Source organism: Brassica napus, chromosome C3 (genome assembly GCF_020379485.1).
Source record: "Brassica napus cultivar Da-Ae chromosome C3, Da-Ae, whole genome shotgun sequence".
Classification (NCBI taxonomy): Eukaryota; Viridiplantae; Streptophyta; class Magnoliopsida; order Brassicales; family Brassicaceae; genus Brassica; species Brassica napus.
This window is the reverse complement of record NC_063446.1, coordinates 11,851,565-11,912,512: the sequence shown is the minus strand read 5'-3', so window position 1 is coordinate 11,912,512 and position 60,948 is coordinate 11,851,565. Positions and strand designations below refer to the sequence as shown.

At 33.5% G+C, this 60,948-nt stretch overlaps 5 protein-coding genes, 1 long non-coding RNA gene and 1 pseudogene across 8 annotated transcripts; 5 read left to right on the top strand and 2 right to left on the bottom strand.

Moving 5' to 3' along the window:
- Window positions 1–1,492: 1,492 nt before the first annotated feature.
- Window positions 1,493–2,266, top strand: LOC125584278 (RNA polymerase sigma factor sigF, chloroplastic-like). The gene is made up of 2 exons (XM_048752517.1): window positions 1,493–1,672; window positions 1,744–2,266. The coding sequence occupies exons 1-2, from the start codon at window positions 1,604–1,606 to the stop codon at window positions 2,035–2,037; spliced, it is 363 nt and encodes a 120-aa protein (XP_048608474.1). The 5' UTR covers window positions 1,493–1,603; the 3' UTR covers window positions 2,038–2,266.
- A 585-nt stretch (window positions 2,267–2,851) lies between these two features.
- BNAA03G16910D (small polypeptide DEVIL 16) lies at window positions 2,852–6,134 on the top strand. Its single transcript, XM_048752516.1, has one exon. It carries the CDS (start codon window positions 4,015–4,017, stop codon window positions 4,174–4,176), a length of 162 nt encoding a protein of 53 aa, XP_048608473.1. The 5' UTR covers window positions 2,852–4,014; the 3' UTR covers window positions 4,177–6,134.
- A 6,969-nt stretch (window positions 6,135–13,103) lies between these two features.
- Window positions 13,104–14,166, top strand: LOC125584277 (peroxisomal trans-2-enoyl-CoA reductase-like). Its single transcript, XM_048752515.1, has 2 exons — window positions 13,104–13,421; window positions 13,526–14,166. The coding sequence occupies exon 2, from the start codon at window positions 13,546–13,548 to the stop codon at window positions 13,948–13,950; it is 405 nt and encodes a 134-aa protein (XP_048608472.1). The 5' UTR covers window positions 13,104–13,421; window positions 13,526–13,545; the 3' UTR covers window positions 13,951–14,166.
- Window positions 14,167–23,184: 9,018 nt separating this feature from the next.
- On the bottom strand, window positions 23,185–24,816 carry LOC106419972 (annotated as a pseudogene).
- A 4,853-nt stretch (window positions 24,817–29,669) lies between these two features.
- On the top strand, window positions 29,670–31,041 carry LOC106392574 (zinc finger protein 593 homolog). 2 transcript variants are annotated; one of them, XM_013833384.3, is made up of 4 exons: window positions 29,670–29,766; window positions 29,839–30,038; window positions 30,297–30,359; window positions 30,767–31,041. In XM_013833384.3, the coding sequence occupies exons 2-4, from the start codon at window positions 29,848–29,850 to the stop codon at window positions 30,867–30,869; spliced, it is 357 nt and encodes a 118-aa protein (XP_013688838.1). In that variant the 5' UTR covers window positions 29,670–29,766; window positions 29,839–29,847; the 3' UTR covers window positions 30,870–31,041. The 2 variants fall into 2 exon arrangements, with proteins under 2 accessions (XP_013688838.1, XP_013688841.1); XM_013833387.3 differs by lacking the exon at window positions 29,670–29,766 and having other exon boundaries at window positions 29,775–30,038.
- Window positions 31,042–32,988: 1,947 nt separating this feature from the next.
- On the bottom strand, window positions 32,989–38,474 carry LOC106392565 (ABC transporter B family member 1). The gene is made up of 10 exons (XM_013833375.3): window positions 38,000–38,474; window positions 37,869–37,923; window positions 37,610–37,785; window positions 37,337–37,537; window positions 36,958–37,217; window positions 36,552–36,868; window positions 36,252–36,475; window positions 35,594–35,967; window positions 34,807–35,524; window positions 32,989–34,474 (listed from the first exon to the last, which is right to left on the bottom strand). Exons 1-10 carry the CDS (start codon window positions 38,420–38,422, stop codon window positions 33,200–33,202), a joined length of 4,023 nt encoding a protein of 1,340 aa, XP_013688829.2. The 5' UTR covers window positions 38,423–38,474; the 3' UTR covers window positions 32,989–33,199.
- Window positions 38,475–40,758: 2,284 nt separating this feature from the next.
- LOC106419962 lies at window positions 40,759–43,055 on the top strand. 2 transcript variants are annotated; one of them, XR_001283902.3, is made up of 4 exons: window positions 40,759–42,294; window positions 42,359–42,434; window positions 42,533–42,731; window positions 42,803–43,055. It is a non-coding gene; the product is annotated as an uncharacterized LOC106419962 (long non-coding RNA). The 2 variants fall into 2 exon arrangements; XR_007321253.1 differs by having other exon boundaries at window positions 42,533–43,055.
- Window positions 43,056–60,948: the final 17,893 nt, after the last annotated feature.

Sequence of the window (60,948 nt, the reverse complement as noted above, 5' to 3'; positions counted from 1 at the left end):
TTCAATGTCTGAATTCAGTCCCTTCTACGATGTTGTTTATGAAATTTTGGTGGCTCGCTGGATAAAAAATAACACTCCCCTACATTGTCTAGCTCATTCTTTAAATCCAAAGTATGATTTTAAAATTTTAATATATGATTTATCATTTCATTTTTCCTGTCACATGTAGTTTATATACATGTTCTGTATTTTGTAGATTTTATAGTGATGATTGGCTGAATGAAGATTTGGCAAGAAAAGGTCCACATAGAGATTCAGAAAATTTTCATGAAAGGATAAAGTGCTTTCGAAGATTGTTTCCAAGCAATGAGGATCACATGAAAGTTATGGAGGAGTATGCTTTGTTCTCGATGAAGAGTGGTCCTTTTGAAGATTTAACATGAATTTCAATGATGTCTACTATGGATCCAAAAAGTTGGTGGGATAACTTTGGTGTTCAAACTCCTCTACTCTAAACTTTAGCTTTTAAGTTACTTGGACAGCCTAGTTCATCTTCATGTGCTGAGTGTAATTGGAGTACTTACTCATTCATTCATTCACTAAGAAAGAACATGTTAAATTCTAGTCGTGCTCAACAGTTGGTTTTCATCCACAACAACCTAAGACATCTATCAAGGAATTCTCATCAATATGAAGCTGAAAAGACCAAGATGTGGGACGTTGGTAGAGATGGATTTGATTCTACGGAAAATGTAGGATTCTTGGAGTTTGCTGACCTTTCACTAGATGAACCGGATTTCAAAAATGAGTTACTAGATGATTAGCTTATTCTGTTGCTGTTTAGTATTTTGATCAAGTGTGTTTGCTACTGTTTCTGTTGCTGTATAGTATTTTGATCAAGTGTGTTTACTGTTGTTTCTGTTGCTGTCTAGTATTTTGATCAAGTGTGTTTAGTGTTGTTTCTGATGTTGTCTAGTATTTTGATCAAGTGTGTTTGCTTTTGTTAAAACTTGTGTTTCAGATTTTAATATTTTAACTTATGTATATTATTATATTTTCTTATAATTTGGTTGTTGTTTCTATGTCGTACCCGTATCTAAATTTTTTAAGTTTGTTGTTTCCCGTCCCCGTTTCATGTAACTGTTCCCATCCCAGGGCTGATTAGTTTATATATATATAAAAAAAATATTTTGGGTTTTGGGTTTAATTATAAAATTATTTTGAAAAATTATTAAAATAAGATATAATAAGATATACTAAACAAAATAAATTCGACAAAATTATGGATTTAAACTAACATTGTTGGTTAATTTAACAAATTTATATTAATTTAGTTCGATTTAAATCACAATCGATTTAGAATTGTTTAAACCGCTCTGAGTCGAACAAATCGGATTTAAAGAGAATCACTTTGGTTAGGAGCGATTTGCTGGCTAGGCTCCCGCCTACAGATATTTTTAGAACCATGGATCTTTCTCAACTAGTAGATGATAAAGTAAGAACTAGTATAAAACCTACTCATGTTAATACAGGAGAACGTGTACATGCTACTAGGCAAAGTATCATAAGCCAGAAAAACGTGCATCCAGGAAGGAAACTACCGTCCTAGTAAAGAGCAACTCGCTAGCCACGTTGGTGTCCAACAGAGAAGCTGGATAAGCTTATGTACAATACAAGAACACCTCTTTCAATGCAACAGCCCATTTGGTCTGATCAGGACACCACTTTTCAGGTAAAACCCTTATAGAAGATGTTACTTTAACCCGAGTACAACATGTTAAAAACAGTTTACTTCGTTTATAGGAAGTAACACCAGACAGTGGGATTGAAACACCAGCAATGAGCGTGGGGAAACAGATAATGAGGAACCATGTAAGGAATCTTTTCAGCGTACTGAGTCTGAGTCCAAAGGAGAGAAGGATCATCAAGCTGAGATTTGGGATTGGTGGTGGGAAACAGAGATCGTTGTCGGAGATAGGAGAAATTTATGGACTGTCTAAGGAGAGGGTAAGGCAGCTAGAGAGCAGGGCATTGTACAAGCTTAAGCAGAACATGAACAGCCATGGACTCAGTGCTTATGCTGATTTTCTTGTCTAGCTCATGGAGACTATAGTTTTTTTCTTCTATTAATAACAATATGGTGTGTGTGTACAAAATAATATACTCAATAATATATACCTTTGATGATAGTGTTTTCTTGGATAAGAGTTGTATCCAAGATCCACTTTCATGGTTACATTGATTTTTTAATGATTTTAAAAATTCAATGAATTGTGATAATGCTTGTTTAAATTATATAAACTGGAGCTGCTTTATAATTTACTAACTCAATAGCATGTTTTGATTTGACTAAAAAATGTACTATATTAATATCGAATTTATAAGAATGAATATATTTTCTTGTAGATCCGTTATAAAGCTTTATAGAATACATTCAACAATATAATATCTTAAAATATTACACCAAAACCAAAATATCTTAAAATATTAGCGTCTAATTTAATTCATTACAAATATACTGGTGGTAGAAGAATGGGTATATATTTTCAACCATTTTGAGGTAGATATGCTATATATGTTTATATCCTATTGCAAGTTCTCTGAGTGATTTATAACTTTTGAATTGTCTTCCGACGCAACATTTTCACATGTTCATTCTACAGTAGAACACCCCCGCATTTATTCTAATACAAACAAATAGAAATGAATGAACTTTAATTTTTTAGTGTTCGTATACATTTTCATGATATTAAACTTCCTCTGAAAGTCTTCTGAAACTTACGAGCTTTGAAATTTTCTGTTGGAACCCTGCTACTGCTAGTTTTATTATACTGTTTTTTTTTTTTTTTGAAAAATCACTACAAGTATATTTTGAAATGATAAAGTTGCTCTCTACAAATTGGCTATTAGCATGTTTGAACAACGTTAAAAACAATAATGTTATATACATTTTTGGATAGCCACATATATATTATTTTCTTTATAATAATTAGAGACTTGACATCCACAACCAAATTAATCTTTACAGAATATGGTTGATAATGCTGAAAGCAATAAGCAACATAAATAGTATATTGTTGAAATTGTGTACTCTGAGCTTTTTTACATGTATATTTTGAAGGTGCAATTTAAATTTGATTCGTAAATTTTCAGGAAAAGCGTGTAAAGGTAATGTAGTACGAACCCAATAAATTGCAATGAAGACAACAGTTGTAACAGATGGTAGGGTTCGGCTTACACGGACGACCACTCACGTTCAGGCGCATGCCAATGCGGCAATTGCCTCGAACATTAATTAGCTCAATCTTGATTTTACATAGATGTCGACAAAAAATATACATTAGATGTCTACCAAATTAAATAAATAAATAAACAAAATAAATTTCAACTCTGCATAGTGCTTGTTTCTTTCCCTTACGACATAACATAACAGTGTATCTCAATAGTGTTTTTGTTTGATCTTTCATAGTCATACATGGTTTGCTTTGTATATAGTACATCTGTTTGATCAGTTTTTTTTCCAGAAATACTTAAATGGGTTATTTTGGTAAAAACTAAATACTCAAACTGATTTTAAATTAACGTTCAAATTTTATATCAAAATGCTAATATCATATACTATATGTCAACTACTTTGAAGTTAGTGACATTATATTCAAATAATCATTTGAAAGCAACCTCAAAAAGAATGATAATTCATTCTATTTTTGTTTGATTTAAGTTTCCTTGGTTTATTCCTAACTAGTATAAAACAAAAAACATACAACAACTTAAAAGTCTCCAATATTTTGGAGTCAAAGGATGCAATTTAAAATAGTTTTTAATAACATGCAAACATAAACAAAGTAAATACTCACCGCGTTTGGATGGCTTGGACACTTAGTAAAAAACATACTGTTGAGTTTTTGACAAAGATTGCCCCCTCCACTTGACAACTATATACTAAACTCTCCATATTTGTGTCTCTTCTACTAAATCAAAGCTCATAAGCAGAAACCTTCAAGCTCTTCCCTTTCCTGCACCTTTTTTTTGTTTTATTAAGAGTTTTTGGCACTAGGAGAGAAGAAACAATCAATGGCACCAGAGGAGAATAGCACGTGCGAGCCTTGCAAAACGTTCGGGCAAAAGTGCAGTCATGTCGTGAAGAAACAAAGAACCAAGTTTTATATTCTACGCCGTTGTATCGCTATGTTAGTCTGCTGGCGTGACAACAACCACGACCGCAACGACTCTTGATTGCTTCTTTTTGGATAAATTATTTTCCTTTTCTACTTAATTATTACTCTATTTATTCTTTTTTTTTTCGCTCAAAAGAAATGTAATTTAGTAGTTTTTCTTGCACTTACTCATTGTGTCATTATCTGAATTCAAAATCCACAGAATGTATGTCAAGTTCTTTTGGGTTATCTGGGGTTTTCATCTTCATAGTTTTAGAATTAATATATGCATATATCTATGTGCATACGTAATAGTTAGAGTAGTTCCTTTTTTGGTTGCAACTTCATCTTACTTTTTTTTTTTTGAAAAGGAGAGTCTTTAGTTTAGTGATACACCATTAAAGTAAAATTTCTTTATGTGTGTCAAAGGCAACTTCATCTTACTTTTTGTCATACTTGAAGACCAGTATACAAAACAACTCTGCATATATGACTAAGATTAAGAGGACCATATATTAATTTCCTCTGTCAAACTTAAAGACATTAATACATTTCTCGATTATATAGCATTTTATAAAAAATTACGTAGCATCAACCGACTTTCGCTATAAGTATACATTTTAAAAAGAATATTGTAAGAAGGCAACATCGAATCCATGAACACGCACTTGATTACGAGATACATCACAAACTGTAGCAATTTAATTATATTTTGTTAAATTAATTACAAGCAATTTATACATCACCAAATGTGCCAATTCATATGATATTTTGTTTAAAATTCATAATATGTATTGCAGAATTTAAATAAGAAGAAGGGTTATTTTACAAATTACAATTTTGTAATTCAAGAATTATTTTGAGGGGTTTTTGTAAAATAATTGGACACAAATCGATGACGTATTTTCTGCCAAAGCAATCAGCGTGAAGCCCTAAAGTACCGGAAATAGATGAAACGTGGGGAAATTCTGGCCTTTTGTATATATATATTGTTTATTTTTGGCCTTTTTGCATATTCAAAATTTCCTTTTGTTAATTTAAAAACTAAGGATTAAATAATATGTTTCAATATTAAGGGTCCGAATGGTAACCGCGGTTTTGATAATATAAGCGGTGTGGAATTAGAGTGTGGTACGGTGCAACTGCGGTTCATGCGGTTTGCGGGACAAGTGCGGATTCCATAAAAAAGTAATGCGGTACGGTGCAGCTGCGGTTCATACGGTTTGCGGGACAAGTGCGGATTTCATAGAAAAGGTAGTGCGGTTTTGATAAAAAGTAATGATGTTTTGATAGAAAAAAATAATGTAAAAAATATATTAATAAAATTTAAAATTGAATTTGTTTGCTTAGTAATAATATCATAATATTTTAAAAACCCGCAACCAAATAGAAATAATATAATATATAGTAAATATATATTTTACATTTGAATTTAGTGTTTAGCGATTAAACTTATTGTTAAGTATTTATAGTGTAGGATAGGTTTATGCATGGGCAAAAAATGAGAACCCAAGATTCAAACTTGAACAAAACCAAAATAAGTGAAATAGAAACTAAAACCTTTACATACTCAAACGGTTTCTATATTATATATTTGAAATAACTGGAACCGAACCGAGAACAAAAAAGATACCTGAATATATCAAAATATTAATGATATATAATATAACTAAAGTAGCCGATATTTTACTTGAATTACTCAAAATAAACGAACCGGAATCGAGATGAAATGGGAAATGATTAATTTTGGGTATTTAATGGTTCCTAGTTTTGGTAATTTAATTTTGGTATTTTCAGTTTATATGAAATAATTTAATCATTTTATAATCAAACTGACTATCGTTTATGTATTTTATGTATAATTATTTTATGATTATATTTGAAAACAATAAAATAAGTTAAAAGTTATAAAACATTTTTAAAGTAAATCATTGATAAAATTATCAGGAATTTAAACTAAAGAGCATATTTAACATGTTACTTATTAAAGTATATGGTGTTAATAAAGTGTTAATAATTAATTAATTTTTAAATAGAAAAATGTTGTCGACTGCGGTTTGTAAATGGATCGCTGGGTAGGGCTGGGACGGATCCGGATATCCGGGAAATTTAGGGTATCCGGATCCGGATCCGGATCCGTCGGATCCGTGGATTTAATATCCGGATCCGGATTCGTAGTTTCCGGATATCCGGATTTCGGATATCCGTCTCTATATTCTATTATCCGCGGATATCCGGATCCGGATCCGGTTCCGCAAAAATAATTAAAAATAATAATTTTTTTAAAAAACTAAAATTTTAAAAATAATACATAAATGAAATATTTATACAAGAGTTATAAATATATATATGTCTATAATGTTGTAAAAACTAAAATATAATATTACAAAATTAATTTATGTATAAATATTATTATATAAAGTATAAATATTAATGAAATTTAAAAAGTTAATGTGTTTTAAAAGTACGGATCCGGATCCGGATATCCGGACCTAAAAATTAAGATATCCTGATTCGGATCCAGTTTGGACGGATCCAAGATTTTACTATCCAGATTCGGATCCGGGCACCCCGGATATCCTATTTTCGGAGCGGATCCGGAGCGGATCTCGGATCAAATCCGGATCTCGGATAATAAGTCCCAGACCTATCGCTGGGTATAGGTTGATTGTAAATTGAGATGTGCGGTCCTTTGAAAAATGTACTATTTCGAAGAACGCGAACTATTCTTTTTGTTTTATTTGGAAAAACGCAAATGGTTAGAAAAAATGATGATTGGTAACATAAAGCGTTTTTTTTAAAGCTAGCATGAAATACGCACTCGGCTGTAGGGCTGGCATTTTATCCGTTAGATTTGATTCGATTCGTTATTTGTTTCGATTCGATCTGAAAATTCTGGATATCCGTAAACTTTCGAAGCAAATCAAATACTAAAAATCAATATCTGTTAAAATCGAAGTAAATCACAAATATTAAAATTTTGGGAAGCAGATATCCGATCCGATCAGGCAATATATAAATACATGTATATCTTGATTATATTTAAAGTTTTTAATGTATAAAATTATATAATTATTATTCTAACATATGATTTGATAAATTATATTCACATTATTAGTTATATAAAAGTATTACATAAAAGGAAGAGAACACATTTATGACAATTATAATTTTTTCTTAATTTTTTTGTTATTATAATTGTTAATTAAGTTCAAAAAATTTACAAAATATGTAGATTCACTACTTCTTTTAATTTTTATCATATATATATCATGCAAAAAATTATTTTACAAAACAAATTTGTATCAAATTTTTAAGATTATTTGTATTAATGAAAATATATGAGATATTCGTAAGTATTCGTAAATATCCGCAAATATCTATTTATTTTCTGGATATCCGTTTTTCCGAATATCTATATTTTTCCAAAGCAAAGCAAATCGAAAAATTAGATATTCGTGACATACGAAAAAAATCACAAATACCTTCAAAAACTCGGATATCCGATCCGTGCCTAGGCCTACTCAGCTGTATAAGTTGATTGGTGACAACAACGGTTTTCAAGAAAAACGCAAATGAATTCCGCGAATTTAATGCTTCCATTCATTACATAAATCACTGAATGAGAATAAAAATAGAAGCTGTCTCATATTCTAAAGATAGAAAAATTCTCTGCTTCAGAATAAAACACATCAAAATCATCATCAGGTTCGGAATCATCGCAGATAGACTCCGTCTCTTCTGCAAGTGATAATCTTGTCCTTTCTCTATTCCCTAGCTAGATAGTCGCAAATGACTTTTCCTTCAACAAATAATTTTCTTAAGAAATTATGTATACCTTTAGCAAAAAAAAAGAAAAGAAATTATGTATACACTAGGTAAATACCCGCGCTATGCCGCGGGAGATTTTTGTATAAAAATTTCATAAGTATTATATTTACTATATTTTTTCAACTTTTGATATCAAAAGAAATTTTGGTTGAAATGTGATGGTAGAATATATCAGTGTTCCCAAAGGCCAGCCAGCGATCGAGCACCCAAACACACCAAACAGAAAGAAAATAAAAAGAAAAATTTTAAAAAATTTTAAAAAATTTATCAAAAAAAAAAGGAAAATATCAATAGAAGTTACTTAATTGTAAGAATATGCTACCTTGAAAATATAGTGCAGTTATCGAGAATCATAGATATTGTACACTATAAAAAGAAGAGGTTTCACATAATAATTTTGAACAAAGTCAATGTTTTATGCACTTAACAGATAAATTGCTCCCTTTAAGATTGAATCATATTGTTAGATTCCTGCAATTTTAGTGAGTTCCTCTTGTTAAAATACTGTACTTGGTGATACAACGGAAAAGCGAACTGCCAAGAAAAGAAAAATATATATAAAAAGACAGATGAAACAAGAAATGTATCATATGAGAAAGAACAACCACTTATATTGATAAGAGTTGCTTTGTCACGTAAATAATCTAGGAGTTAGACTAAAAAATACCCGAAAGCTCTGGACCAGCAGTGGAATGGCGTTCGTTTAGTAGATGAACAAGCATTTTCCATTGAGTAGTTACAAAAGCTATTCAGCTCAGATCAAAACCAGCTTCGACGCTTATGGCGTACATCAATTTGGTCTCAAGTTTCTCTTTGCTGCATTACTGACAAAGAGATTTAATTTGATTTCTCCAATTATATAACATCGAGTGCAATACAAGTGATTCGAGACAAATGACCGAGGTTTTCTTGAAGTAAGCAAAATCCAATGGAGATGATGTGTTATGGCCCATAACTTATGGGGGACAAACCATTGATAGGGTGGAAGCTTGAGAAGGCTTTTTTACAAGTGGCTGATGTCGGTAGACTATCATCTGCTTCATTACTTGCGCTACTGACAGCCCTGAAACACAGTCCCAATGACCATGATTTTTAATGATTGTATTGCTGCTCCCAAATCACTTCACAAGTCAAAATGATTATCAGTCATGTGTAGGTACATCTAGATACAGAATGCAGGTTACAAGTATTTGAAACTGAGCAATGGCCTTCTCGAACAGCCTGTCCTAAAAATAAAACTACTATGATAATTGGGTAAAGAAGGTTGTAGCATGGGTGAACTTGGCATGTAGTTCAAATAAACACAAATTTTTGGTATAAACAATCATTTTCAAAATGTAAGTAAAAGGAAGGAAAGAAAACTTGGTGATACTGTTGTTGTTCTTGTTGATGATCACTCGATACTGGACTTGGCTGTTTGAAGATCGTAAACGATCTTAGAAAAAAGAAATTCCAATAAAATGATCATGGCTTGCTTCGTTTCTGCGAGCGTTAATAACTCAAAGAGGAGCTCGAGTTTCTTAGCTTCTGCGTTCACCTCCTGCATATTTTATCAAGTTGCTATCTTCGGTTAGTGATTTGCTGTCTGTAGACAATCATACAGTGAAAAAAAAACTGAAAGGTCCATGGCTGTTCTGTGATATCTCAAGAAGAAGAAACATAAGCTTTAAAGTTTTCTTAAACATTTCCCTGATAATCCTAAAAGACATAACTCGTGTCTTTGGACGTTTGATCATCTTTGCTCCTTTTTCCAATTTTATTTTTCACCTCACATCTACAAAGATTTCCTTTTACGAGACCTGATCTAAGTTAACCACAGAAACAACCAACGTATGTGGAGCTGAATAGTTAAGCTATTGAGGAGACTGGTGACTATTATTGTTAAGAAAACTCTCATATGAGTAATATCTCTTCCTGATGAAACAACCCGAGATTGCAGTGCCGTCGTCATCTCTCTCTCTCTCTTTTATATCCTCTGCTTTGGCCTCTACATTGACGTCCTTTATAAGTGAGGACTTTTCTTAACACATCTTAACACCGTCAAATCGATCTACCCCATGCTATGTCCTAAGTTTTAGTGGGCTTCCTGTTTTTTGATGAAAAGTCTTAGGATCAAAATCAAAACTTAATGAAAACGATGGTGGCTTCATTTGGATGGGAAGAGGGAGAATCATTTTTTTTATAATAATAATAGTATATTACAAAAATCCTTAAAAATTGGAGCATCAGTGGTTACAACACCGACTAACGTCGGAGAAACAGTGAAAACTTAAAACCATGGAGGAAACTTAGCTAAATCCTAATGGAGAATCAATACAAAAACTACAGAGGGGAAATGCGAGTGTGGGAAAGAAGACTTGAAGCACTTGACTTCCATCTCCGGCGGACACAAGCTATCCACCATATCCGACATCACCGGAACTTCTCAAAGCCGGTGTGTCCAAAACCAGCTAATCGATTTATTCACGATGAAGCTTCAGAGGTGGAGTTGCTCTCGCGGCCACGTCGGCAGACTCGCCAAGACGCCTGATTCTCGCTCTCCTCCTGCCGTCTCCGATGACGCCTCGTCGTCACGCATGGTCTAGATTCAACGCACATCTAGAAAATCAGCATGTCAAGAGCAGATCCGAGCTTCATTGGGCTAGAGTACTGAAGAAACCGCCATCCTTCAGCAGGACCCGTTGTCGCCGTAACCCTCACAACCGCTGGAGCAAAACCCTAGCCCCGATGAACTGACTTGCGACCTCTAGCTAGCCTCTGCACCGTCCTCAAGAGAAGAGGGCCTGCCGTTGAGTCGACGAGCCAGGGTTCACGTCGTGGTCCACCGCAACAGGAACCAATCCAGATCTAGGAGATGAACAGATGTGCCTCCTCGGTTTGTAACCACCGTCAGTTAAGAACGGTTCCGATAACTATAATGGGAGCGGAGAACCTTCTCACGGACCGGCATAGGACGCCGAGACCGGAGACGAAGAAGGCGAAAGGAGATCTAGAGAGAAAATGCTTTGGCCCGTGCAATCAGTTCATAGGCGTTTTCTATCCCCCGAAGAGGAAGAGGGAAAACCATTACGTGTATTCTCAGATGTGATGTGTATAAACTAAATGTTTTGATTGGATAGTTAAGTTTTTTCATTTATTCACATGTCATCTTGTCAAAGCTCTAAAAATCTGATGTGTCACACTTTGGAGAGAACTTTGTCTTATTATTGTGTTGATTCGAATGTTCTTTTGCTTAAATTTCTATGACTACTATACAATATTGACTCTATTCGGTAATATATTAAATCGAGTTGATACTAACTACCCATTTTCTGCTATATTAAATAATGGGACCATGTAAAACTCAAAACTAGCGATTGCGAGTGCGGTTGCGAGCGCGGTTGCGAGCGTTTGTGAATACGGGTGTTGCAGTTTAAAACATTATTAAAAAAATTGTACGACGTGGTACATCGGTTAGAAATTGGTGTGTTTGCGGGATATTTACGACTGGTTAACTACCAAACGCAGCAGTGGTTAAATAATAAATTAATAATATTTATATTTTATATAATTATAAAAATATTAAAAATCATACTATTATAATAGATATAAAAATTATATTTATAAATTACACTATTAATTTTTTTTAAAAATTATAGAAAATACTTTTGTTTTAATAATATAAATTAAAATATAATATATATTTTAGTATTTATATTATTTCAATATTAAATTTTAACTAAATATTTTTATTTTTATATGTATATAGTTAAAAAAAAATATTTTATCCTCTTGCAATGCAAACGCTAGTTGTAACCACCTTTTAAATTTTAGAGGTTCAAAGAGGTTTGTAGCGATTTATAGTGTTTTTCGTAATTGTTGCAAAACGTCAACAACCGCTACCAACTGCAAAAGTTGCATTTGTGAGTGTAGCGGGGAAACAACAATGAAACGTGAATAGTGAATATTATCAAATTTACCACGGAGTTTTGTTATTTCTATTTGAAACGTGCATGTTTGAACTTTGAATTTGGATAATGATATACAACAATGACATCAGTATAAACCACTAGATGGTCATTTATCTAGAAGTTCATGGATAGTAAAACACCTGAATATACAATTTAATCAACTCCATCTACATTCCATGCATATAATTAATTATTTCACTTATAACATAACCTATTAATATTTTGTTGACACAACAATAACATCAGTACGTATAAACCACTAGATGGTCATTCATCTAGAAATTAATGGATAGTAAAAACACATAAATATACAATTTAATCATCAACTCCATCTACATTCCATGCATATACAGATTAATACTTCACTTATAACAAAACCTATTAATATTTTGTTGACACAACAATAACATTCGTATAAACCTAATTTTATAGAAGTTAATGGATAGTAAAACACATGAAAATACAATTTAATCAACTCCATCTATATTCCATGCATATACAGATTAATCACTTCACTTATAACATGGCCTATTAATAATATGTTGACACTATGAAATTAGAAGCAAACTTTGACACTATGAGAAAAGAAGCAAAACTTAGTGATGCATTGCTGACACACACACGCAAAAAAAAAAAAAAACTAAGAGATCATATTACTTGATTTGTTGAGGGTAAAAGACAAAATTAATTATTCTCAGTGACTGCTTTGAAGTTTCAAACTATATAAAAGGTAACCTCCTAAGTGATGATGACAAAAACAAAAGAAAATGATAATGTTACTCTACTAATGATAGTTAAGAGATTATTCAGGAGGATTGTATTTTTCCACACGCTAACAAATCATTTAGTACGGCTGCAAACTCTGGATATATACTGAAAATTTCCAACCATGGAATCGAAAGAGAGATAATGGAGTAACAACATTGACTGACGCAATGAAGAAATAAAGATGGAGAGAACAGAGATGGAAAATAATTCTGAAAAGAAGTTCAGTACGACCTATAAGAGCCCACGTGGTCTTAGTCAAATTCATTCTATTATAAAACAAAAAAAAAGACTAGTAGGTGAGTGATCTTGTAGATACATTTTTTTATTGCATTAGAGCATCATTATCCCTGTATTTTAAGGGGGTTCTTAAGCATTATTAGGATTAAATGAAAAGAAAAAACAGCAATTAAAAGAAGAGACGTATCTTAAATAGGCAATGGAAGAAACGTATCTTGAAGACACGTGTTGGCAGATCACTTTCTCCTTTCTTTCGTTCGTGCTCTGTCTCTCTCTCGCTCACAATCTCCGATCCGAGAAATCGAGGAAGAAGCGGCAGAGATCGCAACCCGCCGCCGGAAGAAAGGTTCGTCAGTGAAGGATAATCCCAACCAGTCGTCTAATCCTTCATCTCTGCCTCCTCCTTCGCCGATCAACGCAGGAGAATCGGTCGTGGCGGGTACGACGGGGAAGGCGAAGAAGAAAGCCGGAGGAGCGAGGGATTTGAGGATTCTCAGCCCTGTCTTGTGGAGTGCGATAAGAGCACAATCATCAAACTGTGAGATACATCTTTTCTCTCCAAATCACGTACATTGATTTTGTCTTTAATATATGGCTTGTGTAATCTTTTTGATCGTGTGATTTATGGTCCATCTGAAGCAGGTGTTGACGAAGTTGGAGCCATGGCTGACCTCAAAGACAAAGTGGTTCTTGTGACAGGAGCTTCCTCTGGTATAGGAAAAGAGATCTGTCTTGATTTGGTCAAAGCTGGCTGTAAGATTATCGCAGCAGCACATCGTGTCGACCGCCTCAACTCTCTCTGCTCCAACATCAACAGCTTCGGTTCAACTGGAACCCAAGCCACAGCTCTCGAGCTAGACGTCGCATCGGTGCAGCCACCATTCGAAAAGCGGTTAAGGAAGCTTGGGAAGTATTTGGCCTATCTTCAGTCTGATGTTGGCCTTATCATTACTTTAGTACATTGTGAAACATTGTTTTATTTAAAGAAGTTGGCAAGGAATCTCATTGGGTTTGTTACTTCCAGATTCTACTACGGGCATATCACAATCATCTGTTTCCTCAAGTAAGGTATCTTACCTCCTGCCTTTGTGTGGCTAACTCTGATAGGTTATAGTTTTCACGGAAACATGAATTGCTGAAGTTATAGAGTTGATTTGGTGAGAAATAAAAATGGTGTTTGAATCATTTGATCACACTGTGGCGTGGAGGAGTTGAGAAGTAAATCGTTTTTCTCCTTGGCAAATTTTTTTTTTTTTTAAGAACCCCTAAATAAGAGGCTTGCAATGGAGCATGTAAATTTTAAGGTTTTTTTAATCCAGTCTCTTAATTCACTTTTACAATTAAAAAATATTAAAAAAAAAAATAAGAGACACATTTAGGGTCTCTAGAATAATGGTGCTCTTACACTTCTATTTAAAATGTTGATCTTAAAACTATTTTGAATTTATGAACAATTAGAGAACAAAAGTTTTTTTTTTTTTGAGAATAAAAGTTACGATAAGAATCTTAGTAAAACCAACAACGATATCAGATTCGAGGCTACGAAATGACTTTTATTCAATAAAGTTATATTTATTTGCAGTATATATCTAGTAGAGTTTATAGTGAATAAATTGAAAAATGAAAAAAAAAAACGGATCGACGTAGAGTTAGCCGTAGAGCTCTAAAGTATTTTTTGTTACAATATGAACAAATCAGTTCCCTCTTCCTTTGAGTCTCTTTCACTTGTTTGGATAACTTATCATCTCTTAACATAATCAGCATATCAAGTCTTCAACTTGGGCCAATCCACTTATTATCCATAACTTGAGCCAATCCACTTGTTGTTTCATTTCAGACAATGTCTACGTGACAATCATAATGCAGTAACAATAAAATACACATCCACTTAGTTTGCAACCACAAAATACACATCCACTAATTTTGAATTTATTTAACCGTTGAGTTACTTGTATTTTCTGTTGCCAGATCAACTTCCATGAAGGAGACATGGGTGACCTTTGATTGGATTTTGCAACCTATCACCTAATTCATATTATCATCATCATTATTAGGTACTAGTTTAATATTTGTCAATATGTTTGAGCAACGACAAAACATCTTAGTGGATTCCCATTTTGATTAAATAGACTAATTGATCATTCAGATGCATGATATTACTTTAAATAAATTGATGATATTTGTAGATATTTAATACCGGTTCTCTAATATTAATTAAATTCAAAAAATTCCAAATACATTTTTAGGTAAAGACATACCTTTTTGAAAACTGAGGCTAAACGATAGAAGATAGAAGATGTTTGGCTTCTTTTTTTTTTTTTTGGTAACACAGAAGATGTTTGGCTTATTTCATCTTCTTTAGCCCCGAGTGATATAACTTCTTTACTTTATTTGTATTGTCGCTTTCTTAACATCTCCCACTAGTTCATCGTTACGTGAGACCTAATATTTGGCCATTTGGGTCATATACTTAAAAAAAAAAAAAAAAATTGGGTCATATGCTTAAGAAAGCGTTGACGATAGCATGGGAAACCAGTTTTTGTTACGGAAGCGTCGTATTGCAAACGGGGGAGACGCAGAATTTGTTGACTTTAATATCATTATAGGTCCCGCTATTACTATGCATGCACCGTAACTTTACTTTTTATTTCTATATAACGATCGTTTCGATCGTTTGTAAGACACATTCATCCTTCTCTTTCTAATAACACATCTTCTCTTCTTATCAATGTTATCTTCTTCGTACGTGTATAAAATTTTGCCCTTATTTAAATTCCTGCGATATAATAAAATACCAGTTCTTTTTATAACACGTTATCAGCACGATCACTCTGCGATTCGGTAAAATTTATTTGTATCATTTATACCCTGTTATAATGGTCGGTATACCGTCTCTACTATTATTTATATCATGTTATAGTGGTCGGAATACCGCCTATATTATTTACTAGTAATTTAATTTATTTATTGGTCGGTCGAACCGCCTTATATTCTGTTTATTATTCATTGGTCGGCCGAGCCGCCTTATATTCTGTTTATTATTAATTGGTCGGTCGAGCCGCCGTATAATTTATTTATTACTCGGTATTGATCGGCTAAGCCGTCGCATGATTTCTTGTCATAACATAAATATTTCAATGCCATAATGTTTTTTTACTTTTATGAAATTTTATAGATTTGATTGACTGTTTAATACGATATTTTCAGACTGATTTTTGGTGCACTCGATTTAACACCAACGGTCACAAAAAAAAAATTTCAAAAATATTTCCTTTCTCCAACGGTCATGAACAGTAATTTTCATCTATAAATACAACTCATTTTCACTCCATTTCATCATCCAAAACATTTCATCTTCTCTCAAAAATTTCAAATCGCTCTCCTCCGATTTTTCATTTCAAGAAAGATGATTCGCGCACTTTTGTTTTTATGTGCCATTTTTATTTGTGTTTCTATTTATGGTTTATTCGTTGGAGAATTTACTCCGAGTGAATTTAAGATGAATACCGGTTTAATTTTCTTTACATCGCTTCTCCTTGTAATTGCTTGCATGATTAATGTAAACGGTTCCTTTTAATATGAATAATATTCTAATAATTTTTATTTATGTGTTTTAGAAATACAAATGGCAAACATCGAGAAACTCCAGTTCCCGGCTCTGAAAGTAACCGGCGAAAACTATGTCAGATGGGTCACAAATGTGAAACCTTATCTTGTAATAAAAAAGATAACCGAAGCGATAAAAGTCGGTAACAAATCGCCACCCGAGCATATAGCCGAAGCGATAATCTTCCTGAAGAAGCACTTAGATGAGAATCTAACTCACGACTATGGAGACGTTGAGGACCCATCCGTACTATGGCAAGCCTTGAAAGACAGATTCGATAATCAAAAGGAAATCAATCTCCCTCACGCTCTTGAAGAGTGGAAAACCCTGAGGTTTCAGGATTTCCAAAGGGTTAGAGATTACAATTCCACTATCTTGAGGATAGTTGCACAATTAAAATATTGTGGTAACCCTGTCACCGAAGCAGAAATGCTTGACAAGACATACAATACTTTCCACAAAGAACACAACGTCTTATCCTGAATTTACAGAAAATGTGGGTACACCAAATTTTCTGAATTGATGGTAACACTCATGTTGGCTGAAAAGAACGATGAGTTACTAATCAAAAACCATAATTCCCGACCTACGGGAGCCAAGACATTTCCCGAAGTGAATGCTACGGTGGTAGAATATTCGGGAAGGAGAAACCAGACCAACCGAGGTCGTGGTCGGCGTTTCAACAACAAACGTGGAAAGCCTTACTATCTTAAAAGTATTAGATCTAACAAATGGGTTAGATCTGAACAACCTCCTAAAGGCAAAGAAACCGAAGAGGATACCACAAAGAAAAGTGAGACTGTATGTTACAGATGTGGATGTAAAGGACATTGTTCCCGTACCTGTCGTACTCCCCCACATTTGTGCAAATTATATCAAGAGTCCGTAAAAGGAAATGCTTAAGAAGTGAATCTCACGGAAAACGTTGAAGGGATCTCATACCTTGAATCCTCTGATTTCGCAAATGAGCTGGACTAGAATACTCTTGAAGAGTACAGAAATGTTTCTAATAAGACTACTGAATAGTCCTTATTTGTAATGTATAATAATTATGTTTTTCAAAGAATAATGTTGTTTTAACAACAATATATGTATAATTATTGTGTGTTTTCTTTATATAATCAATTAATAAATTTCACGTTTCACTCTTGTTTAATGTTTATGATAATTTCAGAAATGGATCAAAACGCAAATGGAACAAACTCTAAGAAAGAGATTCAAGAGATATGTATACTAGATAGTGGAACAACGCACACTATCTTGAGAAAAAATATATATTTCTCAGATATAAAACCAAAAAGAATTACTGTCAATACAATATCAGGTCCTGCAGACTTGATTGAAGAAAATGGTAAAGCAAACTTTACATTGCCAAATGGAACAAAAATTTCCATAAATAATGCACTATATTCTCCAAATTCCAGAAGAAATTTGTTGAGTTTTAAAGACATATATCGTCAAGGATATGATACTCAGTCTGTAACTGAAAATGGAAAGAAGCGTATATATAATTTCTGATAAATTTGGCAAAAGACACATATTGGAAAAGTTTCCAGAACTTCCTTCGGGATTACACCATACTTATATCAATGCAATCGAATCAAATTTTATGGTAAAACAAAATCCAGAAGATTTTAATTTATGGCATGATCGCCTCGGTCACCCGGGCACCACAATGATGCGTAGAATCATAGAGAGCTCACATGGTCATTCACTGAAAATCCAGGAGATTTCTCAAGGGAATAAAATGACATGTGTTGCATGTTCTCTAGGAAAATTGATCGTAAGGCCATCGCCAACCAAAATCATAAAGAATCACCAAAGTTCTTTGAAAGAATTCAAGGTGATATATGTGGACCGATACATCCACCATGTGGACCATTCCACTATTTTATGGTATTAATTGACGCATCGAGTAGATGGTCACACGTTTGTCTATTATCATCTCGAAACATGGCATTTGCGAGATTTCTAACTGAGATAATCAAACTGCGGACACAGTTCCCTGATTATAATATTAAAAAAGTTAGATTAGACAACGCTGGTGAATTCACATCCCAAGCATTCAATGATTATTGTATGGTAACGGGAATTGAAGTTGAACATTCTGTGGCTCATGTTCATACGCAAAATGGTTTGGCTGAATCTTTAATTAAGCGTATGCAACTGATTGCAAGACCATTGATCATGAGATAAAAACTTCCAACCTCTGTATGGGGACATGCTATTTTGCACGCAGAAACACTCATTCGAATCAGACCGAGTGCATACCACAAGTATTCCCCACTAGAATTAGCGTTTGGTCGAGAACCAAATATTTCCCATTTAAGAATCTTTGGTTGTGCAGTATATGTGCCTGTAGCACCACCACAACGAACAAAGATGGGACCACAAAGAAGGTTGGGAATATATGTTGGTTGTGACTCTCATCAATTATAAGATACCTAGAACCACAGACTGGTGACGTCTTTACAGCACGTTTTGCTGATTGTCATTTTGACGAAAATGTATTCCCAGTTCTAGGGGGAGAAAACAAAAATGTTGGAAGTGATATAAAATGGAGTGTACCATTATTGTTATATATTGATCCTCCTACTAAAGAGTCAGAACTAGAAGTTCGACGAATTATGCATTTAAAGAGTATAGTTAACCAGCTACCTGATGCATTTGCAGATACCAAGACGGTAACTAAATCTCATATACCAGCTGCAAATGCTCATGCTCGTATCAAAATGCCAAATGAACAAGAAAATGAGGATGACACACGAGAGCCAAAAACACGCCTGAAGCGTGGTAGACCTGTTGGTTCTAAGGATAAGAATCCTAGGAAACAGAAGAAAGCTGAAATATATGATGCACCCAAAATAGCAGAAAATATTTTGGAAGAAATAAATGATAAGGACTCTGATGAATCAGAGCATCATGAATCGAAAGATAATCATGAGATTTCTATTAATTACATCCATAATAAAAGGATATGGAAAAGGAATGAAAATGATGACATTGGTGATGTTTTCTCATATCTTATGTCAAATGAGGTAAATGAAGATACCAATGATCCAGAACCGAAATCCATATATGAATGTCAAAAGAGACATGATTGGAATAAATGGAAAGAAGCAATACAAATCGAACTTGATTCGCTTAACAAACGAAAAGTGTTTGGATCTATTGTACTCACACCTGAAGATGTGAGACCAGTTGGGTACAGATGGATTTTCGTTCGAAAACGAAATGAGAAAAATGAGATTACAAGGTATAAAGCTCGCCTTGTAGCCCAACGATTTTCTCAAAGACCTGGTATTGATTATGAGGAAACATATTCTCATGTAATGGATGCGATCACATTTAGATTCCTGATGAGTCTAGCCGCTGATAAAAATCTTGAGATGCGTCTCATGGATGTTGTTACAGCTTATCTATATGGATCATTAGATACTGATATCTACATGAAAGTTCCTGATGAATTTAAAATGCCAGAAGCATTAAGTTCCAAACCTAAAGAGTTATGTGCAATAAAATTACAAAGATCATTATATGGGTTAAAGCAATCTGGACGTATGTGGTATAATCGTCTCAGTGATCATTTAATAAAAGAAGGATATGTGAATGACCCTATATGCCCATGTGTTTTCATCAAGAAAACAATATCCGGATTTGTAATAATCGTGGTATATGTCGATGATCTTAACATCATCGGAACTCAAAAGGAAATACAAAAGGCATCCGACTATCTCAAAGGAGAATTCGAGATGAAAGACCTAGGACAGACACGGTATTGTCTTGGCCTACAAATAGAACATTCACAAAATGGTATATTTGTGCATCAATCCACATACACTAAAAGAGTGTTGAAACGATTTAACATGGATAAATCAACTCCTCTTAGCACCCGATGGTCGTTAGGTCAATTAATATTGAAAGTGATATATTTTGACCACCTGAGGAGAAAGAAGAAATACTTGGTCCGGAAGTACCATATCTAAGTGCAATTGGAGCGCTGATGTACCTTGCAAATTGTACACGGCCTGATATATCATTTGCTGTGAATCTTTTGCAAGATTCAGCTCATCTCCAACTCGAAGACATTGGAATGAGATTAAACATGTTTTTCGTTACCTCCAAGGGACCATTGATTTAGGCTTGTTTTATCCTAAAAGTTCAAAAGGTTAAATGGTTGGTTTTGCAGATGCAGGATATCTTTCAGATCCACACAAAGCCCGATCGCAAACAGGATACGTTTTTACGATTGGAGGCACTGCTATATCTTGGCGTTCCCAGAAACAAACGCTCGTGGCTACTTCTTCAAATCATGCTGAGATCATTGCACTCCATGAAGCAAGTAGAGAATGTGTATGGCTGAGATCAATGAGCCGACACATCTGTTCAAGCAGCGGGATTGGTGAAAATACGGAGCCAACTATTCTATATGAAGATAATGCAGCATGTGTTGCTCAAACAAAGGACGGATATATTAAAAGCGATAGAACAAAGCATATTCATCCGAAGTTCTTCTCATACACTGAAGAGCTCGTAAAGAAGAAAGAGATTGAAGTAAGATATGTCCAATCATGCGACAATGCAGCTGACCTCTTCACAAAATCACTTCCGACTTCGGTATTCAGAAAACATGTTCGTAACATTGGAATGCGTCATCAGAAGGATCTATGATTGCTCATTCGAGGGGGAGCTTACGTAGTTGTACTCTTTTTACCTTACTATGGTTTTTCCTTTTGGGTTTTCCTAAAAAGGTTTTTAACGAGTCAACAAAGACGTTAAGCGAGAGTGGATAATGACACCGGTCCCCAAGGGGGAGTGTTATGGAAGCGTCGTATTGCAAACGGGGAAGCGCATAATTTGTTGACTTTAATATCATTATGGGTCCCGCTGTCACTATGCATGCACAATAACTTTACTTTTCATTTTTATATAAACGATCGTTTCATCGTTTGTAAGACACATCCATCATTCTCCTTCTAATAACACATCCTCTTTTCTTATCAGTGTTATCTTCTTCGTACGGGTATAAAATTTTGTTTTTATTTAAATTCCTGCGATATAATAAAATACCAGTTATTTTTATAAGAGTTTTCTTGTTTATTTTATTTTCTCTCTATTGCTACAAGAAGTGATCATCAGTTTGGCAACACGTACATGTACACATGCAATTATCTGCCTATAGAGGAGATTTCCACGCTACCCGCAACATATGTTCTTGTATTCTTTATGATTAAACATATATCACGGTCTTGAATGCGACCATAAAGTTTTCACGATATATATTAATGAATTTCTCGTCAAAATATTCGAATTACATCACTTCAAGCCTAGTCTTTTACGTACTCGCTATCTTCAAAATTTTAATGTAGAAAATAGATATCTTAGGAAAAGAGAACTTTGATGCCGTTATCGCATGATTTTATGTGGGTTAAGTTTACTCTCAATACCAATATAGTATATGAGGTGTCAAACCAACCAAAAAAAAAAATTCAAACACTAAAAATTTAATGTATTTTTAATAAGTGTTCTCAAAGAGTTTATAAATTACTCTAAATCAAACAGATGAATACGAAGACAAATAATCAAAAGCTTTTAGTTTCAAGAAAATAAAATAATCAAAAGCTTTTAATCAATGGTTTAAAAGAGGACCCATGGGTTTTTAAGCATTTGATCTCAGTTGAATAAGTTCGAATAGCATGATTAACGCTGAGATGAGTGTGCCGGTTTCATAGGTAAGTTTTTTTAATTTTTTTTGTCTGATTAAAAAAAAAATTAAAAAACGCACCAATCGCGGTCTATCACGTGTCAGTGGGACTTGCAAACAGTGCGAGAAAAGAAAAAAAAATCGGTCTTTATTTTATGGTTTCGGTGACCGATTTCTCTTATTTTGGTGGGACCCACCTAATATTTTATAATTTTTTTTTAAGGACCCTATTGCTTAGGAGCTCTTATAACGCTGTTCTAAGTTAAGATAGCAAGTGAGCAATCATCAAAAATCCTCAGTCTAGAACACGGAGATAGATCAATTCTTTTCTAGGACAAAAATATCTATGTAATCATGCATTAATCATTAAATTTCTTTGGTCTGATCACATTCAAACATATATTTGAAACAAGTCTAATAATTATTTAGTAATCTTAACATTAAATCCATTTTGTTAGTCAAGTTAGAGCATAACTAAGTTCATTCAACCATTTTAACAAACACTTTAAGTCATAAAACCATTTAAAATCTAGATTGAGAATGATCAAATCCAATCTAGCCATAAGAACACTTAGATAGCAAGGAAACATGTAATCTAACACTATACATTTTACCCTTTCACTCAATCAGCCTAAATCAGCATAGCCCATAGATTCAAGAGGATGTCACAAATCATCTTGGATACACTTTAAACTCATGATAAGTTGAAGCATAATCAAGCTTTAAAAGGAGATAATCACAAAGTAAACACAAGAGAGAAAGTGCTAATTGCATAAACTTCAAAGATCCAAAAGGTGATTAAGAATACGGCCAACTCTAGCGGAACCACTAGGTGATTTTTTTTTGGTCTTCTGGTCTTAACAAATACTTACTATTATATTCCTTTTCATCATTTTACAGTATTTTTTCTAGTTGCTGCAAAATTAAGTAAAGCATTAGTTTTTGTTTTTGAGAAACAAAGGCATTTAATTATTCAAATGAACGAACTAATAAAGGAACTTTAGGTTTATCAATTTCAAAAGTTTATCAAAAGTTGCCATTTTTTAATGTTCCAAGCTTTAGTTTTCGTATATACAATTCAAAGTCCATGTTTACATTTACATAATGGAGCAACCGTTAGGGTTCTCGTCGCTGAACATTCCAGGAGGCGCGTTCAAGTTAGGATGCGAGTATGGCACGTAACTCTCACTCATGTAATTGTATCCTGAACCTGAATAACTCTGATCTTCTAACGAATACGTCTGACTGTACACGTGTCCTTCTTGCCAATACATTGGAGCCGTCGGATACGAATATCCATAATAATCCATTTTATTCACCATCGCCACCGGTGTACCTCCTCCACCGCCACTTTCCTTCTTCTCAACGCCGTCTCCAGTCTCTTTCTTCTTCTCTCCGCCGTCTCCAATCTCTTTCTTCTTCTCTCCGGTGGCTTCAGCTTCTTTCTTATTCTCACCGGTGCTTTCAGCTCCTTTCTTGTTCTCTCCGGGTTCGTTTCCTTCCTTCTTTGCTTCACTAACTCCGGAGGCAGGACCTTCTTTGTTTCCTGCGGTAGGAGCAGCAGCTTCTGTCTTATTATTCTCGGCGGCTCCGTCGTCTATTGTGGCCGGAGAAGAGGTTCGACAGTTCTTTTGAGTTTCTTTGTGAGGAGAGGCACAAGTTCTTTAACATCCACAGTTTCAACCCCTGTTTCAAGTTAATAACATAAAGTATTTAGCATCAGTAAATTTAGTCTTAACTTGGAGGTAGGAAAAAAAAATCAACTTCGTATGTTTATTAATCTCCCTACCTTTGATTTTCAATATTATTTTATTGATTTTCTCAATACATCCCTCGCAATGTAGTCTGATCTTTAAAGCCACCAAGCTCTGAACAAAAACAATATAAAGCCAAATCAGTTATACATACTAGTTTCTTGTTCTACTTTTTATTAGTAGCTACTGTAAAATAATAATGATTAAATCCATACCTCTCTGGGAGCGGCCGGAGGAGGAGGAGGAGCCGCTGCCTTATCTACACCGTCGGATTTCTTCTCTCCAACGGCGGTGGCGGCAGCAGCAGATGCGTCTACTTTGAGCGGTAATGGTGGTGGTGGGTTGGTGAGTACCACCTTTCTCTTCATTTTTTCCTCCAACTTCCCCCGGAGTTTCACCGGATCGATCTTTCCAACCACTGTGCCACTCATATCCGCCGTCACATCTTTCACGCCGTCTAAGTGCTTCACCATTCACTTGATCTTCTTTGCGCAGCCTCCGCAGTGCATATCCACTTTGTAAACAAAGGCGGAGGCAACAGCCACGGCGGCTGGGGCTTCCGTAGAATCTCCTCCAGCGCTATTTGGCTTGTTGTCCGTCGTCTCAGTAGCGACTACGGTGGCTGTCTGCTTCTCTTGTTCAACTTTGGCACCTTCTTGTTTCTACACAAATAATTAAACACATGCATCAAGAATAGTTATGATAACAAAAATTTCAAAATCAAGCCAAAAGAATAATAGAAAGCCACTGACTTGACCTCTCCCATTCTTGGTTGGAGATAAGGATTTTTTTTTGAAAGAAAATATTGTAATTGAAGGATTATGAAATGTTTGAACGAGAGGGAGTGGAGGCAAATGTGTGTGTGTATTTATAGGGAAGAGGAGAGTTGGTTTGTGCGAGGGATTATTGTTATTATATTTGTTCCTGAATATTATTTTATGGTTTGATGTTACATGATAATATTCATCTTCATATAGTGTGATACTATACATGTGTGTATTTGTTAGGGGCTGAGGTCAGCGACAGTGTGCGTTTGACTCTCGTTTGACACAAGTGAATGAGTGATGGTAAGAGACACGAAGGCACCTAGCTCCTGAAAAATAATATATTAATCTTACGCTAGACTTTGATAGCGCGGATGTATTTTTAAAAATATGTTTATATTTGTTTTTCATGTCAATAATATAAGGGTTAGGCAAAATAGTCGAATCTGAAGAACCGAACCGATCTCGATCTGAAAAAGTAGTGCCAAACCTAAACCGAAATTGATTAAATATCCTAATTATTCAAAAGTTTAGTTTTTAGAGAACCGAAACCGAACCGAAGTATTCCGAGTACTCGAATGTATCCGAAATAGATTTATATACTTATATATATTAATTATTTTTAGATTTAATATATATATAACATCTAGAATATATATGATACTTTTAAGCTGGTTTAAATACTTGAAAAATATATACAAATAATCAATAGTAAATATATAAAATATTAAAAGTATTCTTAAAACAGCAAAATACTTAAAATAATTATTGATTCTCTATCCAAATATTTGAACTAAAATAGTTTATATGTTAAGTTTAGGTATTCTGACTTATGTTATTCAAATTTATATTTAATATATTATTTATTTATAGTTTTTGAGAAATTTAAAGTATATAAATATATAATGAATTTTAAATTTTTAAAAGTAATTTAAAAGGGTTATCCGAACTCGAACGGAACCCGCAAAAATCCGAAGCGAATCCGAACTCAAATTTAGAAATATTAGAATGATGCTGAAATCTTTGACCCCGGAAACCTGAAACCCAAACAGACCTGAACCGAACCCGATTAGGTACCAGATAGATAGTTTCTCATAATATAATGGACTTCCAAATTTTCTTAAAAATATAAGCCCATTACTTTTTTTTCTCTTAATATACTCCTATCTATGTTTCCAAACAAACCTATTTTTAAAAAAATTATAATCTATGTTTCTAAACAAACTTTTTTTAAATTGTTATCTATGTTTTCAAACAATTTTTTTTTTTAAAACTACAATTTATGTTTCCAAACAAATTTTTTAAAAAATTGCTATACATGTTTCTAAATAAACTTAATCTGTACATGAGTTTTAATAAGGCAGATGTGATGTATTGCTTTTGAAAACAAAAAGGGTGTCATTTCTCATCTTTGACCACTTGATGACTAGAGTCCAGACTAGCCGAATCTGAATCAATTTAAGGTAAAAATATAAATATACACTCAACTTATACATCCTGTAAGAAACCAACTTCAGTTACATATCACGGTCTTGAATGCGACCTAATCATAGAAGCAATGTAAATATGCCGGTTTTGGTAGTCTTATAAGGTTAAATGCATTTGGTTATTTTATTAATAGCTAGATCTATTCACTCATAAAAAAATGTTTACGAAAATAATGGACAAACTATAATCAGTGGATTCAGATAATAGTAAAATAATCTTGTATTGTAAATTCGTCCTATCTTTGTATTTAATTATTTATGCTACTTTGATTTCTAAGATAACTGTGATGCTTGAAATATATAAGTGGTATTTTAATTGGATACATAATAAGCTCATTTAACTCATAAAAGATCAGATCATATTTTAAAATACAAGAAGAAACAATCGCACATGGTTGTAATTTTTGAGTAGTTTGACCTATTTTTATAAGTGGTACTAAGTATCAAATTGGAAAAATAGACAAGAAGTGTCTAATATATAAATAGATGTCAAATTCTAATTAGTAACAAGGTTTTTTTGGAAAAGAACCCAAAAGTAAGTCCATGCGGGCCGGCCAATTATGTCCAAATTAAACAATATCATACTAGTTGAACAATATCATACTAATTGGATAATATAGAGTTGGACATGGACTCACATAATTCCAACAATTGGTATCAGAGCCATGTTGACGAGAAATCTGCAAGAAGACCAAAATACCCTTCGAATAGGAACTGGACCCATCGAGTTAAAATTTGGAGGTATGTGGCAGAGATCAAGTCAGAAGATCCTGAAAGTCAGTCGTGGGATACGAGATGAATATGGTCATTAATTTGAGAGGAAAAATGTGATATATCAAAACTAAGTCTCATATTGGAGAATTAGACAAAAAATGTCTAATATATAAAGAGATATCCAACTCTAATTAGTACGAGACCTTTTGGGAAATAGCCCAAAAGTAAATCCATGGAGCCAACTAATTAGGTCCAAAGTGAACAATATCGTACTAATCGGATAATATATAGTTGGACATGGGCTCACACAATTCTAACAATATGTGTGTGTAAGGTGCATATATCAACAAACTACCAAAAAGAATGTGCATGTATTAATATCTAACTATATGCACATTTCAAAGAAAAAGAAGCGAAGAAGTGTGATTTTATAAACAACTTTGATTGAGATTTCTTTATAGAGAAACTATTGATTTTGGTAGATTATGAAAAAGTCTGGTTATGAAAACCAGATTATGAAAAAGTCTGGTTATTGATTTCTTTTGATAGATTATGAAAAAGAAGGATACAAAATAAGTATGGTTCTTTACAGAGAAACTATTGATTTTATAAACAACTTTGATTGAGATTTCACATCCATGGAACGATGGAAGCAGCGAAGAAGTGTCTATCTAATAAGAACATGAGGAACTGTCTTGTTAACTATGTGAGTTCCGTGAGTGAAAAGTAAATTAATACTCTCTCATTTTTTTTTTATATTTGACGTTTTAGAGGAATTTTTTTTGTTCCAAATTATTTGACGTTTTCAAATTTCAATGTAAAATTTATTAATAGATGACCAATGTTATTATCGTTTATATTTTATTATTGGTTAAATTGTGGTTAGGTAAACAATTAATGATGTTTTTGTTTAAAAAATTAAATGTTTAATCTATATGCACAATCCTCACATATAAAAAAAACGGAGAGAGTATGTTTTTCAACTAAATTAACAGTATAAATATGTTTTCTTCAACAGAATCAACAGTAAAAAAATCTCTCAAAGAGTAGCGTAATTGTGTTCCATACCTCCTTTTACATTATGTCAAAATCATGTTTCTTTGCGTTTTGTTGAATTTGTTTCTTCTGATCCAATAAATGACATAATTATGAAATTACAGATATGAATTTGTAAGATTTGTCTTTATTTCATGTGTTTTTAGAGTCCAAAAATATATTTCTCTTCATATTTATTCCAAATTTTATCCAACCTATTAAACTTATAAAATGACTCATCCATCTATATTATTAAAAAAAAGTACCCATTTAAAAATGTTCTTACTTCATTAATTAAACTCTTTTTTTTTGCTTGTCTTTTTCAGTTGCATTTATTAAATATCCTAAAACGAATAAAACTGTCTAATTTATTACTTGTCTTTTCAGTTACATTAATGAAATATGCTTAAATGAATTTAAACTTCCTATTTTATTGTTTGTCTTTTTCAGTTACCTTAATGAAATATCCTTAAATAAATTTGGACATAATGTCATTTAATCAACCAAAAAAACTCATGAGTTATCCCTACGTGCATAGTTTTAATAATGGAGATTTTTAAAAACGTGCATCATTAAAATGTTACCTAAAACATGCAGCACTAATATATAACATGCATCAATAAAACTAGAATTTGACTCACACAATTCTACGGATATTATTTTAAGTTGATTAAATTTAAAAATAATTATTTATTCAAAAAATATTTAAGAATGTCTATGTTTTTAAAAATTATATGGTATTATTTGCTCATAACTCATTTGTCATTTGATAAATTGTTAGAAAGAAAATTTTAGCATAATATAACTCAGTTGTGAGTTGCTAAATTTATGGTTTTTATTTATATTTTTTATTATTTAATTATAATATTTTCATTTTATATTTGAAAGATAAATGAATTTTATTTCAAACAATATTTTTGTAAATGTATTTTTTAAAAAATAATCAATTAAAATTGTTATTATCATTGAATATCATTATTTTTGACATAATTTGAGTTTTTGTTTACATCAAAACTTATCATATTTTAGGATAATTTTAATTTAAAATGTAATTTTCATATTTTTCAAATAAATTCTAAAAATATTTTTTAAATATTTTGTTATAATTGTTAAAAAAATATTGAGTTGCATTTCAAATAAAAAGGTAAAGATATTAAAAATATTCTAATTAAAATATGTAAAATTTAATATAGTTTTAAGGAAATGGTCAAAATAAAAAAAATTACACATAAAATAATCATGATTTTTGTTAACTGGGCGGATCATTATTTATATGATATCGCACACGAAAGAAAAATTTATGTTTTTAAAATTATCTAATTAACTCTATACTCATTTTTTAATATTTTTTATATGATATCACATATTCGTAAAAAAATAGATAATTTAAGATGTAAAAAAAATATTTACTTAATGAATATAATATGAACGAATATTACAAATACATCATTTAATAAAATAAATAATTAAAAACTGAAAATTCATATCCAGGCGCGCGGATCAGGGTCTAGTAATAATCTTATAGTGTAAATCAGATTTTAAATTTAAATGACTCGTGTTGTCAAAAAAAAAAAAAAAAAAAAAAGAAAGGATTTAAAATTTGAAACGACTCATCAAACAAATCCTTTCGTGCTGTCAAAAATGTAAACGAGGCCGAGTTAATAATCCATGGGCCTTTGTAAAACCTTTCATTAAGATGGGCCTCATGTCAGCCACATTGGGTTACACTAAAACCGCCAAAATTAGGTTAATTTATACCCAAAGCAAGACTCTTCTAGGGTTTCTCTTCCGCATCGTCGCCTCCATCTCCTCCTAACCGTAAGTTTTCTTTTCTTGATATACGAAACTGACAATTCGCACACTGACGATTCCGATTTCACCAACACTTAGGAATATAAAATGGGTAGATGTCCGACGAGGAAGGTGAAGAAGAGGCGTTTGTCTCACAAAACAGCTCGCCGTGACAAATTCGAAGTCAAAGGCGACGATTTAGTGTACACTGAGCTGCGTAAACCAGAGACGGAGACAAAGCCTTTGGAGCTGAACGAGGATTTGCCTGGGATGGGTCAATTCTACTGCTTGCATTGCGAGTAAGATGTTTTATTAATTCTAGTTTTTTTTTTTTTTTCTGATGATATGTTATGTTTGAATCAGACGTCTGTGTTTCTCTGATTCAGTTGTGTTTTTGTCATAAATTGATATGTTTCTCTAATCTTTGTTTGGTTCTTTGACATTTATGTTTCCGGTTCTGTTCCAGATTGATTCATTTGTTTTGTTTGAATAAGCCATATGTGTGTTTTGTCTGATGCAGTTGTGTTTTTTTTTTGTCGTGACTTGATATGTTTCAGTCGGTACTTCTCCAAGGCGTCTGTGCGAGATGATCATTTCAAGACGAAGAAACATAAGAAGCGGTAAGTAGGATCCTTCCTCGTCTTGTTTTTTGGTTCTCCTTTTTGTTCTTGTGGAAGTTTGTTTTTGTAGTAATAGTAATATCGAAAACGGTCATTAGACTTAAACGACTTTATATCTCTCCTGCTCGTCTGATGTTCAAGCTGTGAAAAAGTCTGAGCAATTGCTATTTTTATTACTTAAATATGTGCTGCTTGTGATGTTAATCAAGCTCTGAAAAATTATGAGCAATTGTTATTTTCTTATACCTTTCTTTGATTGTATTCTTGATCTACGCATGTCCCCCTGGATTAGAAGTTTAACTGAGCCTAATAATTAGTAATGTGGTTTTGAATAACTTGTGCGTGTGTGTGTGCATGAACTGATTTGACTTTGTTTTCTCCATTTGGATTGTTTGTGATTGTTGCAGTATGAAGATAATGAATGGACCAGCGCCACACTCGCAACTCGATGCAGATTTAGCCGCTGGAATGGGAATGCCGGACAATGGTCCAAAGCTCATGGCTGCTTGAGTTTACTTCAGTTTTGTTTTGTTTCTCATTAGTCTACAGTTTATGGAAACCTAATTGTTGTTGGTAGATGGTCCTCAGTAGTTAAACCATATAATTCCTAAATTAATTATATGTTTTTTTTGCTTTTGTTCTGATTACCCGTTTATCAAAAATGTCACTGAAACATTCTACTTGTGAATGGTGCCGAATAAGCTTGCTAACGAAAAACAAAACTTGCTAATGAGCTTGCTCTCACTTCTCTAACGCTTCTTGCTAAAATGGACCTAGACATGCGATATTTCTATTCAAGTCGTTAACCTTATAAATGCGACGATCTATATACAAAACTGGTAAGTCGTTGTTAACCTCAAAATAGCAGTAGATATTGTTCCCGCAACATCACATGTTCATGCATAAGCATAGGAATGCAATGAATCTCATACTGATAATTAATTAATTGTATGAATCAATCCAGACAGTTGATCAAATATGGATCTTTTTTTTTCTATCTGGATGACTAAAATATTGAAAACTAGTTAGATATATTAAAAAATATGAAACTACTAGATATCTCCAAACCAAAACATGACATTTTTCAATTTAATGACAGTTTAAATAGTGATTTTAGTTATATACATTATGGGAAAATCACATTTTAAAATGTTATTTTCTGAACCTAAAGACTTAAAGTATTGACCTTTTCCATTTTGGTGGTCAAAAATGATTTTTTTTAAATACATTTTTCATTCTTTACACCTTATTATTTTTGTGTATATCGTAGATGTAAATTTAAATTAAACTAATTTGATTATTCGTTAACCCGCAGCGGTAGTCCAGCGGCGTTTGAGGAAAAATAAATCTAATACGGCGAAATCCTGGTTTAATCTCTGCTGGCCATTCGAGCTGCTTTAAACGGCGAGAATACGTGGAATGCCATTAGACTCGCGGAATTAGTTGGTTGATCCCAATCGCCGGATCCCACGGTTGTTCAAATTTTTTTTTTTGATTACTCGTTCCTATATCCAAAAGTTTTGTTGAACAAGATTGTGGATAAACCTACACATGTGCCGAATGAAGCATGCTTCTTAATTCTTATCCTCCACTATAACTTCCCTTATGAAATGCATTACAACTAAAACAAACTAGTCGCCATCATCATCATTTAAATGCATACATGTATTTATGGTCGCACGCGTGTATTACACAAAGAAACGAAATCAAGAATTTCTCATAGAAAGTCATATAAACACAAAAGAAAATGTTGTCTTTTCATTTCTTTTTGTTCTTTTGCTTTGTGTTTTCTCATCATCATCATCATCTCGTCTAATGTCCTTTTTGGACCCATCTTCTTTTCCTCATTTTTTGTTTTCTCATCTTCATCATTTTGTTCCCCACGTATGTTCGTGTGTCTATACATCAAAGCATCCCTTTTCGACAATATTGTCAAAAAAATCTATCAGCTTTTGTATATATTTACTTTACTAATATTAATCATGATCTACTTAAAAAAAGCCATGATTTCTCCACAAGAAGATTTTAAAATTAAGTTGTAGACCCAAAACATTCAAAAACTCATCAAACCTATACGATTATATAACTTAAAAGATCACATTTCGTCACTTCTTTTGTCTAGAACGGATCTCATGATTCTAAAGTTAGGCTTATCCTGAAATCTAGAACAAACCAAATGAATATGTATACTGTGTAATATCGTGTGCACTCAATGACTATACGGGTTCTTAAAACTGATTTAGTATTCTATTACAATTATGAAAATTATAATATGATGACTGAAAATTCTACATTCTTTTTCACGAGGACCTATGTTAAGCGGTTTTATTTACATTTAACACCACACTTGAAAAATTATATCTGACGATTCTATTTGCACATCATAATCAAAAGATTTTTTTAGAAACATTTTTCCCATTAATTTGTATATGCTAAATGTTTGCATCCAAATTTTGCAATGTATAATTATTAATAAACATTTAATTAAACCATTCACTGACAATATAATTTTATGATCAAGACTAAGCTGATCTCAAATTTTTATCTTTCGTTAGAGTTATGCATCGGCCACTGTTTTCATCTTCACTTCACTAGGAAGGCTCGTAGATTGCTTAGGGATAAATTGATATTACACAGATGAACAATAATTAGATTAATCATAATAATACACAATAATAATAACACTATATCAATTCTGAAACGTAGTTCCAAAAATAAAGTAACCTCAAAATTACAACATAAAAAGAAGAAAAATGAGCTCGCAGAGTTTATACAGAACATGTTCTAGTGCGTGTTGTTTCTTTTGACTCTGTTCTCTCTTTCGACCAAAGTAGCAAGTACTAAGCATCATCTTCCTTATTAACCCTAGAACTCGACCCTGACGTCATACCAATCACCTGAGTATGCGTAAACCTCTGCAACTGTATCATCCTCGCGTAGATTCCATCAGGATAGTTCTTGAGAAGATGAGAATGCGAACCTTGTTCCGCAACTTTACCATCATCAATCACCGCGATAACATGTGCGTTCCTGATTGTAGACAACCTATGAGCCACGACAATGGACGTTCTACCACAACAAGCCTGGTCCAATGCTTCTTGCACCGACCTCTCTGACTCAGCATCAAGAGCACTTGTGGCCTCATCAAGCAGCATGATCTCTGCCTTCCTCACCAAGGCACGAGCTATCGCTATCCTCTGTTTCTGTCCTCCCGACAGCTGAACGCCTCTCTCTCCGACATAAGTCTTGTAGCCATCAGGCAACGCGGATATGAACTTGTGCGCGCTGGCTAGCGTCGCGGCTTGGATGATCTCTGCTTCTGTCGCGCATTCGTGTCCGTATGCGATGTTTTCGTATATTGTCGTGCCGAACAAGCAAGGCTCTTGAGGGACTATGGCTATGTGTTTCCTTATGGCCTTCAAGTTGTACTTCCTTATGTCTTTCCCGTCTATCAGGACACGGCCTGAGGACGGTTCGTAGAATCTCTGGATGAGGGAGATGACCGAACTTTTACCGCACCCACTCGGACCGACAAGGGCCAGAGTCTTGCCAGCTCTAGCACGAAGGCTAAGATCACGGAAAACTTGTATGTCTGGTCTCGACGGGTAAGAGAAATCAATGTGTTTCAGCTCGACTTCGCCGCGTAACCGGTCTGGAACCGGCGTGGTATCGAGATCATCCGGCTCAATCTCGGTTTTTCGATCAAGAAGTTCGAAAACAGACCTCATTGCCTGACCGCCTTTGATGAAATCAGGAGCTAGTGTGAGCGTCTCTGCTGCACCGTTAGCTGAGACCATCAGAACCATGAAGACTCTTATGGTTTTGGAGAAGTCGGAGATGCCGTGTTTCACAAGCCACGACGCGTACCATAGCCCTAGAGCGTAAGATGCGTAGAGACAGAACTGAGCTACACCGTAGCCACTTCCAGCGATCTGTCCTTTCCAGAAGCAGCGTTTCAGTGGTGGTTCGAGGTTTGCAGTGTAGAGACGAACAATCTTTGCCTCTGAGTTGAAAGCTGCTACTGTTCTGACATTAGCTATGGCTTCACCAGCCAGCTGTGTTCCCTTGGCATGCGCTGCTTCAAGGTCTCCAGAGAATCCAGTCATGAACATTTTCTGATGAAAAAGACAAAACAAATGAAGAACAAATGTTTTTAAAACCGAACCAGTCCGATGAACCAATCATAAAGTCGGATTGGGTCTTCAATTTATTGAAAGGGATAAAAAACTATCAAATTATCAAAAATCCATAAAAGGATGAACAAAAAATTTAGTTAATATTTCTAATGTTTTATATGTTCTTATTCTAATATGTATCATATTTACTATAATTATTTTAGGTCTATATATTAAAAATTAATATGTATATATAATTTAAGTTTCGATTTGTGACCCAAATAATTATCCGGTTAACCTTCGGTTTAAGAAACATGGGCAAGAAGACAAACCTGTAAGACAGTTGCAGCAACAACAACAGGGAAAACTGCGACCAAGACAAGTGCAAGTCTCCATTGCAGAACAAACCCAGCAGTGCAAGCAACAAGCATCAACGCTGTGTTCTGCACAATGACAGAGATCCTATCTCCAATAGCTGACCTCACGTTATTAGCATCAAGAGCCAACCTCGCCGAGATTCTCGCGCTCTCATTCTCCTCTTGATCAAACCAAGCCATCTCGTTCTTGAGCACAGCGGTAAGCATCTTCTCACGGACCCTCTTGGTGAGATTCTCCCCCACAATGTCCCAGAAAGAATGCTGGAGCGTGTTGAAGATGAGTGCCGCAGAAGAGAGACCGATCAAGAGGTAACAGTACTTGTCAATCTGCTTGATCATGTAGTTGTGGTCCGGGTTGTAGTAGATGCTTAGGACCGCGCTGAGGACGTATGCAAAGAAGGCGCTGAGCGAGCCGCAGATGACAGAGCCTACAGAACCGACGAGAGCGTATTTCCACTCCGGAGAGTTCATTTTCGCTAGCCGCCAGAAGGAGTTGGCTTGGTCCTTGAAGGGTAGCTTATCGTGTCGGTAGTTCGGGTAGGAAGAAGCTTCGACGGAGAGGCTGAAGTCAGTAGTTGAGAAGTCGGAGAGTCTCCGCGAATACGGTGACCTTCCATAAGAAGAGTTCCGAGCTATTATCGGCGAGCTAACCGAGTTTCTAGCACTAGACGGTCTGCAACAACAAAGTATAATAACATTAAAGCATATCACCCAAACAAAAGCAAAATGAATCGGAACATACCTAGCACTACTCTTTCTTGCGTTGTTCATGGCGGTTTCATGAGCTGCCTCTTGCATTTTAATAAGCTTGGAGTAGATACCATTCTCTCCCTTGGCGAAAAGCTCGTCGTGTGTTCCAATCTCAGAGACGCTTCCTTGCTGAAGCACAGCTACAAGGTCAGCTTTGCGGATGGTGGAGAGGCGGTGAGCGATGATGAGTGTTGTCCTTCCGATCATGAACCGATCCAAAGCTTCTTGCACTAGCTTCTCTGATTCAGAATCCAAAGCGCTTGTGGCCTCGTCTAGTAAAAGTATCGCCGGGTTCTTTAACATGGCTCTTGCTATCGCTATTCTTTGCTTCTGTCCACCTGAAAGTTGCAGTCCTCTCTCCCCAACCTGAACGTTATGTTAACATTACCAAATGCGTATGAATAAAATCAACTGTAACAGTGGTTGATGGTCTTCAAGTTAAAGAATAATAATGAAACATATAAAAGTGTCTACTACATCAACACACATGACTGAAATTACTTGTCACATGCGTTGTTGACCAAACCCATGTGGCTCTGTTATAAATGCTTTTTCATGACCACTCTTTTGACTTTCGAAAATACATTAAACTAATGAAAAATTTAAAGAACACAGATTCTAAAACCATTTATGAACCATGTGACCCAGACCTGTGTGTCGAAGCCATCAGGTAGTTTGATGATGAAGGAATGAGCATTTGCGACTCGAGCTGCCTCTTCTACCTCGACTTGATCTGCGTCGGGACGTCCTAAGAGTATGTTCTCTTTGATGGAAGTGGCGAACAAGGCTGGTTCTTGGCTCACAAGACCGATCTGTTGCCTTAACCATTTAAGTTTAAGTGTCTTCAGGTGGTGCCCGTCTAGTAAAACTTGTCCTGAAGAGATCAAAACGTGTTAAAACGAACAATGCTCGAGCAGAAGTAACAGAACATTTTGGAGATTTAGTTTAACCTGAGGTCGGGTCGTAAAACCTCTCGATAAGCGAAACGACAGTGCTTTTGCCCGAACCACTGCTCCCAACCAAAGCTATAGTCTTCCCGGCGGGTACAGAGAGTGTGAACTCGTTAAGGATCTTAACATCTGGTCTTGAAGGGTACGAAAAGTCAACGTTTTTAAGCTCGACAAGACCCGTGACAGACTCTAGCTCCACGCCGGACACGCTGTTACGCTCTATCGTGGGCTTGTGATCAATGATTCTAAAGATCTTTGCAGCAGCAACCTTTGCTTTCGCAAACGCAGCCATGCTCGGTACTGATTGTCCCAACCCCCTTTAAAACAAGAATCAAGAACTCTATAAAATAAAATAAAACGATCTTTTTAATCAAACGATGAACAAAACAGAGAGAAGAGTGCTTACAAGCCACCGATCATGACGGCGAACATGGTGGCGATGGCGAGACCACCGTTGGTCAAATGGTGACGGACGAGATAGCCACCGTACCAGAGCAAGAGAGCGTAGCAACAGAAGACGACGAAGTAAGTCGCGCCAAGTCCCATTCCTTTAGCGAAACCTGTTTTGTAACCGAGTTTCTGAGCTGTCTTCAAAGCTGATGAGTAAGCTTGAGAGGCTCTTGATTCTCCGACAAAAGCCATTACTACCCTGATCTGCACCACTGTCTGCTCAGAACAAAACCAAACAAAACAAAACCCAGGTGTAAAGACATGATTTTGATCACTGGATCAAGAAAAAAAAAAGAGAAACTTTTTTTTTTGTTCTTGGGATCTGTGCACTCTACCTGTTCGACGATATTACCAGCTTGAGAAAGAGACTCTTGACTCTTGTTAGAGAGCTTAGAGAGAGTTGTGGTGTGGATTCCTCCGATCACAGCTATCAACGGAACCACCGCGATAGTCACCAACGCTAGTTGCCACACCGCCGTGAAACCCACGATGAATCCGGACACAAAAGTAGCCATGTAGTGGATGAAATTACCCAACTAAGATTCAAGATTCAGATCAGATGAGGAAGAAGAACAGAGGAAAAAAAAGATAAAAAGATTTTAGCTTACTTTCTCGCTGATGGCGTCTTGAACCATAACAGCGTCGGTGTTAATGGCGGAGACAACATCTGAAGTTCGAACCTCTGTGTCGAAGAACTGAATGTCTTGGTTTAAAGCAGCTTCTAAGTACTTTATCCTCATCTTCGTTGTTTGTCTCTCTCCAGTCCACATCCAACACGAAATCTCTGCAAACACAACGAGTTTTTTTTTTTTAATCGAATCTTGCTCACGGATCAAGAAACATAAAAGTTTTTAATTTCTCTTTCACCTGCCCAGGAGGAAGCCCAGATTGCAGCACCAACGACAAGAAAGTAAAGCGCATACTGTAATAAGAAAGTTATTAGATTAGTGTTGTAAATGATTTGAGACAAAAACAGAGAGATTTAAAGTTTGTTGTACCTTGAGAACTTCTTGCATCATCTTGTCGACGTTATTAGCGTTAGAACCAAAGGAGTTAACGAGATCGGCGAAGAATCTGAGGAACAGAGGCAAAGAGCAGCCATGGACGAAAGCACCAACAGAGCCAATTGTCATCAGTACATAATCTAACCCATCTGCGAATCTGAAGAGCTCTTTGAACGCAACTCCACGAATCTCTGCTTTTTTAGGCTCCTCCGCTGTTGCCGGAGGAGGAGGAGGAGGAGTACCACCGCCGTTTTCCATCTCCGGCGGATGTTCTTGGAGCTCTGTTTCTGGGTTTCTTGAGTTTTTGTTACTATTTGAGGAAGGTTCAGGGAGAAGCTCAAGTCCTTGCATTTCGGACCAACGCCATTGTTCTAATGACTTTATTTCTTCTTCTATCTGAACAGATTCTTGGGACATTTTGTGTATATGTTTTGCTACTTTGCTTTATAGAGAGCCTCAAAAACCACAACAGCTCTCAGAAAAAGAAAAAAGAAATATTCTTTTTAAATTTTTTCTTATAAATATATATAAAATTTAAATTAAATTAAGACACCGTAGCTTCTTCTTCACAACACTTATTTTTATAATCCCATCTTCGTTTTCCTCCGCTCTATATGCTTTCTCCCACACTAATCCCACTTCCGTTTTTGTTATTTAATTAATTCTCTATTTATTAACCTTTTTAACGGTTTGATATTTTTTTTATATAGTACTATCCTATTGGTCAGTCAATTTGTGTATTTATGCTCTTCTCACAGATTTTTACCATCTGGTTAGTCACTCAATTTGTGTATTTATTTTTGACCAATTTTGTAAAGAAAATATATAGATTGCCAAAAATTGAGTTTTCGTGCAGTGGTTTTCACTTTTTTCAGCCCACGCTTGATGTTTTTGATTTCCTTTTCCACATTTGTTTCCATGTTCTTGGATCTGTTTGCTTAGTGGGTCTTTTTTATTTTGCTGCAAAAAGAAAGTTTAGCAAATTATTTATTTTGTTATTTCGGTTTCTTAATACGTAGAAAACATAGAAAGCGACTGATGATGGAAGAGATAGAGAGAGAGAATGAGATTGATGGAATCCGACATAGAACACTGTTCTGTAATGGAGATAAGTTTTTGACTCACTACAGTTCTGCTCTTTTGTATATAAAATTGTCACTGTAAAAAGGGAATTTTTACTTATTTTCTGTATAATTAATTTCTTAACATCAGATTCAGAAAAAGAAGAAAACATTCACTTCTTTTCTTATTGACCAACTATGGTAGGTACAATTATTATCAATTATGTTTGTTGTTAGATCTTGAAAATGCGGGCAGTAGTAGTCATAATCTGCATCACCAACTAAAGAAAACTTACAATGAAAACCATTTGCTTCATAAATTGCCTGTAGAATTTTGTTCTATTATTATATAAAAAAACTTTTGGGATCAATTTTGCATGATTGGAGAGATTCCACTTGGAGTTTCATCTATCAGATGTGGACGAACATATCTGCAAAGTTATTGATGGATGGTTCTATGAACCACAGCTCGAATGCAACTCCCCTTAAAATTAAACTTTCATGGTGTAAATGTTTTTGCAGTGAGAAATGCTGCAAAGCATAAGATTAAACCATCAACGATAATGTTAAAGGTAGAATAATGAATTATATACGATATATACGATGTCTTTGACTCTTTTCTCAATAAAATAAAAATATTCTTTATTTCAAACCGATCATGTCTTTGGGATTATAAAATTATAAGCAAGTTTTGGTGGTTGAGTTTTGTTGGACATTGCATTATGATAATACTCTTTTGTTTGGTTTTCAGGATATCACATATCAAGGAGTTTAGGAGTAAAAAGTTGGTAGTGTGTAAGAAAAATATTTATGTTCAACCGGGGTTTCTAGCTCTGGTGGTAAAGGGCTCACAGTTGTGAGTACCGCCACCTGGTTTCGATTCCCGGCCACTGCGAAATTTAACATTCGGACCGCAGCGACACAGATTAGTTCTTTGGGCCTGAAAATTCTTTGGGGAAACTGTGTATAATTCAAAAAAAATATATATATTTATTTATGTTCACACATTCTCCATTTTCCTTGTCTTCTTTCCCTTAATTACGGCCTTTTCTTTTTTAATTATTTATAATTGTTAGTTAAATACAATAATTAGCATTAACCAAATTAGAAGATAATGGGGTTCACATTAGCAGACACCTGGTATTCAAAAACGAATCTAACCGGTTTAGTTTAATCTATATGGAGAAACGAAAGTCATGAATGATAGTGAATTGTTTTTGTGATTATTTAATGGAAAGAAATAGGAAAAATCAGAGTCAGAGTAAGACACTGTGGTACGGAAGATAAATAATGAAAGCCATATTTTATGGGAAAGAAGTTCAGCTGCTTTAATCACGCCTCTAGAGATCCTAATTTAAATTGTCTCCCCATTTTCTTAAGTTTTATTTTTCTTCAAGCATTTAAACTACACGTAGGTATTGTGACATAGTGTAAAATGTTCTTCCCTAGAAAATCCGAGATTAACAGTTTTGACTGTCATCATCAATTAATTAAGTAATAACAGAGGACAGAGTATATCTGATTGATTAGAACAGCTAACAATGTGACATCATATTATAATTAGTGGCATATAGTATGCAAAACTCATATAGATCATACGGTATGTAAAGTAAAACTGATAACCGTTTCAATTTTACTACTCGAGTGGAGCTCCTCTCGTTATTTTCATGACCTCTTCGAATTGGACCGTATGTCGCTTCTGTGCCTCATTTGTTCAAGGCAAACTAGGAGATTCTCCTTGAGTTGATAGCAATGGAATTTCAATTCTGCTGAGGAGGCAGCCTATCGGCCCACTCTTTTTGTACTGATTCGGTGGACTCTAGTCGGTGTTAACTCTGATCCCCACCTTGTGTTTACGATATGACATCGCTTGTTGGATGGGGTTTATTGCAGATCTTTTCTATTTTAGGATACAAAGTCTTCACAAATTTTTTGTGTTTCATTTGCTTCTAAATGAAAAAATACGGCGTAGGAGTGGTGATGTTGCCCCTTTCTCTTCACCGGCTGAGGGGATAAGCGCAGTTTGAGTTAGTTAAGCGCTTTTAAGTTCTCATAGTTTTTCTGTTTCGTCTTTGTGCCAGACCTTTTGTTCGGATCGTTGTTCCAACTCAGAACAAATAACAGTTTTTGAGCGGGCCTTCTCGGTAATTCAGATGAATGGTATATGTTTCGAGCAGTGAGAGGAAATCATTTCTTGTTTGCTTTGCTTTTTTAGTGCTTGTGACTTTTGGTTTCTCTTAGTGATGATTTTGGCTCGATCTCTCACGCAAATCTTATAAGCTTGTATCCGTACTTCTAGTCTTGTTTGCTACCGAACGGAACGGCTAGAGTGCCGATTACCTTTATTTCCGTATTTTTAATTTTTATGCCGTTAGATCAAATACAAAGGTTTATATTTTGTTATAAGCATTTTGTCACCTCATCCTCATTTCGGTTATTGATATTTATATTCTTAGCAAAAAAAAAAGTCATAATCGAAAAAGAAAATAACTCTTGTCATGGTTTCTTACCGAATCGAGTAAACATGGTGACCTTCTTCAAAGTTAGTTTCTTGTATATATTTTTGCTCATTTTTATAGTTTGTAAATAACTATTTTTGGGTTTTTTTTCAAAAAAAAAAAAATAACTATTTTTGGTGATCGCACGAGTTAGACAATTACATGGTAAAAGGTTTGTTCCTTTTTTTGAACTCTATCTAATTATCATTTGCACCACTACAAAAAATATACATCAAGTATATTTTACTTAATTCAAAAATTAAAACCCATGAAAGTATTTTTCCAATAAGAGCACCATTAACCAGAGTTCTTAAGAGGGTTTTTAAAAATAATGAAGCATTTAATTAAATCAAAACTAAAGAAAATTGCAGTTATCGATCCTTAATATAGGATTTCTGTGACCGATTACAAAGGGGGTTTCTAAGCCACGTGTCAGCAAACTAAATAATGAGGCATTTTTTTCTCTCTCTCCTCTTCTCTTTCGTGCCTCGTCTTCTCCGTCTCCTCCTGTGTTCTCCGCGGGACGACGATGGCTTTTCGTTCTCTCCTTCACACCTACAAGGTTCAAACGAAAGCTAAAACCCCATCTCACTTCGTTAAGCCTCCTCTCTACTCGATAAATCTATCTCTGTCTCCTTCTCCGTGGATCTCTCATTCGATCGGATGATCTCTCTCCTCTGTTGAGTTTCAGAACTTCTCTGTGGAGATCGATGGCCACATCCACTCGAAAGTGAGTTTGATTGTATTTTTGAATTGGTTGCAGCTTGATTTAATAATGGTGTTCTTTCTTGCAGTAAACCACATGTAAATGTGGGAACAATTGGGCATGTAGAACATGGGAAGACTACTTTAACTGCTGCAATCACAAAGGTGATTCTTTTTTTTTTACATTGATGAGAGTTTTTTAATTAGGAGAACCTCTTTTGTTTTTTTTTTAAGTTGAGATATGGATTTTACTTATTGTTTAGGTTCTTGCTGAAGAGGGAAAAGCTAAAGCTATTGCCTTTGATGAAATTGATAAAGCTCTCCAAGCCAATGTTTTTGCTCTAGTCTGATTCGGATGGTCAATCTATGTTAAGATTTGATCTCGGCATGATCTTAATCGCAACCGATGAGTTCTCAGCGGGAAATAAACTTGGACAAGGTGGATTTGGATCTGTCTACAAGGTATGAACTTTTCATTGTAAAATATGTTTTCAAAACATCTATATTTTTCGATGATGTCATACCGGTTTCAGGGGATTTTACCGAGCGGACAAGAGATAGCGGTAAAGAGATTAGCTGGAGGGTCAGGACAAGGAGACTTAGAGTTCAAGAATGAGGTTTTACTCTTAACGAGACTCCAACATAGGAATCTGGTTTAGCTTCTTGGCTTCTGTAATGAAGGAGATGGAGAGATTCTTGTTTAAGAGCATGTCCCTAATTCAAGTCTTGATCACTTTATATTCGGTAAGCCTTGGCACGACCAATTGTAATGTATTTTTATTATAAGACTTTTATCAGACTAGGGAAAAATAAATCCTTTTTTTTTCTTTGTGAATCTGTAGATGAACACAAACGTTGGCTACTTACTTGGGGCGTGAGGTGTATAATCATAGAAGGAGTTGCAAGAGGGCTTCTTTATCTCCATGAAGATTCTCTTCTGGATCAAAGCTTGGAGAGTTTAAGACACTTGCAAAGCTTGCTTTATCTGACTCTGTTACTACAACATCAAGGGCCTCAAACCTGAATCCATCTGGTATTTCTCAGAACAAAAACTTAATAAAAAATGTGGCCAAATGAAAATTTTCTGCATTAGAAATTGCTATCATTTGTCGATACATAATATAAAAAAAAAGAAAAGTTTTTATGTAAGGGGACTTTTTGGCGGTCATATACTATCTTTTTGTGCATACTACTGAACTTGGAGAACAAGAAAGTTGTGTTTCCTTCTAAGACTTTTTCTTGTGCTCAAAGATGAGATTCACGAGAACGTATTTCATAGTATTATGATACAATATGCATAAATATTTGAGTAAGTAATATTTCAATTATGCAAAAAAGTTTTAAGAACCATTGATTAAGAAACTCCCAATGGGACACAAAATCTATGGGTTTTTTAACTAAATTTCTTAACTAATTTTTACTATTAAATAAATCATTAAGAAACCAAATGGGGATATTGGGAAAATGATGCTCTAAACTTTATTTAAATTTTAAAGGCTTTGTTGACTTCTAGTCCCCTCTCATTTTCCTCACTCTGACATGTTTCACGGACCTTTTATTTTTTGTTCCACTATTTTCATAAATTAAAAAAAAACATATCTTATTCTGAATTAGGTTGGAAAAATATTATCTGGTAAAAATTTGAATATCGATTTACATATATATAAAGTTTGAAGTATTTTCAGCTAAACTAACTCATATATAAAAGAATCTGTTTTTAACAGAAAGTTGCATCAGTGATTCCCCGTTTGTTTATAAAAGAATCCTACACTACTTTCTCTTAATTAGTAGTTTTATTCTTTTTCCGAACGTAATTAATTATTTAATTTGTTTACATGTATTTGGTCGAGTAAAATGCAAAATCCTTTGTTTAGAAAGTCACAACAGTCATTGGCCCACTTGGTTTGTAAATAAACAGTTAAGTGGAAACAATATGTACAGACTGCAGCGAAGCTTCTGTGATCCTGAGTCCTGACATTTAGGTTAACTTAGATAGACCATATAACTTGTCCGGTTGAAAAGTAAACTCTCAAAATTTTACGTCTATATTATTAAAAAAGAAGAAATCCTAAAAAAATTCCTTAAACAAAGTTGCTGGACCTATTAACTAACCAATTAAAATTTTGGTCTTATCTTATATTTTCAATTATTTTTCTAACTATACTAACAATAGTTAATGCTCTCTAACTATTCATACATTACTTTTACCATATATACTATATTTTTTGTTATACTGTATCAAATTTTTATACATACATAACTATATTATACTAATTCATATAAATAAATTATACTAACATATCATCTTCTCTATATGTGTCTCATGAATCTGATGACCAAAATAGTAATGATTTGTCCCAATAAACAAAATTTTTATTGTTTTTTGGTGTCATCTTTTCCATTAAAATTAAAAAGATAAATTTATAATAAATTATCAATAATGAAAAACTATCAATATATTTTGGTCTTCTGTATTTTTAATGATTTATAGTAATAAAATTTCAAAATAAAAAATCATAAATTAAATAATTTATTTAATTTAATGATGTTTATATATTATTGGATATATCTTAGTTTTCACGAGTCAATTAGTGCCAGATGATAGGTTAATAACGGGTTTTGGATTTAACCCAAGATTTACCGGATTCTTAAATAGTGGTGGTTTATATACGGATCACCGGATTTAGCGATTATATCGTATAGATATGGGTCAGGTCAACAAAACAATAAATGTATTATATGTTACAAACTTTAAACACATAATTTTATAATTATCAAATTTTGTTTCTTATAATTCTTTTTAAGAAATAAATATCGAGTGGATCAAAACCTAGTTTGACTTTGAAAATGAAGTAGAAAACAATTTTCGAGTACTATAATAAATGATGTTGTAATTTGACCAAAAAAGTCTATGAATCAGTCGAATTATGCACCATATTAACTCCAATGGGACACTAAAACACCAAAGTGTGATTTTATCTCCAATGAGACACTAAAAATGAAAACATCCCACTAGTGTAGAGTGAATAGTATTACACCAAATTTGGTATAATACTATTCATCACACCAAATATTTATATGCATATTTTATTATGTTTAATTTAATAATATGATTGAATTATTACTATTAATCAGTTCAAAATTGTAAATAAACATAAATATATTGTATTCTTTGTATTTTTAAATTACTTAAATTACTTTTACATAATTAAAATATTTTTTATTTTATTTACAAGTAAGAAATCACTAAGTGGTTATTATCATTTTGTTTATATGAATAAAATAAAATATCATAGAAATTTTATATTTTATTTTATTTTCAAATAGGAAATCACTAAATGATTATATATTATCATTTACTTTATCTTGTAATGTATTTTAATTTTAAAATATCGATCATAATATTTATTTCAGTTATTTTTAATCATAATGAACCATTAATACTATTACATTATTTTAAAGTTAGATTTAATAGTAAATAAGTAAAACTTTATGTAAATTCACCAAAAGAGAGAAATAACATTTTTATTTTATTATATAATTAAACTTTTATTACTAACTAATAATTTTTCTGTTAAAATAAAGATATTATTTTCTTATGTGCTTTCATAATTAATAGTTTGTAAATTTTAAAATATAATATTTTATATAAAATAAATAAATAAAATGTATAATATTGTTAAACCGAAAAATATAAATGTAAATAAATTTTATAAACATATAACTACGAAAATTTAACAAGTATAATATCTAAATATGATAAAACAATTTTTTATCAATTTTAAATAATAAAAATATAAAATTATTACTTTTGGTATAATATTTGATGTCATGGTTGGAGATGAAAAAAAAGGTTTGACACCAAAACACTAAATTTGGTGTAATATCAACACCAAATTTTGTGTCATGGGTGGAGATGCCCTTGACACATTTTTTTCTGATGCATGCATGCTTTATCTTTACTCCCATAAATAATTTAAAGATATTTTTTACAAAAAAATGTCACTAACGTTACAAAATTCGCGACAGATTATAACCAGACAATATATATATACATATTTGGAATATTGTTTTAGTTTACTTTATCTGTATCACCTGAAACAAAATTAGATCAGCCACTTTTGGATCCAAACAAGATATAATTGCCACTAGTATATATAGGCTAGTGGTTAAGTGCATGGATTGGTTATGTTGCATTTTTACTTCAAACTCTGATAAAAAAATTGACTAAACATGATTTAGTTTCAAAGCAAATGCTGATTTCAGATTAAGAGAAGAAATTAGGACTAAAGATCTCTTCCTGATTTTTTTTAAGAAAAAGATAAGTGGTAATTTTGTTTGGTTATAATTTTCGTTTACGGTTTACTGATTACTCTTTTATGATCTAAATTTGTATGTTGACTTTGAGAGGATTTATTTGCATTGTTAGGATATGTGTTGGATTTTAATCAGCACTTTAAAATATACTTTAGCTTTTTAAGGGGAACTAAATAGTACTCCTTCTGTTTCATTATAAGTGTCGTTTTAGGTTTCGGCACACGGATTAAGGAAACAATTAATTTTGTACATTTCCAATAAAAAAACACTATTATCTATACACCTAACCATATTTCAACCAATAGAAAAATAAATTTTGCATAAAATTAATAAATTTTGCATTGAAAATTGAAAACTACACTTATTTTGTAACAAAATTTTTTTTCTAAAACGACACAACGGAGGGAGTAGTTTTTTTCTTTGTTTTTTTTAGTATGAAACATTCTTTTGTGTTTGGAGTGTTAAACACTATTCATGAAACTATACAAACAAACATTCATTATTGTAGCCGTAGGAATATAAATGTCAGATAACCAGGAGGTCAAAATGACAACACACTAAAATTAACCTCATGGAGACACGAATTGGTACATAGGACACTCACGTAAATGGAAAGTGGTAATAAATTGAAGAACCAAAAGGTTATTCTTTTATTTTTGTAGAAACTAAATTTTCAGGCTCTTGGTGTTTGCATTTAGGTTCGGTAGCTTCTTTCTATTTACATCTGAACACACTGAAAACGATATCGTGATCATGTGAATATAAACATATATATTTATTTCTGTTATACACACATTGGCATGAATGCTTTGACTTATCTTACCTGTTCAGACTTATTTCACCACATGTACTTGATCATTATTTAATGCGACAACTACTTATTTTAAAACCCTAAATGTTCGAAATACATAATCGCTCTTTTTCATTTTCATTTTAGTTATCATTTTTATGTCTATGCACGTACGTTAAAAAAAACTTTTAATTTTGTATATTTCTGAAAAAAATCATTACCTATATATCTAACCATATTTCAACCAATAGAAAAATAAACTAGAGAATATTGTTAATAAATTTTGTATTAAAATTCTAAAAATAACATTTATTTTTGAACAAAAATTTTATTTTACAACGACAACTAAATTGAAATAGAAAGAGTATTAAAGATCAAAAAAAGATTTTTTTTTTTGGTTTTATGTGGATGCTCATGCAAAGATTACATGCCGAAAATTTACCAAAGTCATCTTTCAAGAAAGAAACGAAATTGGAATACATAGCTAATCACAAACTAATTAGTTGGTTATTATAATCAATATAACTAACCCATATTTATACTCTCTTTTTTTTGCCAAAATGTGAACTTTCATATAAATGAAGCGTGATTGTTAAAGTTACAACAGGTTTCAGACAATCTAGAGTTAACCTTGGCAAAAAAAATTAAAACAAGGTTAGGTCTAGTCAAATGATTCCAAATCCATTGAACAAGTCGATGATGTTACTCAAAAGCGAGCCATTCTTGCATTAGGTTGCTGAATTTTCTTTGGTGCCGATGACCCAGGATGATATCTCGGCGGTCTATATTAAGCCCAGAGATGAAATTCAAACGCAGGCCCACTTCAATGGTTCAAGTCAAGTAAAGCCCAAGACTGAAACAGAGAAAAGGCAAAGTGAAGCAACGATCAAGAATAAAGGAAGAGGAGACAAGAGTACGGTTTCACCAGCTCAGCTGCAGCTAAGCAACATGTTTGGAGTGCTAGAGAACCACGTCGCTGAGCTGTCATCTTAACCTAAGGAGGATACAGAGTCTCTCTTCTGCTTTAGTATATATATGAGACAAAGCAAGATGTAAAAGGATTGAGCATGGAATATATATTTTGAGAAGAAATATCAAAGTTCCAAAGTTTCTACCTTTATGGTATCAGAGCTTCAGGGATTAGAACCTGAGGCTTGACGATGGATGGAAATCAAGATGACAAGGCGGTGCTCACTATAACACAAGTTGTTACCTTGAAGCTCAAAGAAGGTAACTACCTTTTATGGAAGCTTCAGTTCGAGCAGTTCTTAGCAAGTCAGATGCTTTCTGGATACGTAACCGGTGCCACTCCTCGACCTCATGAAACGCATACGGTGTGAAACGGCGACGTAGTCACAGAAGAACCAAACCTTGAGTTTATGAAGTGGTTGCAGAAAGATCAGTTGATTCTTGCTTGGATCTATGGAACTCTGACAGAAGATGCGCTCAAGACGGTCTATGGTCTTCATTCTTCACTAGAGGTATGGATGGCTCTTGCTAAAAAGTACAATAGAGTCTCTGCAACTCGTCGCTTAGATTTACAGAGAAGAGTACAAACCACTGTGAAAGGAACCAAGACCATGACTACATATCTTGCTGAGATCAAGTCTCTCTGTGACCAGCTTGACTCTATTGGGGCTCCTATAGTCCTATCACTGAGAATGAAAATATTTATGGAGTTCTTAATGGGTTAGGAAAAGAGTAAGAGTCAGTAACTGCGGTAATAGAGCATGCTATGGATAGCTATCCAGCTCCATGTTTTGAAGATATTTTCTACAAACTCACTGGATTTGAAGACAAGTTGCAGTCTTATCAGCCAACAATGGACGTTTCTCCACATCAAGCTTTCTATACAAACCGAGGAGGCTACTCTGGATGTGGAAGAGGAGGATACAGAGGAGGATACCGAGGTCGTGGTTCTTACACAACACAAGGCCGAGGTTTTCCTCAGCAGTTTGGTCAAAGTGCGCAACGCTCTTCAAATGGTGCTGGTGCTGGTGCAGGGAATCGTCCTACTTGTTAGATTTGTGGTAAATATGGACACCCAGCAAATGTGTGTTACAGACGCTTCGATCTTCACTTTGCTGTTGCAGAACACCAACCGCAGGCCAATGTTCTTACCACAAACTATCAAGCAGGCACAGAGTGGTATCCAGACAGTGGATCGTCTCATCATGTCACCAACTCAGCTCAGCATCTTGAGACATCTCAAGAGTATTCTGGAACAGATCATGTCATTGTTGGTAATGGAGAGTTTCTACCCATCACTCATATAGGCTCTGCGTCTATTCAAACCCAGACAGGTAACTTACCTCTTCTTGATGTGCTTGTTTGTCCTGAGATTATTAAATCACTCTTGTCGGTATCAATGCTTACAGATGATTATCCTTGCTCTGTAACTTTTGACTCAACATCTGTTTGTGTTCTGGATAAGGCAACCCACAAGGTTCTCAGTCAGGGAAACAAAACTAAAGGTCTCTACTGCTTGGACAGCCCTCAGTTCATGTCGTTCTACTCATCAAGACAACAAAGCTCGAGTGATGTAGTGTGGCATAAGAGGCTGGGGCATTCTAATGATCAAGTTCTACAACATCTATCTTCAACAAAAGCCATTAAAATAAACAAGACCATCAAGTCGCTGTGTGAAGCATGTCAACTAGGCAAGACATGTAAACTTCCTTTTTCTAGTTCAGATTTTCAGTCCAGTAGAGTTCTTGAAAGAATACATTCAGATGTTTGGGGTCATGCTCCGGTTGTGTCGGTTCAAGGATTCAGATACTACGTTGTATTCATTGACAATTATTCAAGATTCTGCTGGTTTTATCCTATGAAATCTAAGTCTGATGTGTTCTCAATCTTCAAAATTTTTCAACAACAAGTAGAAACACAATATGAACAGAAAATCAAAGTTTTTCAGTCTGATGGTGGTGGAAAATTCGTCAACAAACACATGGCGCAACACTTCTCTGAATGTGGTATAAAACATATCATGTCCTGCCCTCATACACCCGAGCAGAACGGGATCGCAGAGAGGCGTCACAGATACATCACAGAACTAGGCATGTCTATGCTTTTTCAGAGTCACTTGCCAACTACACTGTGGGTTGAAGCATTGTTCACATCAGCCTTTCTTGGTAATCTCCTTCCTAGTTTGGTTAATGACAAGATGGTGAGTCCATATGAGTTGTTGAATGGAAAAGCACCAGTCTACACTGCTCTCCTAGTGTTTGGTTGTGCCTGTTATCCTTACCTTAGGCCATACTCACAGAATAAATTTGATCCAAAATCTCTTTTGTGTGTGTTTCTTGGCTACAATGAAAAGTATAAAGGATACAAATGTTATCATCCACCAACAGGAAGAGTTTACATCAATCGTCATGTACTTTTTGATGAAGATAGACTTCCTTACAGAGATACTTATCAGCATCTGGTTCCTGATCCAACAACTGCTTTGAGTACAGCTTGGAGATCACAGACTGTTTCTTCAGCACAACCGGTGAGTGCTGATTCATCTGATAGTAATGCTGGAGAAGAAGAGAGTCAGTCTATTATGCGACCCTCTGTCATCCATACTCAAATGCAGACAGCCATAGACAACAATGTTGCTCCTCATGATCTTCATCCTGCAGAATCAAGCGAATCTGAATCTGGTAATGAGTCTCAACATTCTCTCTCACCAGCTGGGTCTCCACTTCCACAAGTTCCTGAACCTGTTGAAGAACAAGAAAACGATCATGGCATGGTCACAAGAGATAAAGCTGGAATCAGAAAACCTAATCCTCGTTATGCTTTATCTGCGGTGAAAGGCATACCTGAGCTACCTCGAACACTCAAGGAGGCTCTGAATCACCCTGGATGGAATGGAGCAATGACTGAAGAGATAACCAACTGTGATGAGACTAAAACTTGGTCGTTGGTATCACCCCCGGAAGGTGTCAATCTTCTTGGTTGTAAATGGGTTCACAGAGTTAAATTAAACGCTGATGGAACATTCTCAAAGTTCAGATCAAGAGTTGTTGCAAGAGGAGATGAGCAAGAGGAATGAGTTGATTTTCTTGAAACCTACAGCCCTGTTGTTCGTACGGCTACTGTTCGAATGATACTTCATATTGCAGTGGTTGAAAGATGGGACATTAAGCAACTAGATGTCAAAAATGCTTTCTTGCATGGTGATCTCAGTGAAGCGGTTTATATGAGACAACCTCCTGGATTTGAAGACAAGGAAAATCCTCAGTATGTATGCAAGCTTCACAAGGCGATCTATGAACTAAAACAAGCTCCAAGGGCATGGTTTGATAAGTTCAGTTCATTTTTGATTGAGTTTGGTTTTCTCTGCAACAGCAGTGATGTTTCTCTGTTTGTGTATCAGAAAAATAAAAGCATTATCTTCCTTCTCCTCTACGTTGATGACATGTTGATCACAGGAAATGATCAACCCCTCATTCAACAACTGCTCAAGAGTCTCAGCAAGCAATTTCAGATGAAAGATATGGGACCTCTCAGTTACTTTCTTGGTATACAAGCACAGTTTACTCCAACTGGCTTGTTCTTAAATCAACAGAGGTATGCAACAAATCTTCTACAAGCTGCAGGTATGTCGGATTGTGCTCCAATGCCTACCCCCTTCCTCTACAAATAGACAGAGTGCCTCATCAAGATGAAGACTTCTCAAATCCAACATATTTTAGAAGTCTAGCCGGTAAATTGCAATACCTCACGCTTACAAGACCAGATATTCAATTTGCGGTCAATCTTGTTTGTCAGAAGATGCATAAGCCTACTGCAGCTGACTTTCACCTCTTGAAGAGAGTTCTGAGATATGTTAAAAGAACACTGGAGATGGGATTAACTCTTGAGTCTGATACAAATTCTCAGGTTCGAGCTTATTGTGACAGTGACTGGGCTGGTTGTAATGCCACAAGGAGATCAACTGGCGGTTTCTGCACATTTATGGGATCAAATCTGATTTCGTGGTCAGCAAAAAGGCAAGATTCGGTTTCAAGATCATCAACTGAGGCAGAGTACATGACATTATCTGATACAGCAGCTGAGCTTGAATGGATAAGTCTGATGATGAAGAGTATCAATCTACCTCATCCAGAGCCAGCTGAAGTTTACTGTGACAATCTCTCGGCAGTGCACTTAACAGCAAATCCGGTTCTGCATAGGAAATCGAAACATTTCGCCACACACTATCACTTTGCGCGCGAGAAAGTAGCAAATGGAACTCTGCTTGTCAAACACATACCGACAACTCAGCAAATTGCAGATATTTTCACCAAATCATTGTCACAACACAACTTCAACTCTCAATGTTTCAAACTCGGAGTTGACTTTCCACCCACCTCGAGTTTGCGCGGGGATATTAAGCCCAGAGATGAAATTCAAACGCATGCCCACTTCAATGGTTCAAGTCAAGTAAAGCCCAAGACTGAAACAGAGAAAAGGCAAAGTGAAGCAACGGTCAAGAATAAAGGAAGAGGAGACAAGAGTACGGTTTCACCAGCTCAGCTGCAGCTAAGCAACAGGTTTGGAGTGCTAGAGGACCACGTCGCTGAGCTGTCATCTTAACCTAAGGAGGATACAGAGTCTCTCTTCTGCTTTAGTATATATATGAGACAAAGTAGGATGTAAAAGGATTGAGCATGGAATATATATTTTGAGAAGAAATATCAAAGTTCCAAAGTTTCTATCTTTACCTTTAGTCTATCGTCTTTAAAACTTGAGCTGCCGAGGTGTTGAACCATATTTATACTCTAAAATCAAAGAATCTAATGCATGTAGTTTCCTAGTAAAAAACGTATATTATCAATAAAATACAGTACTTCCTCCGTTTCAATATAGATGATGTTTTAGAATGACTATTTTGTTTCAATTTACATGAAGTTTTGAAATTTTAAAATTAACTTTAACTTTATTGGAAACTGTTCAACCAAATAGTTTTTATTGTCTTTTTATAATTGTTTAACTGATTTTAAAATTATATCTTTAAAATATATTTTTGGAGAAATGTAATTTTCTAAATCTTTATGCACTATTACAAAACATCAAGTATTATGAAACGGAAGGAGTAGTAAACAATTCGTCTCGTCTGTAAAATTTGAAAACATACAAAGAGGATTCGTAGGTGGATAAAATTAAAACAGTTGAATTCAAGTATCGCCAGAAGCATTTAATATCAAATAGCTAAGAGGAACATACACAGTTAATGGCATGCAACAAACCAAGGCCGGAAAAAGAAAATAAAGATCAAATCCAATAAAGTTTCGATACGTACGTCCCATAGTAAATTTGTAATCAGAATTGTCTTTCTATCTTTTACTCGATTTTTAGTTTAGCTAACAAAATACCTTTTTCATAAATTATTTGAACAAATTATGACAAGTACATTCGAAAAATGATAAATTCTCGATATTTAAAAACAACATACGAGAATAATTTTATATATCCTGAAGAAGTCAAATCGATTACAAAACAAACTAATTCGGTCAAACAAATAAAAACGTAAATTCCACGCTACTCTCAACACTAAATAGTCTAGTCTATCATAGGCTAGGCTGGATGCACCTTAAGGTTATATATATATATGAAAACAGTTTTAAGAAATCGTAGTCTAATCCAATATAACAATCTTCTTTATAATTATGTAGTATTTAACCGTTCATTTTATAAACTATCTAATATAATAGTTTGATTTCATTGCTCAATAAGGGTGAATAATGCTTTTCCGTTTATGAGATGCTTACTTTATGTATATTTATTTTTTATTTTTGATGAGATTCAGCAACGTTAACCCTTTTTATATTTTATTTTAAATACTGCATGATTAATGAAAGATAATGTGCTCTCGCTTACGGAAAACTATAACTAAAAGCAAAAAAAACTATCATGTGATAATGTAAAGCTACGTGGTCCAAACTCCCACCCCAAACAATGAGATTATAAATTAACAATTGCATAAATTATCTATAATATTAAAATAGAAGTACAAATAAGAATTATTTATTAAATTTACAACTTATTTACAATCGTATGCCACTAAAATAATTAATAAGCTTAATTTTAAGCATGTATTACATTTTTCTTATTTAATTAAAATAAAAATTACTACTTCTTATAATTTAGCTAACTAACAAATTAAATTTACCATAGTTTGATACTTTACGCAATCGATTTTAGATAAATTTATATTTTCGTTATTGGTTATGTTGTAATTAAAAATACTCCTAATTTTAATCGTAAGATACCGATAAATACACACATCCTCTTTAATCAAGTATATTCTAAATATCCGAGCCATTAAATCCCATGGAATATAAAAAATAAATTATTATATATTAATAGTATCGAACAAACAAAACCTAACCAATAAGATTATATAGTTATATAGCACTAAAATGTAAATCAAGTATTTAAAATATTTCCGATAATATTAAAATTAATACATTTATAAAATTATAAGTTACCGTACGAACGTACGGGTCAAATAAAGGAAATCGCATATCGGGGGGGGGGGGGAAGGATACATCATCATTCCCTCTTAGTTATTTCTACACAAACCATACATTGCATATGATTATAGTAGAATTTGATTTAGAGACAAACAAAAAATACTAGAATGCCCACTCAAATACCTCTCTTGAAAAGTGGTGCAGTGACACTCATTGTTTCCCCAAACCCTCTTATTTTCGTGATGATTTATGCATAAATCAAATGTTGATCACGAAATTAATTAATTGTATTAGATCATTTTTTTTGTAACTTAAAAAGGTTAAACATGGATCTATTAAAGACACAGATCTAACCTCCGGGTAGAGGTATATCCCATGGATAGACCATATCCTGGGCATTCAAATGAACCGAAAGCAATAACCCATATCCGTTTGACCAGTGGGGTTTGAACCAGAATTCGCCGTATTGGATTTATATCCCTCAAGCGCCACTGGACTACCACCACTGATTATATATATCATTTTGTTGGAATTGAATTTAATATATGATCTGAGCAACCAATATTCGTGGAAGAAAACCCGAAAATTTCATGAAGTCAACATATTATTCAGTAGCCAAACGATTCCAAGTAATTTAATCTATTAATTTAGGGTTTTATTTTTTTATCTACTTACAAATATTCTAAGTTGGACCATTACACTTAACTACCTTTTCTAATTATTTATATTTATGCCTAACTTAATTATTGTTAAATATATACACTAACCTAAAATTAAGGAACTAAATAACTAATCTATATTTTTTTAATAATGACTTCAATTTATATTAACACTACTGTTAAGTAAATAATCAATTATATTTTATTTATTAATATGAAAAAGAATCATATATGACTATCAAATATAAAACTAATTGAACAAAACATAAAACATACTTTAAGTTAGGCTTGAGCGTTCAGGTACACGTTGGAATACATGTTGGGTATTTGGAAATTTAGTTCTAATTTATATCACATCCTAGGTCTCATTCTGGTAAATTTGTAAGTACAGATCGGGTTCAGATATAATACATCGATTTTGGTTCTAATTTGTATCATATCCTAAAATCTATAAAATTACCACATTGTTCCGATTCAGGTTATATGGGTTTGGTTCGGATATATCTGAAGTTAAATCCAAAATTTAAAAGCAAAACATAAGAAATAGAATTATTTATATATAATTGGATATTTAAGGTACTTATTAAAAAATTAAATACTTATTTTAGATATAATTTCAAAATAATTATAGAGCTGAATATTTGAAGTACATATTTATGTTTCAAATATTTATATTTGTGATTAATTTGGACTTTCGGATCTGTTTTTCGATTTTTTTTGGTTTCTTGTGTTGTCCGTTCGGGTTCGGCTAATAACACTTTGAATTCGATATGTGGTCAACTACTCTTTTTTTTTTGATCAACTACTCTTTTTTTTTTTGATCAATTCGATATGTGGTCAACTACTCTACGAGACCTATTCTGGGATTTTTTATATTTTGGACCAGGTACGGATCAGATTTTTTTGTTTGAGTTTGATACGAACTTTGGGTTACAGATTCATGGCAAAACCTATTTTAAAAAAAAGAAAAAATGTGATTATATAGAGTTTTTTTAAAAAAAATTATTCTGCATTTTAGCGCAGATCATAATCTACTTTTACATTAAATTAGTGTTAAAAGGTGTTTGGTCAGACACTTAATTGGTTTTAGTGTTTTTTTCCTCCGGAATTTGTTGTGATGAAATTAGTATAACTAGAACCAACATTTGTGGAATAATAACATTCTAATGTATTTTACCATTTTTTTTAAATGAAGTAGTTTTTTTTTTTTGATAAAAGATTAAAATGAAATAGTTTTACTGCGAAGTTCAGTTTTAGTCAAATCGTATTCAATTTAAAGTGAAAATAGAGTAATGAAAAAAAACTTTTTTATTTTATATATGAAGTAATCTTATTTTTATTTTACAAGGAAACGGAAAATGGAAAGAACTAAAATATTTCTCACTCCAAATTTTATAGGTGAAAAATGTATGTTGGGGTTGAAGATGTTATAAGTACGGGTGGACACATAGCAGATAGTGCTAAGTGCTGTAATTTTTACTATTTGTGATGTGTTACGTAGTTTAAGGATCTGAGTTTCCAATTTTCTTTGCTTCGAACAAAACGGATATCCGATTTTCCAAAAAATTTACAAATATTTGCGAATATTTACCAATATCTCGTATATTTTGTTCAATACAAGTAAATCTAAAAATTTTGTTTTCAAAAAATATATTTTACATAATATAAAACAAAAAGTAAAAATCACTGAAACTATATATTCCATAAATTAAGAAAATTTGATTATTTTTTTATGAAATTTAAAATTTTAGAAAATTGTAGTTTTCTGAAATATTTTATTTTTCTTTCTTAGTTTAATGCTTTTTTAAGTAATTTTATTAATTAAATTATTAAATTTATATGTTAAAATAATAACTATATAAAATTATACATTTACAACTCTCTATTTAATTGTGATACACTTTTATTTGTATTAAGAACCTAGCGGAGCAGATATCTGACCCTAATTTTTTTTTAATATTTGTGATTTACTTTGTTTTGTTTTTAAGGGATGATGATTTTTAATATTTTATTTGCTCTAATGACTTATGGATATATATAGTTTTTAGATTAAATCGAAACGAATAAAGAATCAAATCTAATTTAACAGTAAAATACCTGTCCCTAGTTATAAGAATTCTAAGTCATTAAGGGTCTGGCTGGTTTCTCCGCTACCACCCGCAAACACAGCTTTTGCGGTTGGTAGCGGTTGACAGCGTTTCAAAACAATCATACAAACCGCTACAAATCGTTTCGAACCGTTCCGAACCTCTTAAAATCAAAAGTTGGTTCCTGCTAGCGTTTGCTGTTGCGGGCGGTTGCGGGAGGATAATTGTTTTTCTTTTTTTCAAAAACCATATAAATACAAAAATAAAAATATTCAATAAAAAAATTAAATTGGAATTATAAAAATAATAAAATATATCTATTATATTTTAATTAATATTATAATTTTTTTAAATAAAAATAGTTTCTATAATTTTTAAAAATTTAAAACTATGACTTTCTAAATATGATTTTCATATTTATTATAATATTATGATTTTTGATATTTTTATAATTATATAAAATGTAATTGTTAATTTATTATTTAACCAGTGTTATATTTGGTAGTTAACCAGTCATAAGTATCCCGCAAACGCACCAATTTCTAACCACAGAACCAGTCATATAAATCTCCTAAAACCGCTAGAAACCGCAACCACCCGCATCCGCAAATTTCCGCAACTGCAACCGTAACCGCTGCGTTTCAACTAGTCGGGTCCTAAGTCACCGTATTCTTGATTAGTCAAATGGTTCCAAGTAGTATATCATCCATTATAATATAAACAGGTATCAATTGTCTAATCGAAAAAAATAAGATGGATAGGTAAATATTTCACACTTTGTCTCCTGGATGTTTCGAGGTCTAGAAAATTACTCCAAAAGTTGCATTCCTTAATATTGCTTGTTCACACATCTATCCCTTGACTTTCTTTTGGAACTCTAATCTCCTCTTTTCTACAAAAAAAAGTTCTTGAAATTCTTCCCTAGATTGCATTATTGACTTTCTAGCTCGTATAGGTTAGATATTGCATTATTTACTCTATTGATGGTACACTCGAGACAGCATCATCGCCTTAGCATCAAATTAAATGACTAGTGTGTAAGATATTCACAAATCACAAGTGGCTATATGATGAGATTTCGGTTGAGATATCGTAAAATACCATACTCGCTCAGTTTCAGTTTAAATATCGTTGTAGAATAAAATCATTGTCTCAAAATAAATGTTTTTTTATAAATGTTTTTTTATATAGTTTTAATGCAAAATTTATTAACAATATTATCCAATTTATTTTTTATTGGTTGAAGTATAATTACATATATAGGTAATGGTGTTTATATTTTGAAAATATGCATAATTAAATGTTTTTATTATTTAACAAAAATATATGGGTTTGTTTTATTGTGAGTGAGTTTTCTAAAATTTAGTAAATGGAACGGATTAGCAACTACAACAAAAACTCTGATACCAAGTTGAAAATTGAAACAATCGTGTGTAAAAAACGGTTTAGGGTGAATCATTCATACTCTCCTAGCGGTGAAAAAAAAAACGAACCGAACCGAGTTAAACCAAACCAAACCAAACCAAAGTCTATTATCAAAAAGTTCGGTTTATGATTTTACCAACCCGAACCAACCAAACAAACCGAAACCGATCCAAACCGAATTAAACCGAACCGAATAACCAATGTGTTTTTGTTATTATTTGAATAGCAATATACAATATACTAAAATCGTAAGACCAAAGTCTATTAAATTTATTAAGGATGTTGAGTTTTTTAATTTTCTATTTACTTTAGTTAATTTTAGTTTAATTGTGTTCTTATAAATTTTTTGTTGGTTTTTAAAGTTTTTATTATATATTGGATTTAATTTACGTAGTTTATTTTTAAAAGACATTGTTAACAATGTTTTTAAAAAAAAATGTTTACTTTAGTTAACTTTGATTTAATTGTGTTCTTAATTTTTTTTATGTGTTTTTAAAAGTTTTGTTTCAGTTTTATATTGGATTTAGTTTACATAGCTTATTTTTTCATAATCATCAACATGATGCTTTCATGACCATGGGTTTATGTATTAAAACATGATTTCTCTTAAAAAACTAAACTAAGGGAACCTGATTAAACCAAACCGAAATACAAACCAAACCGAATGCAAACCGAACCAAATACAAACCGAACCGAAATCGATCCAAACCGAACTAATTATGGTTTACTTCAACTGGAAAAATTCTAGAAATGAATTAACCAAATCGAACCCAAACCGAACCGATAAAATAACCAACTCATGATCATCTAATAGTTAAACATTCATTTTGTAAGTAGGGAATCATGCTTCAAACCAAAAAAGTTTCTTCACCACTGTTATTTAATTAATTATGGTTAGCAATTTGTAAGCGTCTATAGCAAAAATGGACTTTCGCATTAGGGGTGGACAAAGATCAAATACTAGCAGAATTTTCAGTATTTGTGATTTGTTTCGTATGTTTCGAATATCTAATTTTTTTATTTGCTTTACTTCGAAAATATGAATATCCGAAAAACCGGATATACGGAAAATATATGGATATTTACGGATATTTACGAGTATCTCTTATATGCTTCTTAATACAAATAATCTAGAAAATTTGGTATAAATTTGTTCTTTGAAATATATTTTTTGCATGATATATAAAATAAAAACTAAAAGAAATAGTGAAACTACATGTTTTATAAATTTTAAACTTAGGTGACAATAATAAGACAAAACTTAAGAAAAAGTCATAATTTTAATAATTTTTTGATTATTTTTTTTATAATTAATAATGTAAATGAAGTTTATTAAATCATATTATTAAAATAATAATTACACAACCTTATACATTAAAAATTCTAAATTTAATCAAGATATTCATGTATTTATATATAGCTGGAGCATAACGGATATCCGCTTCTTAAAATTTTCGTATTTGTGATTTGTTTTGATTTTAAGTGATATTGATTTTTTGGTATTTGCTTTGATTCGAAAGTTTACGGATATCTGAATTTTTCGGATCAAATCAAAATGAATAACAAATCGAATCAAATTTAACGGATAAAATGTATATCCCTATTCCACATGCTTCAAAGAATAGTTTTTTTTTTTGAAAAGAAAAATGTTAAACTTGGATCTATTAAAGACACAGTCCTAACCTCCGGATGGAGGTATAACCCACAGATAGATCCTATTCTAGGCATTCAAATGAGCCGAAAGCAATAGCCCATATCCGTGTAGTCAGCGGGGTTAGAACCCGAGTTCGCCGTATTGAGGTTATTTTCCCCAAATGCCACTAGACTACCATCGCTGGTTCTTAGATAATAGTTCAGGCTTTCGTTTAGTGTTTTTCTGATTAACAAAAAAAAATTATTCATAAGTTCGAACTTAGAAGGTAAACCCTATCAATCTCCAACACAATAATT

What these genes read in the sequence shown, in the direction of transcription:
- BNAA03G16910D (XM_048752516.1), top strand. Translation starts at nt 4,015, where the DNA reads ATGGCACCAGAGGAGAATAGCACGTGCGAGCCTTGCAAAACGTTCGGG.
- LOC106392565 (XM_013833375.3), bottom strand. Translation starts at nt 38,422, where the DNA reads ATGTCCCAAGAATCTGTTCAGATAGAAGAAGAAATAAAGTCATTAGAA. An exon ending in TGATGCAAGAAGTTCTCAAG is followed by an intron (nt 37,924 to 37,999) that starts GTACAACAAACT and finishes TTCTTATTACAG; the next exon opens with TATGCGCTTTACTTTCTTGT. An exon ending in GCAAGAAAGAGTAGTGCTAG is followed by an intron (nt 35,525 to 35,593) that starts GTATGTTCCGAT and finishes TTGTTGTTGCAG; the next exon opens with ACCGTCTAGTGCTAGAAACT.
- LOC125584277 (XM_048752515.1), top strand. Translation starts at nt 13,546, where the DNA reads ATGGCTGACCTCAAAGACAAAGTGGTTCTTGTGACAGGAGCTTCCTCT.
- LOC125584278 (XM_048752517.1), top strand. Translation starts at nt 1,604, where the DNA reads ATGTACAATACAAGAACACCTCTTTCAATGCAACAGCCCATTTGGTCT. An exon ending in ATCAGGACACCACTTTTCAG is followed by an intron (nt 1,673 to 1,743) that starts GTAAAACCCTTA and finishes CTTCGTTTATAG; the next exon opens with GAAGTAACACCAGACAGTGG.
- LOC106392574 (XM_013833384.3), top strand. Translation starts at nt 29,848, where the DNA reads ATGGGTAGATGTCCGACGAGGAAGGTGAAGAAGAGGCGTTTGTCTCAC. An exon ending in TTCTACTGCTTGCATTGCGA is followed by an intron (nt 30,039 to 30,296) that starts GTAAGATGTTTT and finishes GATATGTTTCAG; the next exon opens with TCGGTACTTCTCCAAGGCGT. An exon ending in ACGAAGAAACATAAGAAGCG is followed by an intron (nt 30,360 to 30,766) that starts GTAAGTAGGATC and finishes TGATTGTTGCAG; the next exon opens with TATGAAGATAATGAATGGAC.